Source organism: Mus caroli, unplaced genomic scaffold (genome assembly GCF_978045245.1).
Source record: "Mus caroli unplaced genomic scaffold, Mus_caroli_1 scaffold_14, whole genome shotgun sequence".
Classification (NCBI taxonomy): Eukaryota; Metazoa; Chordata; class Mammalia; order Rodentia; family Muridae; genus Mus; species Mus caroli.
This window is the reverse complement of record NW_028227269.1, coordinates 5,679,685-5,751,461: the sequence shown is the minus strand read 5'-3', so window position 1 is coordinate 5,751,461 and position 71,777 is coordinate 5,679,685. Positions and strand designations below refer to the sequence as shown.

Here is a 71,777-nt window from a genome sequence, read left to right as displayed (position 1 = left end):
GTTTTCATCACTTTCACAAAAAACAAAACCAACCAAACAACAACAACTCAAACGACCTAGCCAGTAGTCTGGGCATTCCAGAACTCTAATTGGGAGACATTTCTCTATGCTACTATATGAGGGGTTGAACAAAGATAACAAAGAGAATTTGCCGGATAACTGTAGCCCCAAAGGCTATGAAGACTTTCTAAACTGATACCCTTTCTGGTGAGAGATTGCATATTCATTCAGGACACCATGACTTGCATGGCAAGTGCTTTTTTAGGAGTCCAAAGGCTATGCACAGGAGTCTTTAGAGAAAATGAGGCACTGAGGCCTCCTGCCTTTCTCCTCCATTTTGATCTTCTGAAATGCTTTGGTTGATGCCTGGGGTTGATCAAGATGTGATGATGTTACCTGCATGACACAGAGTGACACTTCTCCAAGTGAAGGATGGGAATGACTGATCTCAGATGCCCTGACTTTCACGTCCTCCAGCTGACGGCACACTCTGTTTTCTTGTGACCCTGTGGACATCTGTGCCGGGACTACTCCGTTTCTTTGCGTATCTGATCTGAGCTAATTGTGGAGTAGGCTTGCTTTCTGGACACTGTAGCATTTTACCAAGAAAAAAAATTAGCTAGCATGGCTCTTTCTAACTTATCAAAAGCTGCCTGAGCTGGGCTACACTGCCGATCTAGCCAGTCACGGTCGGTGTAAACATTTTAATTATAATTCGAACATTTGGCTTTCATTAAGAGATAGAGAAAAACTTTAGCTTTTTTTTTTTTCATGGAACCCCCCCTCCAAAAAGGCACCTCTGTTTCTTAACATACATGTACTTTGAGTTTGATTAACAATAAAAGAGAAAGACATGGGGGCTGGTGAGATGGCTCAGTGGGTAAGAGCACCTGACTGCTCTTCCCAAGGTCCAGAGTTCAAATCCCAGCAACCACATGGTGGCTCACAACCATCTGTAACGAGATCTGGCGCCCTCTTCTGGAGTGTCTGAGGACAGCTACAGTGTACTTACATATAATAAATAAATAAATCTTTAAAAAAAAAAGAGAAAGACATAAACAATTGCGAATAAGTGGGAGAAAGAGAAAGAGGGTGGCAAGAACGGGATAATGAATAGAAATTCCCCTCAGGCCTGAAATCACAGGACCAGGCCTAGTTAGGGCCCCCAAACAGGAAGGACGGAAAACTGAAACACGTGGTGGTCTCTAAGTTTAGAAGTGTCCCTTTGGTGAATTTTTAAACTTTTTAAAAAATGCAATACTTAGCCAGATGGTGGTGGCACAGGCCTTTAATCCCAGCAGGTAGATCTCTGTGAGTTTGAGGCCAGCGTGGTACACAGAGTGAGTTCCAGGAAACCCGAGGCTACCCAGAGCAATCCTGTCCCCCAAAACCAGAATGATGATGATGGTGGTGATGATGATGGTGGTGGTGGTGATGATGGTGATGGTGATGATGATGGTGGTGATGATGATGGTGGTGATGATGATGATAGTGATGATGATGGTGGTGGTGATGATGATGATGGTGATGATGATGGTGGTGATGATGATAATAGTGATGATGATGGTGGTGGTGATGATGATAATGAGCAATATTTGATGACACTTAAACATTTTTTTGTGTGGGTATGTATTTTCCTGCCCACTTTTGGAAGAGTCTATGTAAACTTATGAGATGGGCTGTGATGAATGGTTTATTGGGTGTTAAAGTGCAATATGTGCTATCTGAAAAACTGACAGAAAGAGTGATCCTGGGAATCTGGAATGAATCCCTTCATCTGGGAGGGACACTTGTCTATGATGACTTTTTGAAAGTTTATATATATATATATGTGTGTGTGTGTGTGTGTGTGTGTGTGTGTGTGTGTGTGTGCATGTTTGTGTGTGTGTGTTTATATGGGAGAATGTACAAGTGAAGGTGTATATGCACATATGTGTGGCCTCCAGAGGTTAACCTTCCACGTCTTCCTCAGTTTCCCTCCACCCTGTTATTTTTTGATGTAGGGTTTCTTACTGGCCTGGGCTCAGTGATTTTCCTAGACTGCTGTGTGGTAAGCAAGTCCCAGGCAGCATCCTAGTCCAGGAGCCTTGATCGTCCCTTCTGCCTTCACAGGACACAGTAAGAAGGTATCACGTCTGAGAGAGCAGGCCCTAGGCAGACACAGACTCTGCCACTAATTAGATGCTCTTTCTAAATCACCTAGTCTACAATGAATTTTGGATTCAGTCTGGGGATCTATACTAATCTAGAACTTTGATGCATGGCCATTGGACAAGATAATTTATGAGTTCTCGTTAATTGTAAACGTTCAATTATTCTATAGAACTAATGCATCAGTAATAAATGCATCTATGGCATGAGCTGTGTAAACTTACTGGGTTTTAACAGATGTAGTGGACCTGTCATACAGAGCTAGAGTGTCGAGGTTCTACCCATCCAAGCCTGACTTCTAACCCAAGAAGGGCTGAGCTGTGTTCTCCAAGAAAGAACACAGAATTAAGTCTAAATTTCTCAAGGGCTGGCCATGCCTCTGGTCCCCCATAACACCACGTTTAGCACCGTTGACTAAGACCAGATGCCAATATTTTTTTAAGTCCTTGTGAGAAGAGATGGGGGAGGGGAAGTCCCATTATATAAATTACAAACAGTGTTCCTGTCTTAAGAGGTATCTTAAGCCTCCAGTTTCTCTTTTAAGCATGGAGCCACTTTATTCTGGAAGAACCACTCCTAACTAGAGCAAAGGCCACCTTTAAGATGGAGTTTAATACAGTTTGGCTCAGGGAATAAGAGTGAGGCCCTTGTAAAACTTTTCTTTATGGTGGGAAGAGCTTTGTTGCTACAGGAAACCTTTCCATAGGCTGAAATGTTGTTTTCTAGGTGTAAATTTAAAGCAGGGATTGAAAACAGGGAGGGGGAACATCAGTTGGTCTAATCCCTGTCTTTGTACAGCCTGCAAACTAAGCAAGCTTATTACATTTTTAATGGGTAAATAAATAAATCAATAGATAAATAAATAGATAAATAAAAGGGGGTCATTTTATGTCAATGAAAATGACATAAAATTCTAATTAAGTGTCCCCCATTAAAATTTCAGCAGAATCCAGTCCTGTCCATTCACTCGGGTATTGCCTAAGGTGGCTTTGCCACTGCAGAGAAGAAGCCTTTTACAGAGGACACACAGAGCCTACAGAGCAGAACATTTGTAGACTCTTACCCTTTACAGATACTGTCCCTTGGTGTGTGTGTGCGTGTGTGTGTGCGTGTGTGTGTGTGTGTGTGTGTGTGAGAGAGAGAGAGAGAGAGAGAGAGAGCACAGAAGCTAAGGAAGGACACTGCTTCAGTACTCTGTACTATATCCCTCTAAGATGGGCTCTCTCACTAAACCAAGGCCTAGATGGGAAGCCAGCAAACTGCAGGGATCCCTCTCTCCTCACCTCTCACAGTATTGGGGTCACAGTCGTACACACACACACAGACACACAGATTCCCCCACAGACACACACACACACTTGGATTTTTTTTTTTTTTCTAAAAGCATGGATCCTGGAACTTTGAACTTAGGTCTGCAAGCTTTTGAAGCCATCACTCATACCCACTGATCTTTCTCTCTTCAGGGTCTCAGTACATAGCTTATGCTAGCCTCAAACTTGTAGTCTTCCTTCCTCAGCCTCCCAAGTGCTTGAAACTCTGTGCTCTCTCTCAGACTCCAAGCTCCTGGTTGGTTTGTCCTCTCAGGGCAGCTTTGTCGCCAGACCTCAGGCCCTTCAGTCACTGCATATTCACTCTCTTTGTTCCTGCTGCCTTGTTTGCCTTTAGCCTCCCAGAAATCCAACCATTTGACCACTGCTTGACATCCAACTACTAAATGCCTTTGCAGAAAATACACAACAAAAACTCTTTATCGAGGTCTAAAAGGATGGCTCAGCAGGTAAAGGCATTTTACCTGAGTTCAACTCCTGAAACTCACATAGATGTGAAAGGAAAAGAAGCAACTCCACAAAGTTGTCCTCTGACCTCTACACACAAGACGTGGCATGCACACGTGCAGGTACACACACACACACTGATAATAAAGAAAAAAAAAACTTGAAATTAGGGCTTGTCCACATCTTATTCTAAGAGAAAAGAGGCTGGCAAGGGATTTGTCTGCTTTGTCAACACAGACTTATGAGCCCATGAGTATTTTCTGCCTGCTTTCAGCAGCCAAGACTCTCCCTGTCTTCCCATACAGGCGGCTAATTCCTATTCTGACAGTGTAGACTGAGATCCTTTCCTTCCTCTATGGCCTGCTTGGGAACGGATCTGTTCCTCTTCTGCTGTTGCAGCTCTTTATCTCAGTTACCTCTCGTTCACAAGTGTGATGACTTACTCTCACCTCACCTTAATCAAACCATTCCTAGCCAGGTGTGCCGGTGCACGTCTGTAAGCCCAGTGTGCAGGAGGCAGAGGCCACACTGCTCCGGATAGCAAGGTCCCAGCTAGCCAGGGCTGTCTGGTGAGGAATACTCCTCACTGGCTGAGCAATTCTGGTTTTGTGGGAATCAAGATGTTTAGAGATTTTTTTTTTTTTTGGACATAGTCAAAAAACAAACAGAAATAACCTAAAGTCAATTGGGGTTTGACTCATACAAACAAAATGCTCTAGATCCAGTACAAATAGGGAATTAATCTGTACACAATGGCCTGGAGATGTGCAAAGATAAAATGTTTTACAAAAGTTTCCTGTTGAATACATATATGCATATATTTATTAAAAACTTAAGAGGGGAATATGATAAAATATATTGTATGAAAATTTAAAAATAAATTTATGAGTGTATAATTAAATATACATACAGCATTAAATGTTAAAGGATTTCTAGTAGGCAGCTCTCTTGTGCCCCCAAACTTAAGTATGTATCAGGTGTATTTTTTAAAAAAATTGTTGTTAAACTTAATTTCTCCAGTCTTCTTTCTGCCAACTTGTACAGACTAGTTCTGACTCCAATCAGAGTAAAGGTAAGAGACACTGTTTTCCTTGATACCTTCAGTGTTCTCTTCTTCACTCTTTCTGTAAGGGAATGACTGGTTTCCATGGAGGCTTACACAGCTGTCAAGAAAGAGGCATTGAGATTCATTCATTTATTCTTATATTCAATCAACAATTTTTTAGTCCAGTTACTGTTCTAATCCTAGACATATGGTAGTGAAGAAAACACTAAAATCACAAAAGCAGAGCCAAGAAAACCATGGCTCTCTGAATGCAGAGAATCAAGACGCAATGATAGTATCAGGTAAGTGTTTCGGAAACATGGGGAGGGACAAGGAGGGTGAGCACAAGGAAAGCCTAGGGTATTTGTCAAAGATGGCCAGGAAGACTTACTCTGATGCTTAAGCAGAGAGTCGAAGGAGAGAGGGAGAGAGAGGACAAGTGGAAGAAGAGGGGTTCCAGTGAGTGGAAGAAGTGGAAGTGTTTAAAAGTATAGATTTGGGAATAGCATGCATACTTGTGTGTGTCCTATATGTTTGTGTAACTATGTGAGAATATATAAGTGAAAATGCATTTGGGTGTGCCTATGTAAGTGTGTTTTGTTGAGTGTGTGTACAGGTGTCTTGTGAATATCCTGAATGCATAGCACATCTGAGTGTGTGTGAGGGGTTGTATGTGTGAGAGTGTATGTGTGTGTCTGTTGGAAGTGTGTGAATGATAGTGTGTGTGTGCCTGTTAGTGTGTGTGAGTGTGAGAATGGTAGCATGTGACTGGGTGTTTTGGACTGAGTGCAAGTGTGTGTCAGCATGTGAGTGACAGTGACCATGTTGAAGTGTTAGTGTGTGCTGCTGTGTGTGTGTATTCATGAGAGCATATTGATATGTGTTAGTGAGTTTGGGTGTGTGTATGCATGTGATAGTGTGTGTATATGAGTGAGTGTGCTTGTGTGTGTGGAAGACAGGCTTCTGCAGACCTTCATCTTTCATGTAGCTCAGTCCAGGACAGCTAAAAGCCCTGGTGTCAGGATCAGTTATGAGTTTAGTCACGTCTACATCCTTCTGCTTCTGACTCGAGTCAGAAGTCCCATCTCCAGGACCGTTCCCAGTCTCCTACAGTGGAAAAACACATTCTCCCACCAGTACCCTTCCCACCAAGCCACAGACTTGCTGGGAACTTCAACACTTATGCCTCTGATTTTTTTTTCTCCCAAAGATTTACCTCTTCTTTAATCCCAATGCTTTTTGAATCTCCAAATTCAAGAATGGATTTTTTTCTTTACAGTGAGAAATTTTTTTCTTGATGCTTTCTCTAAAAACATATCTGTCACTTAATAAAATACATGGGAAAAGAGAAGACATGACTGTCAAAGAATCTCTAGGGATGAAAACCACATCAACGAATATTTTTACCTTAACTTCCCAATACAAGATTGAAAAGACTCACTACCTGGGAACTGTAGGCATCACTTGTGTTCGCCATTACTGCCAACTATTTCCCCGGCTTTCCTAATATGTAGACCCTTTCAACAGATGCCAAGTAACCATAAAAAGCCATAAAGATAAGCAATAAAATTATATAGTAATAAGACATTGTTAGTTGGTACAGTTTCTTTTCCTGTTTCTCTTATTCTTGTGCACCTGCCCAGCTGGACATTTTAAAGAGACACTGGTAGGTTCTCTTTCCTTTTTTCCCTACCCCACTCCTCCTCTTCTTCTGGAAGTAACTACAACCTTTATTTTCTTCTGAGTAGCTTCTTCTAATGTTTCCTTTTCTAGGATAATTTCAGAAAAAAATCTGTAATTAGCTCCAAAGCTTTGCTATACTGCCTGTTGGAAATATATAATTCAGCTGCCGTGTTAATGTCTTCCATGGAGACTAAGCCTTGGTGCTTTGAGAAATTTTCTTCAATTATGTTTATAGTTGAAGTACTATCATTGGCTTCATATCATGGCTTTACACTCATGACTACATCTGTAACCAACTGCATAAAATATTCTCCATCAGATGGAGGCAAAGATTTAAAATATGCTTATAACCATTGATGGCCATTTTATGATCATCCATCTGCTCATAAATGTTTGACCCCTTCCACAGGTAACTGATGTTAGTAGGCTCGTATTTAAGAGAGTTTGTATAGGAGAATATAGCCTGCTTAATATCATCTTGTTCCAGAGGCATTTATGCCAACCTAATCCATTCTTCTGTGTCACTGGAATTTAAGTGCGCAGCAATCAACTAATACTACAATAATGTCTCTATGCCACTTTGGTCCTCATACTCCATGGCAAGTATAGAGAATGGCTCAGAGGCCAAAGGAGCTTGTTTTATGATTTGCATGCACATCAATATTGCCTCTTTTTGTTCTCCTGCAGCAAAGCGACTATTGGCTTCACCTTGAGACTTTTCAGGACACTGAGGGGTTCATCTTAGAGAAGCCTCTTCTCTTTCATCATTTTTGTTTGTTTTAGGGTTGAGAACTATTTCTGTCACCTGTAGTGGTTTGCTCAGGTGTTTCTTCCTTGTCCTCATTGTCCCCATCCTTGTCCTCCTCTCTCCTTCCTCTTCTCCTTCCTCTTCTACCTCTTCTTCTTCTTCTACAACTTCCTCTTCCTCCTCCTCCCCTCCTCCTCTTCCTCCTCCTCCTCCTCCTTCTGTCTTTCCAAGCATGGAAACAAAGATTTTATGAACTGACTTATTTCTCTGATGTTTCTCCTTTATTGGCATCTTTGTCCTGGAAGTTAGCGGAGTCACTTCCTGTTGGTATGGGACTTTTTCTTTGAGTAATGATTTTCCTTTTTCCCCAAGAATTTTCTTTTCTTGGGTATTTCTCTCCTCTCAGTGCCTTTTGAACTCTTCAAAGAAGATTTTTCTTTCCAGGTAGTCTGAAAAGTTCTAACGGAACTCCAACATGTCTGCTGAGCTGAAGCAGGGGGGAAGCAGCAACATCTTCTCCCACTTCTTCCAACTCCCCAGCAGGAATACTCCCTGTATGGTCACCTCTAAAGGATGACGTAAAATCCATCTACCTGGTTTGGAGCATGGGAGGCTTCTGACTTTCTTGGCACATTCTTCTCTTCCCTCCAAGGACACCACCCACCTCATTACATAGATACACACTTTTTAAAATTTTTTTTGAGAATTTCATACTATATTTACATCATTTCTCCCTCGCTCTACTCATTCCATCTCAAATCCATTGCATTTATGTAGATATAAGTAATATGTCTCCCTATGGCCTATTCAGACATCCATAGTGTTACTTACCTCTCCTTCTTCCCTCTCTCTTTGCCCTTCCATCCCCATTCCCACTTAAATAACACCACTCATTTTCCCATGTTCCCCTTCATAGCACCTGTGTCTTACTATCCCCATTCTAGAGATGCTTCCCCTCTTCCCTCCTGTAATTCCTTGTTGCATTTTTGGTTTATGTGGTTCTTCTGCATTATATACTATTTCTAAGAAGCCAGAGCCAGAGTCCACAAATAAGAGAGATGTGGTATTTATCTGAATCTGGGTGACTTTGTATAACATTTTCCAGTTCCCTTGTTCACCTGAAAATTTCATGATTTTATTTTCCTTTACAGTTGAATAGAATTTCATTGTGTATGTGTGTATAGCATGCTTTCATAATCTAGTAATCAGCTGAAAGACATTTTGGTTGTTTCCATTTTCTAGCTATTGTGACTAGAGCAGCAATAATCATGGCTGAGCAAGTGTGGATGGGATAGGAAGTTAAGTCCTTTGGGCATCTGCCAAGGAGTGTTATAGCCGGGTCATACTGTAGATCTATTCTTAGTGGCTGCATCTACAGGAAACCAGAATTCTTTAAAGTGAGCATGTGCACAGAGATAGCAAGTATTTGGGCTGGCTCAATGGATAGAGGTGCTTGGCTGGGACCTGATGACCTGGAATTGGCATGATAGCAGGACAGCTTACGTCTACAGATTGGTCCAAGGAGAAATGCTTTCCCTGGAAGCATTCATATACTATCTATCTATATATCTATATCTATATCTATATCTATATCTATATCTATAATGTAAGTACACTGTAGCTGTCTTCAGACACCCCAGAAGAGGGCATCAGATCTCATTACAGATGCTGGGATTTGAACTCAGGACCTTTGGAAGAGCAGTCGGTGCTTTTAACCTCTGAGCCATCTCTCCAGCCCCGTGGGTTTATATTTTAAGCCCAGAATTCTCTTCTATTAGTTCCATATCTGTCAGTAAGTACTAGGAATTTGTACTAAAACCACTCTGGAAATTTGGCTGAGTTACCATGTGCCCTTTCATTGACACAGGCCCAAGTAGAGAGAGCTTTCAATAGAGGCTTGAAATGGATGGAAGGAAAGAACGGGTGGTGTATGGAGCAGAGTACTCCCCCCACCCCCAAGAGGGAAATTGACCAGCAGAGCATCCATCATGTTTCTGATTGGCTCTGTTACCTTCACGCCACATGTCACATATCACATCTGGCACTTTAGCTGGTTTGGTCCACATGGACAGGTGTGGAGCCAGCCTCATGGTCTGGATAGTCTTGTGTTTCCTGGCTGTGCTTGGCAGTCTGTTTCAGCTTGGGATGAGGACATAGGTTTACATTAACATCTTTTCTTATCACTTTCACATTGGTGCAGCCTCCACTGCTGCGGTTCTGAGCTTTGCTGACCACACACTATCTTCCTGTCCTCCTGGCGGCCTCCTGTTGCCCCAGCTGTGGTCAGGCTCCAAGAGTCCATGCTGGATTCTGTGACCATTCACACACTGACTGGACTCTTACTCTGTGTTGGGCTGTCTCAAAGAAGCAAAAGCCTTTCTCACCCACTCTGAACCTCACACCCCAGACCAGACCGTCCTCTAGCAGGGACACTCCCCTACCTTTACCTGGGCTTAGACATCCTCGGGCCAGTTACTGTTCTGTTCAGATGTCTGTCTTCAGTTTCATCAAGGTTTCATCACTACTATTTTGGAGATCATCACAGTACCCTACCCTTAGATGCATGTCTTCGCCCAGCCACCTTCTGTAGTATCTCTGGGTGATCTGAAGTTGCTGTATAGATCAGGTTGGCCTTAAACTCATGGAGATCCACCTGCCTCTTCCTCCCAGGTGCTGGGCTTATAGGCATGCATCATCACACCTAAGTCCAGTTGTGTGGATGTGTGTGCCACAAAATAACTTTTTGACTGTACTGAATCAAAGAGAAAGGAAAGAGGGCTATGCGCATGAATGTGTGAAGCATGCATGAAGCCCCGGGCTTGATCCTTAGCACTACATAACCCCTACATGGTTGTACATGCCCCTGCACATGCCTGTAATCTCAGCAATCCAGAAGCCGAGGCAGGGGGATTGGAAGTTGAAGGTCATTCTCAGCTATATAGCAAGTTAGAGACCAGCTTGAGATGTGCATGTCCCTATCTCAAACAGAAAGGAATGAATCATGGTTCAGGGGTTAAAAATGCTCTTCCAGAGGACCTAAGGAACTTGGGCAGCTCACAACTCCCTGTAAATCTTGTTAGTCCCAGGGAAGCAGACATCCTTTTCTGGCTTCTGAGGGACACACACACAAATAAAAATGTTTTTAAGATAGAAACATAGGGAAATAAAGCTATAAAGTGTTTCTGCCTAGGCGTCTTCCTAAGGTTCTTTTTTTCTCTGGAGTTAAAAAAAATTAACAGGCAGGCTGAATCTTCAGTGCATCAAGTAGCAGCAGAGAAAATTTCAGACATAGCAGACAGAAGCTGATGAAGAAAGGCTTTCATTAAGGGTGAGAACACACACACACACACACACACACACACACACACACACACACACGCAGGCAGGCAAACAGAGACAGAGACAGCCCCTCTGCAGAGCAGACTTCCCAAGCCAAAACATGATTTATCTTTGAATACTGGAGGGTTTAAGGGTCTTTGAGAGTTCTTCCTTCCCCAGTGTAGGGTTGGTCAGTTGGAAGAAAGACAGGGAAGCTGATGGGCTCCCAGCTTTGGGGTTAACATTCCTGATCTGGCCTTGAACTTGTTGGGCTAGTCCACTGGCCGGGAAGCATGTGTGGGCACCTACACTGCGGCTTGCCTGTGAAGGTCAGAGGGCAACTTTATGGAGTCTGTTCTCTCTACCATGTGGTCTCTGGGAATCCAACTCAGGTGATCTGACTGTCTCTGCATCCATGTGCTGGGAGGGACTAAAGCTCATGGACCACCATGCCCAGCCCTTAAGAGTATTTTGTTTTGTTTTTAAGACATTTATTTACTTATTTCCTTATTCATATTTGTATATCTTTGCGCATGTGTGTGTGCAGGTATGTATGCATGTGTGTACGTAGAGGCCAAAAAAGGTCAACTTCTCTTTTGCCTTTGAAGCAGGGTCTCTCCCTGAACCTGGGGTTCATGGCTTCTTGGCTAAACTGGAAGCTTGAAAGCTTCAGTGATTTCCTGTCTCAACTTTCCTTGATGCCTTGATTGTCACATAGGAACCAGGATCTGAATGCCAGTCCTCAATGACTGAGCGGCAGGTGCTCTACTCTATTCTCTCTCTCTCTCTCTCTCTCTCTCTCTCTCTCTCTCTCTCTCTCTCTCTCTCTCTCTCTCTCTCTCTCTCTCTGCATCCCCATCCCAAGTTCTATAACTACAGGCATTTGCCATGATGCCCAGTGACTCTTTATATTTTTTTTTAAAAAGAATTATTTATTTATTTTATGTATATAAGTACACTGTAACTGTCTTCAGACACATCAGAAGAGGGCATCTGATCATTTTACAGCTTGCGTTGTGAGCTACCATGTGGTTGGTGGGAATTGAACTCAGGATCTCTGGAAGAACACTCAGTGTTCCTAACCACTGAGCCATCTCTCCAGCACCCATCTTACCTCATTCTTGACTCTCACATTTATTATTATGGTTTGTATTTTTCATTTATTATTTTTAAACATTATTAATTATTTTTAAAATTACTTATTATTATATGGATGTGTGTATGTAAATGTATGAGTATGTGTGTCTGTGTGTGAGCATGTGAGTATGTGAGTGTGAGTATGTATCTGTGTGTGTGTAATTATGTTCATGTATGTGTCTGTGTTTGTGAGTGTGTGTATCTGTGTATGTGAGAGTGTGTCTGTGTGTATGAGTGTGTGTGAGCATGTATATGTGTGAGTGTGTCTATGTGTGAGGGTGCATGTGAGTGTGTGTATTTGTGTGTCTCTGTGTGTGAATGTGTGTCTGTCTAAGTGAGTGTGTGAGTGTGTGTCTATGTGTGTGAGTGTATCTGTGTGTGTGTGTGAGAGAGAGAGTGTATATATGAGGATATGTGTGTGTGTGTGTGTGTGTGAGTGTGTGTACCACAGATGTGTGTGTGTGTGTGAATGTGTGTACCACAGATGTGTGAGATGAGAAGATGACTTTGTGGAGTCAGTTCTCTTTTCTTTTTCACCCGGGTTCTAGGGATCGAACACAGACTGTCAGGCTTGGGAAGCAAGCACTTCACCTGTTGAGCCATGCCTCTGGCTCTGCCATGTATTATTAAGTATGAAGCATGATGTAAAACATCACATGGATGAGTCACAACATTCTTTAGCCTGGAAAAAACATGAATGATCAGATCAAAGTCACTTGAGTTACTGACCCAGCACAGCCAGTCTGTGCGGACTCCCTGACACCGAAGATTACTAAGGACTCCTGGAGCAAGCTCTTCCTGCTTACTACCATCCTCCAGGACCAATAACATAGATGACAGGTACACAACCAGTGCCTTGTACTGCTCTTAGTGCCCCCATGTCACTATAATAACTGGTTTCTCTAACGTCTCTCATATTCTTTGTTCCTGTTGTTCAATAACAAGGCTTTGTACATGCTAGGCTAGCACTCTGTCTGAGATACATTCCCACCCTGCCCCCTTCATTTAATCAATAAATCCCAGCTGTCTTGGGCTATCTATATAAGGATACTTATTTTGAGTATGTAGAGTTCATGTTTTCTTCCCAGGATCCCAACCTCATTTTGGCTCCAGTATAGTCTCTCTTCACATACTCAGAGTGGGCCTCAACTTGGATTTTAGGGTGATATATTTTGTGACTATCATAAAGTGGATCTTCTTTTACATACTTCATCCTCTGTTATCTCTGTTGGAAGAATTCAGATGAAATCAGCAGATCCCAGGGCAAAACATAGAGTTTATCATAAAGCAGAGGAGGGTGTACACCCGGGGTGGAACGAGTGCACACAACTGCCTGAGAGACCACTCCGTGGACCAACGTTCTCTATGGGCATTTGTGTGTTTTCTAAGGGGCATCTAGAATGAGTGGCCTTTCCTGGAGAGCTTTGCTCTGTCCACATGATTGACTGCTGACTCTGACTGAGCTTTCAGGAGGGAGCAATGGTATGACTTTGATCTTTATCAATCAGAAAAATCTGCTAGGTGGTAATCTCATAAGATTTGTGACTCCTGGAGTCAGGGTTAGAAAGTTATCCATTAATAACCTTCTGAGAAGTCCAGGGCGTCATGTCTTCCTCCAGTGCCAGAGACGTGACTCAGTCCCAGTCTTTTAAATCCAGTTATTAAACCATGTTCCTCCTGTCCTTTGTTTTTTAGATTGCTGACTAGGAGGGAGGGGCCCAGCCCTGAGGGTTTCCAAAGGTAATGTCAAACCAGTTGCCTGATAAGGGACTCCAAAGGGTCTTTCTTCGCTTCCCTGGCGGCTCTCTTTATGAGCCCATTTAGACGTCAGGACTGAATCCCCTCAGGATCTCAGGCCTCCCAGGTATGTGTCTGAGATTGTTTTAAAGAGCTGTTATGATCTTCTCTGTGAGGATTAGGCCTAGTCTAAGCATCTGTGTGTAGGATAAGTACTGCTTCTTACTGAGTCTCAGACAGGCTCAGGGTTGGTTCCCAGTAAAGTCCTGGGATTGAGTCAGTATAAGCACTTTATAAGTTACAATTGCTTGTGGTGTGTGTGTGTGTGTGTGTGTGTGTGAGAGAGAGAGAGAGAGAGAGAGAGAGAGAGAGAGAGAGAGAGAGAGAGAGAGACTGGGCGTGGTGCATACCTTTAATCCTAGCACTTGGGAGGCAGAGGCAGAGGCAGGTGGATCTCTGTCAGTCTATGATCAATCTGATCTACATAGTAAATTCCAGATCACCAGGGCTATATAATAAAGGCCTGTCTGAAAGAAAGAAAGAAAGAAAGAAAGAAAGAGAGAGAGAGAGAGAGAGAGAGAGAGAGAGAGAGAAAGAAAGAAAGAAAGAAAGAAAGAAAGAAAGAAAGAAAGAGAGAGAGAAAGAAAAGAAGGGAGGAAGAAAGGAAGAAAAGAAGGAAGAAAGGAAGGAAGGAAGATTGATCTAGGTGGCTTGGGTGGCTTATGTTTACAATCTCAATACTTGGGAAACAGAGGCAGAAGGATCACTGAAAAGCTGCAACCAGGATGACATACAAAGTCACAGACCAGTCACAGCGACCTAGAGAGACCCTGTCTGAAAACAACAAAACTCCCAAATACCCAAACCAAACCAACCTCCCCCCTCCCCCCGCCGCAAAAAAAAAAAAAAAAAAAAAAGTCAAACCCTCAGGGCTGGAGAGACGGCTCAGAGTTTTGAACTACTTATTGCTGTTACCCATGGCCCAGGTTCAAATCCCAGCACCCACATGGTGGCTCACAACCATCTGTAACTCCAGTTCCAGGGGATGTGACATTCTCTTCTGGCTTCCATGGGCATCATACATCATACATACATACATTCAGGCAAAGACACTCATATATACAAATAAAGTAAATACACCTTTTTTTTTTATTGCATGTATCCACATTTAATGTAGCTGCATTCACCATCCTGTTGGCGTTATTAGACTCTTTGGCTTAGAAGTAGAAGACTGAATTTCTAGTTAATGTTGAGAAGTGACTTAGCTATAAAGCTAGGTCCATAGACAAGGTGGCATTTGCTGGATCTTTTGGAGGACTGATCCAACAAAAATTTCTCTTTACCATCAATTTCTTCATATAGAAAAGTCAAGACAATAGCATTCATATCACCTCCTCTGTGTCTGTGTACTCCTGGGGCCATCAATTTCTTTTCTTTTCTTTTTTAATTTTTAATATTTTTATTACATATTTTTCTCAGTTACATTTCCAATGCTATCCCAAAAGTCCCCCATAGCGCCCCCCACTTCCCTACCCACCCATTCCCATTCTTTTGGCCCTGGCATTCCCCTATATTGGGGCATATAAAGTTTGCAAGTCCAATGGGTCTCTCTTTCCAGTGATGGCCGACTAGGCCATCTTTCGATACATATGCAGCTAGAGTCAAGAGCTCCGGGGTTCTGGTTAGTACATCATGTTGTTCCAACAATAGGGTTGCAGATCCCTTTAGCTCCTTGGGTACTTTCTCTAGCTTCTCCATTGGGAGCCCTGTGATACATCCAATAGCTGACTGTGAACATCCACTCCTGTGTTTGCTAGGCCCCGGCATCGTCTCACAAGAGACAGCTATATTTGGGTCCTTTCAGCAAAATCTTGCTAGTGTATGCAATGGTGTCAGCGTTTAGAAGCTGCTTATGGGATGGATCCCTGGATACGGCAGTCTCTAAATGGTCCATCCTTTCATCACAGCTACGAACTTTGTCTCTGTAACTCCTTCCCTGGGTGTTTTGTTCCCAATTCTAAGAAGGGGCACAGTGTCCACACTTTGGTCTTCATTCTTCTTGAGTTTCATGCGTTTAGCAAATTGTATCTTATATCTTGGGTATCCTAAGTTTTGGGCTAATATCCACTTATCAGTGAATACATATTGTGTGAGTTCTTTTGTGATTGTGTTACTTCACTCAAGATGATGCCCTCCAGGTCCATCCATTTGGCTAGGAATTTCATAAATTCATTCTTTTTAATAGCTGAGTAGTACTCCATTGTGTAAATGTACCATAATTTCTGTATCCATTCCTCTGTTGAGGGACATCTGGGTTCTTTCCAGCTTCTGGCTATTATAAATAGGGCTGCTATGAACATAGTGGTGCATGTGTCCTTTTTACCGGTTGGGACATCTTCTGGATATATGCCCAGGAGAGGTATTGCTGGATCCTCCAGTAGTACTATGTCCAATTTTCTGAGGAACCACCAGACTGATTTCCAGAGTGGTTGTACAAGCTTGCAATCCCACCAACAATGGAGGAGTGTTCCTCTTTCTCCACATCCTCGCCAGCATCTGCTGTCACCTGAATTTTTGATCTTAGCCATTCTGACTGGTGTGAGGTGGAATCTCAGGGTTGTTTTGATTTGCATTTCCCTGATGATTAAGGAAGTTGAACATTTTTTCGGTGCTTCTCTGCCATTCGGTATTCCTCAGGTGAGAATTCTTTGTTCAGTTCTGAGCCCCATTTTTTAATGGGGTTATTTGACTTTCTGGAGTCCACCTTCTTGAGTTCTTTATATATATTGGATATTAGTCCCTTATCTGATTTAGGATAGGTGAAGATCCTTTCCCAATCTGTTGGTGGTTTTTTTGTCTTATTGATGGTGTCTTTAGCCTTGCAGAAGCTTTGCAGTTTCATGAGGTCCCACTTGTCAATTCTCGATCTTACAGCACAAGCCATTACTGTTCTATTCAAGAATTTTTCCCCTGTGCCCATATCTTCAAGGCTTTTCCCCACTTTCTCCTCTATAAGTTTCAGTGTCTCTGGTTTTATGTGAAGTTCCTTGATCCACTTAGACTTGACCTTAGTACAAGGAGATAGGAATGGATCGATTCGCATTCTTCTACATGTTAACAACCAGTTGTGCCAGCACCATTTGTTGAAAATGCTGTCTTTCTTCCACTGGATGTTTTTAGCTCCCTTGTCGAAGATCAAGTGACCGTAGGTGTGTGGGTTCATTTCTGGGTCTTCAATTCTATTCCATTGGTCTATTTGTCTGTCACTATACCAGTACCATGCAGTTTTTATCACAATTGCTCTGTAGTAGAGCTTTAGGTCCGGCATGGTGATTCCACCAGAGGTTCTTTTATCCTTGAGAAGAGTTTTTGCTATCCTAGGTTTTTTGTTATTCCAGATGAATTTGCAGATTGCACTTTCTAATTCGTTGAAGAATTGATTTGGAATTTTGATGGGGATTGCATTGAATCTGTAGATTGCTTTTGTCAAGATAGCCATTTTTACAATGTTGATCCTGCCAATCCATGAGCATGGGAGATCTTTCCATCTTCTGAGATCTTCTATAATTTCTTTCTTCAGAGACTTGAAGTTTTTATTATACAGATCTTTCACTTCCTTAGTTAGAGTCACGCCAAGATATTTTATATTATTTGTGACTATTGAGAAGGGTGTTGTTTCCCTAATTTCTTTCTCAGCCTGTTTATTCTTTGTGTAGAGAAAGGCCATTGATTTGTTTGAGTTAATTTTATATCCAGCTACTTCACCAAAGCTGTTTATCAGGCTTAGGAGTTCTCTGGTGGAATTTTTAGGGTCACTTATATATACTATCATATAATCTGCAAAAAGTGATATTTTGACTTCATCTTTTCCAATTTGTATCCCTTTGATCTCCTTTTGTTGTCGAATTGCTCTGGCTAGGACTTCAAGTACAATGTTGAATAGGTATGGAGAAAGTGGACAGCCTTGTCTAGTCCCTGATTTTAGAGGGATTGCTTCAAGCTTCTGACCATTTACTTTGATGTTGGCTACTGGTTTGCTGTAGATTGCTTTTATCATGTTTAGGTATGGGCCTTGAATTCCTGATCTTTCCAAGACTTTTATCATGAATGGGTATTGGATCTTGTCAAATGCTTTTTCCGCATCTAACGAGATGACCATGTGGTTTTTGTCTTTGAGTTTGTTTATATACTGGATTACGTTGATGGATTTCCGTATATTGAACCATCCCTGCATCCCTGGGATGAAACCTACTTGGTCAGGATGGATGATTGTTTTGATGTGTTCTTGGATTCGGTTAGCAAGAATTTTATTGAGGATTTTTGCATCAATATTCATAAGGGATATTGGTCTGAAGTTTTCTATCTTTGTTGGGTCTTTTTGTGGTTTCGGTATCAGAGTAATTGTGGCTTCATAGAATGAGTTGGGTAGAGTACCTTCTGTTTCTATTTTGTGGAATAGTTTGTGAAGAACTGGGATTAGATCTTCTTTGAAGGTCTGATAGAACTCTGCACTAAACCCATCTGGTCCTGGGCTTTTTTTTAGTTGGGAGACTATTAATGACTGCTTCTATTTCTTTGGGGGATATAGGGCTGTTTAGATCATTAACCTGATCTTGATTCAACTTTGGTACCTGGTATCTGTCTAGGAACTTCTCCATTTCATCCAGGTTCTCCAGTTTTGTTGAGTATAGCCTTTGGTAGAAGGATCTGATGGTGTTTTGGATGTCTTCAGGATCTGTTGTTATGTCTCCTTTTTCATTTCTGATTTTGTTAATTAGGATGCTTTCCCTGTGCCCTCTAGTGAGTCTGGCTAAGGGTTTATCTATCTTGTTGATTTTCTCAAAGAACCAGCTCCTTGATTGGTTGATTCTTTGAATAGTTTTTCTTGTTTCCACTTGGTTGATTTCACCCGAGTTTGATTATTTCCTGCCGTCTACTCCTCTTGGGTGAATTTGCTTCCTTTTGTTCTAGTGCTTTTAGGTGTGTTGTCAAGCTGCTAATGTGTGCTCTCTCTAGTTTCCTTTTGGAGGCACTCAGAGCTATGAGTTTTCCTCTTAGAAATGCTTTCATTGCGTCCCATAAGTTTGGGTATGTTGTGGCTTCATTTTCATTGAACTCTAAAAAGTCCTTAATTTCTTTCTTTATTCCTTCCTTGACCAAGGTATCATTGAGAAGAGTGTTGTTCAGTTTCCGCGTGAAGGTTGGCTTTGTATTATTTATTTTGTTATTGAAGATCAGCCTTAGTCCATGGTGATCTGATAGGATGCATGGGACAATATTTTTGTATCTGTTGAGGCCTGCTTTGTGACCAATTATGTGGTCAATTTTGGAGAAGGCACCATGAGGCGCTTTTCTCAAATACACCTTTTTAAAAGAAAGAAAAAAAAGAAGAACTTTCTCTCCATGTCCTTCCAAACCAAGCAACCGAAACCATGAGAACACACAGCTGTATCTAGACTAAAAGGCTGATCAAGAGTCTCAGTGAGGGGCTGGAGAGATGGCTCAGCGGTTAAGAGCATTGGCTGCATGCTCTTCCAGAGGTCCTGAGTTCAATTCCCAGCAACCACATGGTGGCTCACAACCATCTGTAATGAGATCTGACGCCCTCTTCTGGTGTGTCTGAAGACAGGTACAGTGTACTCATATACATTAAATAAATCTTAAAAAAAAAGAGTCTCAGTGAAAGTACTGGGACTTCGGTCTGTGACATGCAGAGTTATATAGGTTCTCCCAGGAGAATATTTTTTTAGGGACCTTTCAGCTCATCTGGAAGATGCACATCAAGACCTGGAAACTGGATTTCCAAGACATGTAAAAGAATCTCTAAGGCGAGGAGACCTGGAGGAGCAAGCCTCACACGCTGCACTCTGAGCCATACACATGACTGAGCTTGGGGCCTCTCGAAGGAGCGTGACCGACAGGAATCACCTTCAGAGCCTTGCTTTTAGGGATCATCATCCTCCCTGAAAACTCCAGCTGGCTCTACAGGCAACACCTATGTGCTCAAGGGGGAGAGGTCGCATGAGGCTAAGAGTGGCTACCACAGGGCTCCTTACCTTTTATTTTTTCAGATACTTTCAAAGTATATCACATACAGTCGATTTCTTACTCAGAAATACTAGACATTTTGCTCATGCACCCATAGCTGTGGTCTTAGTCAATTAAAACATGTCCCTAAATGTTTCCCCCAAGTCTGCTTTGCCATAGAACAGAATCTGATGACACATTTCCTAAACCCTTAGGTACTTGGTCCCATGTAGACAGCCCCATCTGCTCAAAACTTTTTAGCCCATACTTGGCCCTCATTGTCTGCTTTCTTTTGGAATCTAACATCCAGTGGTAATACTTAGACCATTTGAGTTGTTTTGGGGTTTTCCTTTGGTTTTGATTTTGGGATTTTTTGTTGTTGTTGCTGTTGTTGTTGTTTTCAAGACAGGGTTTTGGGCTGGAGAGATGGCTCAGTGGTTAAGAGCACTGACTGCTCTTCCAAAGGTCCTGAGTTCAATTCCCAGCAACCACATGGTGACTCACAACCATCTGTAGTGGGATCTGACGCCCTCTTCTGGAGTGTCTGAAGACAGTTACAGTGTACTTACATATAATAAATAAATAAATCTTTTTTTCCTTAAAAAAAAAGTAGACAAGCTTTCAGCCATTAACTTATGGTTCTGACATGAACATACAGGCAAAGACACACACACACACACACACACACACACACACACACACACAGTTTCTCTTTGCAGCCCCTGGCTGTCCTGGAACTCACTGTGTAGACCAAGCTGGCCTTGAACTCACATAGATCTGCCTGCCTCCCAAGTGTTGGAAATAAAGGTGTGCACCACCATCTCCCAGCTTTTACTTTCTTTTTAAAATACTTTTTACATTTCTTTAGTGTTGGGAAGCATGTGTTAACATGTGCTGAGATCTGAACGCTGGTCTTCATGACTGAGCAGCAGATGCTCTTAACCCCTAAGCTGTCACTCCAGCCCCCCTCTCCTTTCTCTCTCTCTCTCACCTTCTCTCCTGAGTCTAGCTCTCTCACAGCCCAGGCTGACCTGGAACTCAGTATGTAGCTGAAGTTGACCATGAATTTCAGCTCTGTCTGCACAGCTTCTAAATGCAATACAAAGAAAGATCAACTCTTTAAAACAAAATAAAAAGTTTAAGATTGAGCCGGGCGTGGTGGCGCACGCCTTTAATCCCAGCACTTGGGAGGCAGAGGCAGGCGGATTTCTGAGTTCGAGGCCAGCCTGGTCTACAAAGTGAGTTCCAGGACAGCCAGGGCTATACAGAGAAACCCTGTCTCGAAAAACCAAAAAAAAAAAAAAAAAAGTTTAAGATCGTCTCTGAACTGAAGATCTTCTGAGGCTACAATTAGCTGCCAGGGGGCTCCTTTAGGGACAAACTCATAGGTACTCACAGGAGTAGAAACTCCCGCCTCTTTACATGACTAATCATGCCCTGTCAAAGTCTCCACCACCAACCAAGAAAATTCTGTGAAACTTAGACGGAACCAGCCCAAATCCTGAGCCACTCTGACTCATTCTGCTCAGGTGACCTGTCATGGAAACATTGCACATTGCAACAGGAACATTCCACGCAGAGGCTTGTCTTTATTGTTGTTTTGAATATGTGGTCCATGAACTGGAACTGAGCATGCTCAGGGTATGCCCCCTCTACCCGAGAAGAAATGTCTTCAGTATACAAATATATATATTTCCCCAGTTAACGCCCCTTTTGTTTGTTTGTTTTTGTTCCAGAGGACGATGCTTGGAGAATGGCCTCAGTGGTCTCTGTCTTCACTGCAAGTCATTAGCTTCTTTCCACTCTTTATTTTCCTCCAGAGCACGATAGCTTTGCATCTGATAGGAGGAGGTGAGTGGAGGGAATTGGTTGCATCATTATACCTTTCCCTGCCTTGCGGACGTTGCTTCATAGTTCAATGCTAGGATCAGTACTTTAATCCCTGTGGCAAAGATTTGATTCCTGGACCTGGATGGCATACTGTGGTTTTCCCTCTTAACCTTCCTTTCCAACAACAACAACAACAACAACAACAACATAGTCCTATGAATAAAAAAAAATGTTTGTGTATCTATTGTGGGGTAGGGGAAGATCGAGTATGATTGTATATGCCTATAATCCAACACTCGGAAGCTAAGGCAGAGTTCACAGTCAGCTGGGACTATATTGCAAGGCACCACCTCAAAGCCAAAACCAACATAGAAACAAATACACAAAGCCACAGAAAGCAATCCTTTTAGTCTCCCACAGGCAACAGGAATCTTAGACTTTTGCAAGAGGCCTTTCTCCGTGTTAAACTTTAGCAGTAAGAATGTCTGTTAGTGGAGTACAAACCCAGGCTGTGAACGGCCCTGGCTGGAATCTCTTTCTGTTCCTCTTCCAGCTTGCAGATGCCCACACGTTGCACATGAAATCCCACCGCACCCTCTCACCCCCCCCCACCCCTGTAGCTAGAAGCAGGATGAAAGCTTAGCATCTTTGCTTCCATTTTGCACGTATCCTCTGCTTTGAGTTGGTCTTTCCTGCCAGCATCTAGGATTCCAGTAACAATAGTGCAGACATATAAGGAACGTGAGACAAGGGCCCAACTACCCTGAAGGCAATAGCAATTTTCTTATTAACAATACCTCTAGCCAGGGGGTGGTAGAGCATGCTTTTAATCCCAGTACTTGGGAGGCAGAGGCAGGCGGATTTCTGAGTTCTAGGCTAGCCTGGTCTACAGAGTGAGTTCCAGGACAGCCAGGGCTACACAGAGAAACCCTGTCTCGAAAACAAAAACAAAAAACAAAACGATACCTCTGCCTTATGAGCCCTGAGATAATGATCAGCCAGAAGACAGCAGGGCAGTTATTCCCTGGGTCTCATTCTTCCCCCTTCTGACCTTCCTCTGTACAATCTAGAATCTATGCAGTACCCTAGAAGACATTACCAAGGACGCTTGGTTCCCTTGTCCTCCCTTAGAACGATATGAATGCATTGCTTTTGTCTCTCGACATTGCTAGCTCTGATTTCTTTTTTTCTTTTCTTTTCTTTTCTTTTCTTTTCTTTTCTTTTCTTTTCTTTTCTTTTCTTTTCTTTTCTTTTCTTTTCTTTCCTTTTCTTTTTCCGAGAGTATATGTATTTGCATACTGTATGGCTTGTGATCTGGGGGTTAAAATTAACATTTAATCTCAGCAGTAGGGAAGCAGAGTCAGGCATAACTCTAGGAGGTGGAGACTAACTAGCCTGGTTTATATAGTGAGTTCCACGCTAGCCAGGGCTAAATAGTGAGACCCTGACTCAAAATAAAGAAAGTGGAATTAGGAAATTGTGTTTCCCTTGGCCTGACTAGCAAAGAGAGTGGGATTACTTAGCAAGTCGCTGCTAGCGAAACTACCTACTTAGTGAACTGATTATTACTCAAATGGCGCCACTGTAGAAAGACACAAATATCTTATTGACATTTCTGACACCATGAGTGCATGACAATATTCTAAGTTTTATGCCTTATCTTGTTGAAGAGTCATTCATACATTTAAAGTGCAAATGTGGGCTGGAGAGATGGCTCAGCAGTTAAGAGCATTGACTGCTGTCCCAGAGGTACTGAGTTCAATTCCCAGCAACCATGTGGCGACTCACAACCATCTGTAATGAGATCCCATGTCCTCTTCTGGTGTGTCTGAAGACAGCTACATTGTACTCACATACATAAAACAAACACATTTTTTAAAGTTGCTGAGCTATCAAATCACTTAAGTAATGACACAGTTTAATCATGAGTGGGTGCTCACAAGAGTTCCCTGTGGCTACCCAGGGTTTGGTCCCAGCCTCCTAGCTATAGTCTCCTCCTCTCCTCCTACATGGGACATAGACGTCTAGAAACGAACCTCCCTAGCAACACAGGACTCTCGTTCTTAGCCCCCCACCATCTCAAACCATCTGCTGATCATCAGTGATTCCGGAGAAAGATTTTTCGAAATGATTGTACCCGATTAACCATCCCTTTTTATGTTAACTGAAGGGCGGAAATGAGAAAGTATTATGAAATGTCATAAGAATGAAGTCACAGAATTCTTTAGCCATGGGGAAACATGCGACATGGGCTCCAGTCTCTGCAGACTTCCTGCGCCATACAGATACCCACAAACACCCGGGAAAGCCTTTTCCTGCTCCTCTCACTTCTCACCTGGAGCTAAGTGTGATGGAAGACATCCAGTCAGCATCCTGTGCTGGCTGCTGCAACCTCCCTCTTGTTCTTATTAGTGTAAAGGAAAAACAACAACAGCAACTCCAGCCCCTCCCATTCTGTTTCAGGAGCTCGGACTCTCAGCCACTGGGTATTTCTTCCCCCGTGGCTATCTACATTTTGGTTCCAATCAACCCTTGTTCTGCTTGATGGGCCTCAATTTGACTTTTAGGTTGATTAGTATATAGGTTGACACCTGAGATTTTCGTGGACTTAAATCATGCAGTTCAAACAATTTTTCTCAGTTACTTTCAGATTTTATTATTTGTATTGAATTCTAGCAATTTTTTTCCTGGCAACTACTGACTTTTTTCTTTTTAATTTGTTAATATTACATACACACACACACACACATGCACTCACATGCACTCACACCAAGGGTATTTTGAGATAAGGTCTTGCTGTGTAGATAAGATTGGCCTTGATCTGATCCTCTTATCTTGGGTTCCTGGAGATTACAGGCACTTGTTGCTATAAACAACTTCTTTGCTTCTCTCTCTCTCTCTCTCTCTCTCTCTCTCTCTCTCTCTCTCTGTCTCTCTCTGTCTCTCTCTCTCTCTCTCTGTCTCTGTCTCTCTCTCTCTCTCTCTCTCTCTCTGTCTCTCTGTCTGTCTCTCTCATGTGATGTGGATATTCTGTTGGGAATCTAATCTAGAACTTCATCACACTCTGTTATATTTCATATTGTGGTAAATAATGTGAATAAGCTTTCTGAAAGTTAGATGCCATTGCATTGGCGAGGCAAACCTTTGTCTTGATAAAATTAGATAAATACACTGTTGGATTTCATTTTTAATGCTATGTTAAGAAATTATATGGGGCTAGACAGTGGTGGCACACATCTTTAATCCCAGCACTTGGGAGGCAGAGGCAGATGGATCTCTGAGCTTGAGGTCGGCCTGGTCTACAGAGTGAGTTCCAGGACAGCCAGGGCTACACACAGAGAAACCCTGTCTCAACAAAACAAAAAAACAAAATGAATCAACAACAACAACGGCCCCCAAAAAGAAGGAACAAAAACAATTATGCTTTTATATTTATAAATGAGGGTTTTGGGTTTTAGTTGTGTGTGTGTATTTGTTGTTGTTGTTGTTGTTTTGTGGCAGGGTCCCATGGAGCTCAGTCATTGGATAAAGACTTCAGACAGGGAAAATAACTTTGGGGAAGTGCCTCTCTGCACCAGAGGAAAGCCCCAGGGGAAACCAACAGCTGTGAACTCTCTGCTAGCAAGAACTTTGCACTTGGAGGACTAGATCTCTCATTCCCTGCTGCTGCCCCTGATGACCCAGTGTCTCCCATATCAAGGAAACCTGGTGGGCTGCAAGGGCAGGAGAGGAACTGAGGAAGACCATGAGCTCTAGTTTGAATATACTGAGGTGGCAGTGTTTGAGGAGCTGACAGGCATCAGCAGGCAGCTGAACAGATAGATCTGAAGCCCCAAGGTGGATGTTCTCCACCTTCCTAAAGCTGAGACCCTTTAATACAGCTCTTCGTGAAAGGTGACCCCGAGCATAAATTTATTTTTGTTGCTTCTTCATAACAGTAATTTTGCTACTATTATGAGTAATAATGTAAATATCCAATATGGAGGATATCTGACATGGGACCCCTGTGAAAGGGTTATTTGACCCAACCCCCAAAGGGGTAGAGACTCTCAGGTTGAGAATTGCTGCTCTAGAGAGAGGTCAGGAACAGAAATATAGATCTAGCAAACAAAACAGAAACAAAACAAACAAAACCCCACAATGGTGCAATGGCAGCCAGAAGAATTGATGGATTGTGAATCAAGAGAAGATGACATCTGAGGTGACCAGCAGGCAGCTCCTCTAGAGGAACAGATAGGTGGGAACAAGCAAGAACCTGAAAGTTCACGAATTTCCAGCCTGGCCAGAGTTTGGTCAGGGTGGGTGAGGGTGTTGGTCACCACCCAAGATGAGAAGACTGGCTGCGGGGGAGAAGCAGGATAGGCCCAGGAATGGGAATGTTCACGAGGGGATGTCTCCAGCCTTCTTTGCAACCCATCTCTTGTGCTCCCCTCCATCTGTCTGATCCCTCTGCGTTCACTAGGGGGCGACATCTCACAGCCTCCGTTCCAGCAGTCACGCAGAGACAGTTTGTTAGCTGCCCTCTTGTGGGGATGAAGGAGATGCTGAACTTCTGGGGCCTCTTCCCTCCCAGGACTCTGCTGTTGTTATAGCGACCTATGTGGCAGATTTTGTGTTTAGGAAAGAGGGGAGAGGGCTGGCGAGATGGCTCAGCAGGTAAGAGCACCCGACTACTCTTCTGAAGGTCCGGAGTTCAAATCCCAGCAACCACATGGTGGCTCACAACCATCTGTAATGAGATCTGATGCCCTCTTCTGCAGTGTCTGAAGACAGCTACAGTGTAATTACATATAATAAATAATAAATTAAAAAAAAAAAGGAAAGAGGGGAGAAACTGCTTTTCTACCCTGCCTTCTAAATTGAGAAACACTGCAGGCAGTTATTTCTGCCTGACAGGAAGATGGGACCTTCTCAGTGCCTGTGATTGGACAATTCTAAATTGAGAAACACTGCAGGCAGTTATTTCTGCCTAACAGGAAGATGGGACCTTCTCAGTGCCTGTGATTGGACAATCACTTTCTTGGGCTCTTTCAGGGCTGAGGGCAGCAAAGCTCAAGAGATAGGAGTTAGTGATCTGTAGCCAGAATATCTTACAATGCTCTAGTCTATTTATTTTTAGGAAAGGTTTCTCTAGCCTTGAGCAGCCTGGAACTCACTATGAAAATCAGGCTGGCCTTGAATCACAGAGATCAATTTGCCTCCATTTGCCATCCCCCACCCCACCCCCTTTAATAGACTCTCAAATATTCCAGGCCTGGCTACGAACTCACTGTGACCTTGAACTTCTGATCCTCCTGTCTCTACCTCTCAAGTGTTGGAACAATGGGTGCTGGCCATTGGCAGTTTATGCCAGGCTAGAGATGTAAACTTGTGCCTGCTAGCTAGGTACTCTACCAACCTAGCTACAGCCCGACTTGGTGTCCAGTAGATTTCTGAAAGGAGTTCACTGTGATGCAGAGTCTCAAAAGCCCAACTCCTTCTCATGAGCTGCTCCATGCCACCTCACCAGGGGACGTGTGGGCCAGGTAACTTCTGAAAGGCCCTTTGTGACCAGAGGCCACAGCAGAGGAATCTGAGTAGTCAGGACCATTTCTGAAGGCACAGTCAGGGCCAGAGGGGCTGAATTTCCGAAGTGAGTAAGTCAGAAGTGGCAGAATCTGGTTGGGAGGTCGTGTGTGAAGAAAATCCTAGAACAATGCTTTGGGGAGCTCAGCGTATAAACAGATAGCATGACCGTGTGTGGTTACATGGAAAGGTTTTACTGCAGCCATGAGAAAGAAGAAGCAGAGGCATCTGGGAGAGTCCAGACAGAGAAAGGAGTAGACCAGCAGACCGGACCTAGTCATGAGAGAAGCAGGAGTCAGGTAGACAGAGACAGAACAATGGAGTAGAGAGAGGGGAAGGAGGGAGACAGAGCGAGGGAGGGAGACTGGGGGAGCAAAATAGAGAAAAGGCATGGCAGGATTATAAGGAGAATGAATACCTTGTGGGGAAGGAGCCCATGAGCTGCATGGTTTAGAGGAGGGAAGGAGGGGAGGAGGGGAGGAGAGGAGGAAGGGAGGAGAGCTAGGGTGCCAGCCAGTGTGGACTCTGAAATGTGTATCAGGTACTTGTAATACTGAAGGGGCCTGGAGGCCAGCATTTTGCGAACAAGCATCAGGGATAGCCGTTTGCTTTTCAGCCTTTTGGAATCCGAGGAAATGGAGTTTCCTTTGGACCTGACAACTTGTTGAAGGCCTCAGCAGCAGCCTCTCCCTACCCCCACCATAGCCACACAGCCGTGGTCCACTCAGGGAAGGATTGCCCTGTTTGGGCTTAGAGAGCAAGCCCCTGGACAGGGGGTCTGAGGAGGGAGGGGTCCAGGGGCTTTGATACAAGTCACTGGCTTCAACAGCATCCTGGACATTCTTTCCCCAGGGCCCCAGGTTTGGATGGCCTTAATTTTGCCATAGAGGATGTGCTTGGTGGCTGTCTGGACTGTCAGTGTGCTGCGAGGAGAAGGGTAGTGTGGTACCTTTCCTGTGGGGCAGTCAGCGAAGCTCCCGGCTGCATGGCTATGGCTGAAGTCTGGGTTTGGATATTAGGAACAGTGAGGGCAAGCATGCTTCATAGAAGGAAAGCTACTAAGGCCCACCTGTAAAGTCCAGGCTGAAAACCTGCCAGTCACTGAATGGCAACTAAGGGTGGGGGTGGGGGGTAGGTGACATCCAGAGTCCAGGTGGCAAGGGTCACTATTGAGTTGAGAGATCCCAGATATAAAACAGTGTCCTTTGTCCTTCTCATTAAGACTTTTCATCCCTGTACTGCTACATAGTCACCCAGGGCCCAGTTGCCTGGATACAGTTTTGGGGAGAATCTTGGAGGAACATTTCAGCACCCTCACTTAGCTGTGTAGGGAGGCTGCTGAGTCACCACCACTCAGAGTGGCTGGTGTTATAATCAAGTCTCTGACTCGCTCCCCTCTGCTGTGCTTTGAGCTTCAGGTCACCACAGTTAAGAAGATAGTATTGGGTCAGTTCATCTTTAGGACTCTGCCAGCATTGTGGGTGCTCAGCATGGGATACATCCGTGATTCCTCTGTTTGGGTTAATGTTTAGCTATTGTACTGTAGATTTTAAAAATGCATTTTAGGGCTGGAGAGATGGCTCAGCGGTTAAGAGCACTGACCGCTCTTCTGAAGGTCCTGAGTTCAAATCCCAGCAACCACATGGTGGCTCACAACCATCTGTAATGAGAGCTGACGCCCTCTTCTGGTGCATCTGAAGACAGTTACAGTGTACTTACATATAATAAATAAATAAATGGTTTTTTAAAAAAATGCATTTTAAAACAGTGTCTCGTGTATCCCCTGCATTGCAATTTTGGGCACTGAGTGACTATCACTTCCTGGTGTAAGTCAAGGCAGCTACCAGTGTTCTCTAGAAAAGGCACTGCCTGGTTTGGCTCTGTACTTGTTGAGCTGGGGAGCAGTTGACTGACATTTGGAGCAGGAAAGCCTACTCCAAGAGCAGCATAAAGCATCCCCAGGGGATGGAGAGATGGCTCAGCGGTTAAGAGCACCAACTGCTCTTCCAAAGGTCCTGAGTTCAAATCCTAGCAACCACAGGGTGGCTCACAACCATCCGTAATAAGACCTGGTGCCCTGTTCTGGGGTGTCTGAAGACAGCTACAATGTACTTCCATGTAATAAATAAATAGATCTTAAAAAACATAAATAAAGCATCGCTGGGTCTTTGGGCTGTAGGGAGAGCCAGGGAAGTATGCGCTTCCTGCTGCTCAACTTCGGGAAAGAGAGGAGGACTGGCTCTGAAACGGACAGAATGCAGCAGCATGGCGTTCGGACAGGTGGCTTGGCTTAGCTTTGCTCTGGGAGGTAAAGTCTCAAGTATACCAGGTTGGCCTTGAGCCACTAGGAAGCTGAGGATGACCTTGAACTTTTAATCCTCCTCTGTTCCTTCCACCTTCTTATGCTGCTTCGCCTGGGTGGTTTTATGTGATGCTGGGGAATCAAATCCAAGTCTCTGCAAAGACAGGCAAACACCCAAGTAATGGACGTGCATCCCTAGCTCACGCAGACCCTTTCAAAATCCTGTTGCTAATCCTTAAAACATTTCAAAAATTACGTTATTTTTATAAATACTTCTTATTTTATGTGCACTGGTGTTTTGCCCTCATGTATGACTGTGTGAAGGTGTCAGATACCCCTGGAAATGGAGTTACAGGCAATTGTGAGCTGCCATGTGGGGGCTGGGAATTGAACCCAGGCTGCAGAGCCATCTCTCCAACCCCTCAAAAATTACTTTCAATTCTTTATTCATGTATGGGGGGGGGCTTGCTTGTACCACAGTGTTAATACTAATGTGGAAATCACTTTATTCATGTATGTGTGAGGGATTGCTTGTACCACAGTGTTAATGTGGAAATCAGAGGACACCATGGGAGAGCCAGTTCCTTCCCTGCCATGTGGGTCCTGGAGACTGGACTCAGGGCTTCAGTCTTGATTGCAGGTTGAGCTATTTTGATGGTCTAGCATGTTTGTTTGGATTTATTTATTTCATGTGTATGAATGTTTGCTTATATTCATGTATGTGTACCACATGGGTACTTGGTGCCCTCAAAGATTAGAAGAGGATGTTGGACTGGAACTGGGGTTGCAGAGAGTTGTAAGCCATCGTGTGAGTGTTAAGAATTGAATCTGGGTCCTTTAATAATGAGGGCTTTTAACTTCTAAGTCATCTGGCAAGCCCACACTCCATCTTCTTTTTAAGTAAAAAAATTGAAGTAAAATATATATAACATAGCTGTTTTAATGTAAGTTCAGAGGGGTTTTTTTTGTTTTTTGTTTTTCTGTTTGTTTGTTTGTTTTCAGTTTCTGTAACATTTCCAGGAACTGAACCCAGATTCACACATTCTGAGCAAAAACTTTACTCCTAATTTACTATTGAGCTAGATCGACTCCAATGTACTTTAAAATATTATATTCATAATGTGTACAGCCATAGCAATAGTCAATGCTAGAAGATTCTTATTACTCTCTCCCAAAGAAAATTCATTGATTCAAATCCATATTGTTTTCCCGGGCTTATCCATCCCAGACACCTTTTATAAACGAAGCCATAATACTATGAAGCCTTTGAGTCTTACTTTCTGCTTGTTTGATGTTTGGTTTGTTTGTTTTTTAAACAGAATCTCATGCAGCCGGGGCTGGCTTTAAACTAACTGTGTAGCCAAGGATGCCCTTGAACTCCCAACCTCACATGTGCTGGGATTACAGGTGTGTGCCACCCTGTCTGGTTTTATATGGTACTTGGGACAGAGCCTGGAGATTCGTGCTTGCTAGATGGTGACTGTCAGCTGGGCTGTATCCTTAGCCCCTGTGTCTGACTCCTTTCCTTTAGGATAAATGAAGCTGTAAAGTTTGTCCATGTAGTTTCATGAATCCTCACTTCATACTTTTTATGCATTAGTTACATTCCACTATACAGATATGCTACATTCAATTCATCCACTTATTACTTTATATAAATATGAGCTATTTCCACAGGATAGTGCTGTTATGCCAGGCTTAATGGTACAGACCTGTCATCAGGTAGTCAAAGCGGGGGAGTGTGAGTCTGAGGCTAGCCTGGGTTACACATAGTGAGAGTTTATCTCAGACAAAACAATCTGACAATGAGAAAAAGAATAGCACACTGCATGAGAATTCATGTGATGCCTTCCTGTGAACGTCATTTTGTTTGCTCCTGAGTTGAGCTGTGCTAAGGTCTTAGGGCCTTACCAAAGGACTGTGGCCCTGTTATACTATCGCCCAGTGGAATGATACAAACATTGGAACTTTGGAAATGGTCTCTAGGATCTCCCTGCTATGCTTCTGAAGCTTGCCTCTCTAGCCTCTGTGTTGATAGCATTGTCAAGAGAACGTGAGATTGGCCTCTCTGTGTGGCCCTGGCTTCAGTGGCTGTTGAGTTTCTGGCACTGTCACTGGCTCACACATGGCTACCTGTCAGCCCTCATTGCTGGCCAACACTCTCAAAGACCTTCTGGAGCTACACCACTGCTATCCTCTCCACCTGTCAGAGCTGAAGGACTTCACAGTGGATGTGGGTTGAAGCTGCAAGCTTTGGAAGACCCCTCAACTGGAGAAGATTCTCCAGGGAACTTGTAGCTGCATTTTCTGTCCAACTAACTGTTCCCTGCTTGGTGAGGCATCTGTTTAACTTTTATATTAGCATGATATTATAAGGAAAGTTTGTGTGATTACACCGAGCATATTTAAAGACAAATCTTGGGTGAATTTCCTGATTGCCAGGCACCCACAGGCTGTGCTTCAGCATTTGGCATTGTTGGCAAGATTCCATAGGATGTGTGACTGGCTGGCTAAATGATCATCAACTGGGCAGAGAAGGAGTTGAAGGAAATCCCTATAAAAACCTTGGAGTCTAATAGTAACTTGGTATATCCAGAAAAAGAAAGTTCAGATTTTTGTTGGAATAGCCACCCAAATTACTAGATTTTCAAAAATGCTTCAGAGATTATTTAAAAAGACTCCTGGACAAGATGATTATCCAAAAGACTGATAGGAGAATATCGATAGACTATTCAAAAAGAAATGACCCAGTGAAACTTATATAGTATATTCAGGTTATGATAAAAAACAATCTCCCAAAAGTTCAATGGTCATTGAAGCCACTGCTCCATATAGAGGCCAGCTTCAAGTTCTCTTTCCTATGGGTACCAACGCAGGGTGGTAGCTTTCTACTATCAGTGCTCACAGCTTGGAGCTCATGGTGGCTAGTCTTGATGATGTCAACTTGAATACATTTGGAGTTAACCAAAACTCATGCAACTGGACCAACTCTAAATCTGGATCTTTTGAGGTGGGAAGAACCACCTTAAATCTGGGCCACACCTTCTGCTGGCAGCCTATATAAGGGGTGTGGAAGAAGGATGTTCTTGTTCATTGCCTGCTTGCTCTTGCTCCCGATGGCAAATCCATCACTTCCCTGGCATTAGAGTTTACTTCTTCAAGATTTTGGTATATACCAAAGACCAACTGAGCCATCAGCATTGTGGACTGAACAACTACTGATTCTTAGACTTTCCACTGATAGACAGCCATTATTAGATTAACTGGACCACAACCTATAAGCCACTCTAAAAAATACTATGTCTATGTCTTGGAGGTTATCCTTGCAACAGATGTGAAACATAAGAGGGACACTCAAGAGCCATGACAGTTAAGGTCCTTGTGATGGTGTGTATATACTTGGCCCAGGGAGTGGCACTATTAGGAGGTGTGGCCTTATTGTAGTAGGTGTGACACTGTGGGTGTGGGCTTTAAGACACTTATCCTAGCTGCCTGGAAGTCAGTTTTCTCCTAGAAGCCTTCAGATGAAGATGTAAAACTCTCAGCTTCTCCTGCACCATGTCTGCCTGGATGCTACCATGCTCCTGCCTTGATGATAATGGACTGAATCTCTGAACCTCTAAGCCAGCCTCAATTAAATGTTGACCTTATAAGAGTTGCCTTGGCCATGGTATCTGCTCACAGCAGTAAAACCCTAACTGAGACCGTCCTGGTACTGACACATTCCTGAGATCCAAGTTGTTCATGTGGCTAGCTTGAGCTAGAGAAGCCTGATAGAAAACTTTAAGTACCATTATGCCTACTTATGGAATCAACATCTTTACCCGAAATCCCAGTAAGTTCTTCTTACCTTTCTGTAACAGCATTACCAAAGGTTCTAGTACTGTGTTTTTAAAGGAAAAGGGTGACCAATAAAAAGCTAGACACAATATCCTGAAATAAATGTTATTCATAGATCAGAGAAATTTAATCTTGTTAAATATAATTTAATATTAATTACATAGATACACACACACATATATACATATAAAAATACATATATCCTTTGAATCTTTTATCTTCCTGGTTTTAACACCAATCCCTCTTTTCCCCAGTGGAACTAATGAAAGTTGTCCAGGGCTGGTGAGATGGCTCAGTGGGTTAGAGCACCCGACTGCTCTTCCGAAGGTCCAGAGTTCAAATCCCAGCAACCACATGGTAGCTCACAACCATCCGTAACGAGATCTGGCACCTCTTCTGGAGTGTCTGAAGACAGCTACAGTGTACTTACATATAATAAATAAATAAATCTTAAAAAAAAAAAAAAGAAGGTGTTAAAAGAATGTTTAAAAAAAAAAAAAAAAGAAAGTTGTCCAGAGAGTAAGGGATGTGACCACTTCGATGAAATGCTTACTGTGCTTCATACACTGTCCAAACTACTTCAGGTTGTTTGTTAATTCTAGCTAGCCTTCCCTAATTGATGGGCGGGTAAGATGAAGTTCAATCTCTCACACAACTTTGAGGCTGTAGATCTGGGATTTGAAATTAGTGCTCTCATCCTAAAAACACGTGCTCTGTCAATTTATGCTTCAGTTAGTATGCATGGAGGCAGGTTTATTTACCACCTGGGGGAGTCTGAAACATCCTTAGGAAGTCTACCAGGAAACAAGGATTCCAATACAGTCTTAAAGCCAGTTGCATAAAGCCTAGTTCAAAGAAGAACCAGAAGGGTTGGTGAAGATATAGGATGGTGCTTGTTCCTTGGCAAGAAGGAAGGAAGTGGCTAAGAGTACAAGCTCTACCGGTGACATGAAGGGAGAAGGGAGATGCCAGAGGCAGAAGGGAACAGTGGGGGTTGGAGGAGGGGGAGAAGATGTGTGAGGAAGGAAGAGGCTTGGCTGTCCTCATGCCGACATAGAACACTCATCCAGGTGTCATTTAACAATGTTGCTGTGGGACTGGGCAACAGAAATTTCTTCCTTCTCTCTCTCCCTCCTTCTCTTACTCTTTTCCTCTTGCTCTCTTCCCACTTCCTATCTTCCCTCTCTCTGATCTGCTATGCTGGGGATGGAACTTGCACATGCTGAACAAACACCCTGTCACTGAGCCACACTCAACATGTCCGTAGAGATTCTGACCGCTCCTCTCCCGGACCTTTCTTGAGTTACACTGACCGGTGGCTCCAGTAGATAACCTGTGCTGAGGCTTGAGGTGAACCACTTGCTTGATCAGCTCCTTCTAAACCACACCCTGGATCTTTGCCCTTTAGTTTGGACTCCCTCCAGCACTGTAATCATTAATGCCTTCGGGAAACCCACGAACATTAGGTACCAGATCCTGTACCTGTCAACAACCAGAGGCAGTGTCTGCTGAAGTCTCGAGATGGAGCGAAGTGAGGAGAAAGATGGCAGCAACAAGCCCGCGGGGCAAGAGCAAGGCAGTGGGACAGCGGGGCTGATGCTGAAGAGGGAGATTGGTCTGTGGAGTGCAGTGTCCATGACCGCTGGCTGTATGATTGGTTCTGGCATCTTCATGTCACCACAAGGGGTCTTGGTTTACATAGGCAGTCCTGGAGCCAGTCTTATTGTCTGGGCAACCTGTGGACTCCTGGCCATGCTGGGTGCCCTGTGCTATGCTGAACTGGGCAGCCTGGTTCCTGAGTCTGGGGGAGAGTATGCCTACATTTTGCGAACCTTTGGCTCTCTGCCTGCCTTCCTGGTCATCTACATATACGTTCTGGTAGGCAGACCAGCCAGCATCACTGCGGTTTCACTGAGTTTCGCTGAGTATGTACTGGCTCCCTTTTACCCAGGCTGCTCCTCGCTCCCTCAGGTCATAGTCAAGATTGTGGCTTCTTCTTGCATCCTGCTGCTGCTTTTGATCAATTTCTGGAGCTCACGGATGTCCACTGTGCTGATGAACGTGTGCACGACTGCCAAAGTGTTCTCGATGCTAGTCATTGTAGTGGGTGGGGCTGTGGTGCTGATGCAGGGCCATGCTTCCACAGAATCCCTGATGTTTGCCTTCCACAACACAACACAGCAGGCAGGGCGCATTGGCATGGCTTTCTACCAGGGGCTGTGGTCCTTTGATGGCTGGAGTAATATCAACACAGTAATAGAGGAGCTCAAGAATCCAAAGGTGAGTTTAGTGTGCTTTTCTGTGAGTGAACCTCTGACCATTTGCAGCTTCGGGAATTGATGTTCCAACTACTCAAATAACTGAGTCGTGAACAATCTAATGGGAATCAAGGTTCTCTTGCTGTGCTCCTAGGACTTGTATGGCAGCCCATCTGCCTTGAGTAGTATAGGGGATTTTAACTATGGCTTCTTAATAAGCATCATACCCGTGGTCTCATCTTTCTGCCTCTTAGGTTAACTATCAACACCCCACTTTTTCTTTTTTGCAGGGGAATATTGAAGTCTTCAAGAGGGGAATTATTTTGAACTCATACTGTCAGCACTCTTATTGATTCTGTTGGCCACCTCCTGGATGGTTCCCTCCAGAACATTGCAGTAGATACTTCATAGTTTCTGAAGCCTGGGAGCCACTTTGGCATGGGGAACAAACCAGTCACACCTCCTCACCTTACCTGTGAGCTAGCCTGGATAACCATTGCGCTAGCCGGTCTTCAGGGCTACCTGGGACTCAGCTGTGGCGTTTGGATCTTCAGTGACTAACATGCTGATCTTTGCCATAAATATATTTTCTGAGATGTTGTTTGTTTTCTTCTTCCCTTGCAGGAATTTCAAATTCTCACAGAATGGGAACTGCAAGTCTTCTGCTGTCCCTGCTGTCCCCGATGGGCTGGCTTAGGGGCACTTTGGTTTTCAGAGATTTGGCAAAGGCTCACTGGAGGGGAGGGCACTTGAGAAGAGAAGGGCAGCTTGGAGAGAGAAGCACAAGAACAGGGTGTAGGGGACAGATGGAGACAGAGGAAAGAGAAACAAAGACAAGTGAGAGATAGAAACAAACAAGGCAGAGACAGAAACAGACAGGGGAGAGACAGGCAGGAGAGAGGGAGAGAGAGGGAGAGGGAGAGGGAGAGGGAGAGGGAGAGGGAGAGGGAGAGGGAGAGGGAGAGGGAGAGGGAGAGGGAGAGGGAGAGGGAGAGGGAGAGGGAGAGGGAGAGGGAGAGGGAGGGAGAGGGAGAGGGAGAGGGAGAGGGAGAGGGAGAGGGAGAGGGAGAGGGAGAGGGAGAGGGAGAGGGAGAGGGAGAGGGAGAGGGAGAGGGAGAGGGAGGAGAGGGAGAGGATGCCTACGAGTCCTAGGGACTAATTCTTATTTTTATTATTATTTTTTCTTTGAGACAAGAGTCTCATTGTAGGCCTGGTGGGCCTTGAGCGTGTTCTGTGACTAAGAATGCCCTTAAACTTCTAGTCCTCCTGTCTTTACCTTCTGGATGGTGACATTACAGGAGTAAATCACCATGCCTGGTGATTTTTAATTTCTTGCATATAATTTTGTTCTCCTAATTCTCTGTGTGTGGAAAGGGACTGTTGTAACAAGTGCTCCGAGTTACTCCTCAGGCTCTGAGGTTTCATTGGTACACTCTTGGCAGACGGCTTGGGATGGTCTAAAGTCCATGGTAGCACATGCTTAGGGTTGTCTCACAGCAGTAGAGCCCACTTCCTCAAGCCAGACCATGGGCTTTTCCACTAGGTCGAGGAAGGAGTAGGGTCCCTCAAACTGAAGAAAGGAAAAGCTTTTCTAGAAAGGATCCAAGAGTTGGGATTTCAGGCCCTCTACTCATTAGTTCCTGTTGCAACTACTCAGTTCTGTTGTGGTAGCAGGAAAACTGCTGTAGATAAATACAGGAACACAGCTGTGTTTCAATAAAAATTCATTGACAGTATTGGGTCACACGGTCCATGGTTTGATGATTTCTGCCAGAGCTGGGACTTTCTTGATAGGGGTTTCAAAGCCAAAATGCAAAGTATTTAAAATTTTGCCTTAACTTGCTCTGAAGGGTAGAGAAAGGGTATATTTATTTCTTATTCTCCTCTCCTGCACCAAAGAAACTACAGAAACTTTACCAAGTCAGGGTCACCCTTATTATGCAGACTCCTTAGGGTTTGAATGAAGAATTCAGGACCCTCAGAATAAAATCAGAAAACCTCACTCTTTGTGTGCTATAGTGGCCAGAAACATGTCTTTGAGCCAACCCAGGGCTCTACTGTTGTCATGGCTCATTACCTGGGAAAGAGGTTAGATTTAAAAGTGTTTCTTGCCCTGACTACCTGTGAGGTTGGGTCATGCATACTGGGTGCTCACTGTGCCAGGGCCATCCCAATAAAGCCCGTGAGAACGAGAACACCTTGGCTACAGGCAGACTTGTGTGAGCCTAGGCAGAGTCACATTCCACACCCTGGGTGGCAAAGCAGTAGCTGCTATACCTGTTCTGTGCTCAAGGCAACTTTCCTTTGAACTCCTTTGGAGTCCCAGATTTTCAGGCTGGAGGGGGCCTGGGAGAACTCACATACAAGAGTCGGTTGCTATCCTGTTTGCTTTCTGTTCCCTAGTTTGCAATATAGTCCTCTTGGGAGGGTGGACCGACAAAGCAGAGCAGTCAAACAAGGCCTCCTGGGAGAGGAGACTGGAGTCCCGGCACGGCTCTGAAGAGGGCAGAAAGGACCGAGCCTGCCAATGTACCAGGGTACACAGGGAAGGAGACAGCATCAACACTGAGGCTGACCGCCAAGAGCTGAGCTAGGTCGGGATGGCCGCCCTGTTCTCAGTGTCCCTCTCCACTTTTAAGAATTTCTATGAGCAGAGCTCAGTCCTGGCAGAAAGCTCTGGAAACTGTCCTTTCTTTAAGGCCGCTAGGCTAATCAGAAGTGGATGTTCCCAGGAGGGGCAAATACTGCGTATGGCAAAGCATACTAGTGAGGTCTTTAGCTTTCTTTCTCTTCTGTTTTCTTCTGTAAAAAAAACAAATAAATAAAAATTCTTATTCACATCTTCCTGAGCCATTTCCAAGCCTCAGAGAGAGCCCCAGTGACGGCCCTCTTCATCCTGGAAGCTTTGGTGATGTCTCCACCGTTCCCTCTGTATGTCTACTGCTGTCTGCCTGGCACCTCTTGTCGGTTCCCACACGTCTGTCTTTCTGTGCCCATGCCACTGGGATCATGACCTCATGGTGGAGGAACACAGAGCTTCCAACCCCCAGGGTCTGGCCAGTACCCTGTGCATAGCATAGTTCTGAGTTTGTTCTGAAGGCCTAGAAAGACCTCACTGGCTAACCTTTGCCCTCTTCTCCCTGACCCTGCAGCAGAACCTGCTGTGGGCAGTGATGATTGCCGTTCCCCTGGTCACCGTCCTGTATGTCCTGGTCAATATCAGTTACCTGCTGGTTATGTCACCCTCGGAGATCCTCTCCTCTGATGCCATAGCTGTGAGCTGGGGGTGAGTGAGTCACGCGGTACACTGCCTGGGCCCTAGATAGACATTAGGGATAGGGAAGGATGGCGCTCCTAGGTGGATTTGAACTTGCCTTTAAATGCGTTGTTTTCTGTTTCCTTCTGGTCACTTTCAAAGTTACTGCTAGGGTTCTTGCCATTGATCCCTCTGTTGTTCTAGGGACCGAGTTCTGGGGTCCTGGGCCTGGCTGGTGCCCTTGGCTGTTGCTCTTTCAACATTTGGCACTGTCAATGGGGGGTTCTTCAGCGGCAGCCGCGTGTGCTATGCAGCTGCGAGAGAAGGTCACATGGTAAGAAGTGGGGTCACATAAGATAGTTAGTGCTGCAAAAGGGGCGGAGACACCTTTCACCTATACCTTCTCCTACCTGAGCTTTTAGCCCAAGCCTGGGCTTTCCCAATCAGATGCCACCCTCCTTTCTTCTATGAATGGGGACATTCCATGCAGTACCTCTCTAACGTATTCATAATCACTTCCAGGTTGTAGGGCAGTCATGGTCCTCTTCTGTGGGTTGAAAGATATGAGTGATAAAGTCTATTTGTGTACAGCAAGAGTACAGAGGCCACGGGGAGGGGGCCAAAGTACACATAGTGGCCTTTCCCTCAGAGGCTCTTTGCCCCTGTGTTAGCAGTTACTGTAATAATAATATTGAATAACAGACAACCCCACATCCCAGTGGCTTGAGGTAATAGTTGAATTGTTGATTCTTGTATTACTTGTAGCCCTGTTTGTTTTGGTCATTCTTATTTTGGAATGACGCTTCATATTTTAAGTATCCAGACCAAAACAAAGGTAGCTGCTGGAGAGTGCTTCTTAATTAATTCAGGAGTCAGGGGTTCAAGTTGTCAGATAAAACATATGAACACATGGAAATCCCTTGCTTGTCACTTGTGCTCATGCTTTATTGGATGAATCAAGTGACAGAGTCTAGTCTACATCAATGGTTGTGAACGACATTCCCATCACAAGTCGCAAAGAGAGGGAGACAGTATTTGGAGGATAATTAATCCTGGGTAGCATAGTAACCCAAGGAAGCCCATCCCCTTGGAAGCCATGGTACTAATGACCATTAGATTGGGCACACTGGTGTCCAGAGCGTGACAGGGGACAGGCTGCTTCCTATGGCTTTTCAGTAGCCTCTCTCACACCAACTGTACTTTCCAGCCGCAGCTTATGTCCATGATTCATGTGAATCGACTTACACCAGTTCCAGCCCAGATCTTCACCACGGCTGTGGCTTTACTGCTGGTCATCCCAGGAAACTTCAGCACCTTTGTGAACCTCTTAAGGTGAGTGAGATTTCACAGGCTGATATCTGTGTCCTAGACATATGTATATGAATATGTGTATGTATATGTATATTTATGTATCTATATACCCTTATATGTACAAAGTTGCACATATGAATGTGTGTGTTGTCTTCTGGAATGCCTATATGCAAGTGCGTACGCATGCATGTACGTACACACACACACAGACACAGACACACACAGACACACACACACACAAATTTTCTCATCATAGCAATCAAATACTCGACAAGAAACAACTTAGAAGAGGAAGGATTTGTTTTGGCACATGTAGAATACAGACCAATGTGATGGAGAGGCATGGTAATGAGAATGTTTGGAGGTTGTGATGAGAGGTCTGTATAGCTGCTTGCTTATATCTCAGTGGACTAGGAGCCAGAGAGAGGACAGGAAGCTGGATGTTATAAATCTAAAGGCCGTCCCCTCCCCCAGGGACCCATATTTTCATTGAGCCTCCATCCCCCTACTTCTCAATAATCTCCTAAAACAGCAACTCCAGATGTTTCAAACACATGAGCTGTGCTGTGGGGGCATCATTTTACACCCAAATAATGTCTGTCTGTCTGTTTGTCTGCCTGCCTGCCTGCCTGCCTGCCTATCTATCTATCTATCTATCTATCTATCTATCTATCTATCTATCTATCTATCTATCTATCTATCTTATCTACCATTTATCTACACACACACACACACACACACACACACACACGCTAAGGCTGGGCTGCTGCTGCTGCTATCATTTTTTTCTTAGCCCTCCATTCTGCTCCTAAGATGATGTTAAAGGGCATGTAGGCATTGTACTGCTGGAGAGCCCTTGGGTACGGTACGATTTTTTCCCCCTTGTAGACTGAGCCAGTGCTCTGGACTCTGTACCATATAATTCTTCAGAAATCAGTGTAGATTCACGACAAGCTGTTTAGGTACAGAGAATGATGTAACCATAGGAAGGGGATGCTCTGGTTCCTTTTAATATTTTCCTCCAGACAGAAATCACAGGCTTGTTATACCCATTTGTAATTTTCTAAGCTCATCTGAAGCAGGGCTGATGAGCATCAGATGAGCATAGTACCTAGGTACAGAGCGTATTTTAGTAATTTCTCAGGCATCGCTCGTTCTATTGCTCTGTTGTCTAATCTAGAACAGGACGTTCGTTCGTTCAGTGTTTGGTGTGGCTGTTGGGAACAGAAAGTCACAAATAATGGTTTATTTTCATATTTTCCCACGAGAAAGACAGAAATCATTATATGGTAATAACAAAGTCTAATCTGCTGTGGGTCTGAGGGTGTGGGTGTCTTCAGGTAGAGACTGGAGAATGTGACCAAAATGTCTCAGTACAGAGCAAGAATCCTGGGGTGATCCATTCAGTTAGGACCTAATACTTTACAGTCCTGATCACCTCAAGGGACGGCTTGTTCTGGACCTTGTCTGCCAAGTTAGATAAAATTTGTCTATATATCCATGTGTATGCAGGGGTGTGTGTGTGTGTACTCATGCATATGTGTATGTGGAGGACAGGGGACCAAACCTGGATGTCATTTCTTATATGCCATTTACATTTTTAAAAACTCAATGTCCTAGTTAGGGTTTCTATTGCTGAAATGAAACACCATAACCAAAAGCAAGTTGGAGAAGAAAGGGTATTATTTGGGTTATACTTCCACATCGTAGAACATTAATGAAGAAAGTCAGGAAAGGAAATCACACAGGGCAGGAGCCTGGAGAGAGGAACTGATACAGAAGCCATGGAGGGGTGCTGATTACTGACTGCTCATCATGACTTGTTCAGCCTGCTTCCTTTCTTATAGAACCATGCAGAGGAATTTTAATCCAGCGACATGGCTGTTCTGGCACACATCCAAAGTTCCTCTAGGTCTACATGATCCAGCCAGAATGCATACACACCCTGGATTAAAGTATGATCTGGCTAGAACATAGATATGTCCTTAGTACACACCTTTAATCCCGAACAATGAAGGAAAGGTTAGTTTGTAGTAGGAAGCAGCCACGTTTGAAAATGACGTCTAATTGAGGGGCAGACAAAGTGACGAATCAAAGAAAGATTTGACAGAATGAGTTGGAGATAGGATATGTCCAACTCACAGGAGAACAGTACAGGAAAGAGAAGCTACTGAAGAGCAGTGAGAGGGAGAGAAGGGTGTGGTGTGTGGTGTGGTGTGGTGTGGTGTGGTGTGGTGTGGTGTGGTGTGGTATAGCAGTTTTAGAAAGACTGATTGCAGAGAACAAGCTAGAGACAAAGGAAGACAGAACAAGTCAGAGAACAAGAAGGAGTCAGATTAGGATGTATTTCCAAAGTTAGTATGAGGCCAAGTAGAGTGATTCAGGCAGAAGCAGAAAGAAGTCAGATTGAATCAGTTAGTATGGAAGATTAGATTGTACACAGACTAGAAGCTTCCAGGCCTAGGCCTAGGGATAGTTAGAACAGAGAAGGAAATGCTCTGGGCTCAGCCCAGCTTGGATACAGCTCTCATCTCATCTCATCATCTGAAGAAGTAAAAGCAGCATTTATAGAAGCAGGATCACCTGCTCAGGAATGGTACCACCCATAATGGGCTGGGCCCTTTCCACCAATCACAATTAAGAAAATGCCCCACAGCCTGATCTTACTAAGACATTGTCTCATTTAAGGTTCCCTCATCCCAGCTAGTTCTAGATTGTGTCAAGTTGACATAAAACTAGTTAGCACATATAGCATCTCACTATGTAGCTCTGACTGCTCTAGAACATGCTACATAGACCATGTTGGCCTAGAACTTAGGGCAATATTTCCAATTTGGAACTTATGGGCAAGTGTGAAATTAGCTTAATAGGTTAGGCTGGCTAGCCAGTGAGCCCCAGGTATCCACTTATCTCTCCCTCACAGTGCTGGGATTCCAAAGCCATAGCAACACACCTGGCTCTCCCACAGGGTTCTGGAGAGTGGACTCAGGTCTTTGTGCTTGGGCAGCAAGCTCCTTACTGGCTGAGTCATTTCACCAGACCATTTCAGAATGGTGGCAAGCACTCAAACTGTAGACCTTGGAAAGGACAGAGGCAAGAGCTTATTGGGTGTTTAGCAGCTTACATGTAATGTCACCAACCATAAAGGAAGGGTGGGTTGGGAGAAGAGCTCTATTTCCAGTGAGATGTCCTTCCAATGAGCACAGGCCTCCTTGAGAGTTTACCGTAGTCTCCTTTTCAAAATATTTTATTTTAAAAATTAATATACTGTTTGACAGTTTCACATTTGATTTTAGTTTAAAAGGCAAGAAGCAGTTATTCTTTGACAATCTCATATATAATATATGATATACAATATATGATGTATGATACATAATATATAATATAATACATAATATACAATACATAATATTATATGATGTTATGTATTATGTAATATATAGTATATGGTATATGGACTATGAACTATAGTATATAGTGTATAGTATGTAGCATGTAGTATGTAGTGTAGTGTGTAGTATGTAGTATATAATATATATAATGTATAGTGTGTAATATATAGTATGTAGTATGAAGTATGTAGTATGTAGTATGAAGTATGTAGTATGTAGTGTGTAGTGTGTAGTCTGTAGTGTGTAGTGTGTAGTGTGTAGTCTGTAGTCTGTAGTCTATAGTCTATAGTCTATAGTCTATAGTCTATAGTCTATAGTCTATAGTCTATAGTCTATAGTATATATTCTGACCACACTCATCCCTCTACTCTCTCTTATCCTTCCTCTCTCATAAGCCACACTCTTTCCTTCTACCAAGTTCCTATCCTAATTTCATGTCTTTTTGTTTTGTGACTCACTGGGTCATCTTTAAGCTTTTTAAAATTTTAATTAAGATTTATTGACTTTATTTTATGTGTGTTATGTCTGCATGTATGTTTGTGTGCCAGATTTGTGCCTGGTTCCCACAGAGGTCAGCAGGAGTAATCAGATCTCATGAAATTGGTGTTAAGGATGTTTGTGAGCCACCATATGGGTGTTGGGAACCAAACCCGAGTCCTCTGTGAGAGCAGCAAGCGCTCTAACCACCAGGCTATCTTTACAGCAATCCTTGGCTCTCCTAGAGAAGACCAAATGCTCCTTGTTGTCTTTGAGTATTTTGTCCTGATGCAGGCAAGTCCCGTCAAAGAGGCCTCATCTACCTTTACCACTTCTCGCTGCAGCTTCCTGTCCTGGCTCACCTATGGAACTACCTTTGCCTGTCTTCTGTATTTGCGAATAAAGACAAAGAATCTTCCCCACACTTACAAGGTAACTTTCAGGACAGTCACCTTCTTCAAGGCCTAGGCCAGTGGTTTCAACCTTCCCAATGCTGCAACCCTTTAATACAGTTCTGCATGTTGTGGTGACCCCCAATCATAAAATGGTTTCTATTGCTACTTCATAACTGCAATTTTGCTAGTTATTGAATCATAATGTAAATACCTGATATGCAGGATATCTAATATGTGACCCCCCAAAGGGGTCGAGACCCGCAGGTTGAGAACTGCCAGCCTAGACAAGGCATATATCAATGGTTGCTATTGTCATTATGTTTTGTAGGACATTGCACAATTTGAGTGGGTGGTGAGGGATACTGACCATTTATTTCTCTTCTGGAGGGCCATGAAGGGGAAAGAGGGAAAACAAACGCTGAGGCCACATAGCACAGAGAAAGTCTGGGTTCCAGACTCTGCTTCTTAAAGAGCCCCCTATAGCCCAGGGGTGGCTCCCCTGGCCTAGCCTGGCATTCTAGGAGATACTGGAGGAGAGGCACTTGTGGCAGGTGGAAATAAATGAGAGGTAGATAGGAAGGACAGGACACAGTGACACCCTCATCATTCCAGGTTCAGGGATCAAATAACTTCTTTGTGCCCTTTTGCAGGTTCCCACCTTCATCCCTGCCATCATGCTCCTGGTGTCTCTCTACCTGGTGTTGGCACCCATCATTGACCATCCGCAGATGGAATTCCTATACATCTTCCTGTTTGTGCTCAGTGGCTTTCCGGTGTACTTCCTGCTTTTCCACTTCCAGTGTCAGTTCAAGTGTATACAAACGGCCACTATGCATCTCCAGCTGCTCCTGGAAGTTGCTCCAACCACTAAAGATCATTGACTGGGTGGTCCAATAGGTTCTGACTGCCCTCTTTACTGCAGACCCCACTCTTCCTACGGTTCTCTGCAGATCAACTATATATAATTCTAATAAGCACCTAGTGCTATAGTACAGCTGCTTTGAAGTTTGGGAATATCTACCAGGACACTATCCCATTTCTATAAAGCTTGTTCCTTTGACACAGGTACCACCTGGTTTCACAAAGGAATGTGCTAGTTGCTGGCAGACATTTAGTTGCTATTTGTAGCCTAAGTGGACAGCATGGAATGCATTTCTTCTTTGGGTTTCTGTCATTGGAATCCTGTAGTCTTACTTGGCCTCTGAGGTTGCTTGAGCTGAAGATTTGCATAACTTGGGATTAATATGGGGACACTTGTATCAAGTGGGCAGAGAAGTAGAGAAAGCCAGCATGGCATGAAGAATGAGGATGGCATATGATGAGATATACTTAAATGATAGGGTGCTGAAGAGTGGGGAGGCAGAATCTGAAAGACTAGTTTTGATTTTTGTCCTATAGTCTTCTACTTGATGGTATTCCTTGCGTTTTACATCCTTCTTTTCCTTGTCCTTCTCTTCCTCCTCCTCCTCCTCTTCCTCCTCTTTATCTTCCTCCTACTCCTCTTTCTCCTCTTCCTTCTATTTGTCAAAGCTAGATCCAAGGCATCATGTATACTTAGGCATCATGTATACTTAGGCAAACATAATGCTGTCAATTTTCTAGAACAACTGACTCTAGTGAGTCTGAGTGGGTACCTATCTATTTCTGGCAATTAGATGAAATTTGTCTATGGTAATTCTTCTCATTCGGGAAAACTTCAGTTATGGCTTGAAGCTGCCTATTTGCTTGAACAGTGCAATAAACAGTAGATGTATTGCTAGGAAGGAGGGATTGATTATTGGCTTTGAGAAAAAGGAAAGACAGATATATTTCCAGGAGAAAGGACAAAGAGCTGGAATTGCTCCCATAAAAGCTAATATGATTATAAAAATAAAGAGAGAGAGAGAGCAGGGGGCAGAAATCTCGCTATCCTGGGACGAATGCGGGAGATGAAGATTGACAGGCACCTAGAATGTTGGTGAGAGTGTAGTTTCTGAGGGCATCTAGGGGGTGGGTGACTCAAAAGAAAAGGGCAGAGGACATTTTTTAGTTTCTCCTGAAAACTGGATTTAGGCAACTCATGTATGGCTTTAGTGCACCTTGCATACAAGCCATTTATTACTTTTCTGTTGGTGTGATAAAACACTATGACCAAGGCAACGTATAGAAACTTTATTTAGGCTTATGGTTCCACGGGATAGGAAAAGTCCATCACCACGATGGCAGGGAAGTGTGGCAGCAGGCAGACATGATGACTGCCACAGCTGAGAATTTGCATTTTGAACTTCAAGCATGTGACAGAGAGCACAGCTGGAATGGTGTGAGACTTTTGAAACTTCAAAGCCTGTCCCTAGTGACACACTTCCTCCAGCAAGTCCACAACTCCCAAACCTACAGGAAGAGCTCCACCAAGGGCACCTAATGTTCAACAATCTGAGCCTATCAAGGACATTCTCATTACAACCACTGCTTACCCCATAAACTTGTTTCACAGTAGAGATCAGTCAGAAAAGTTCAACAGTTTGATTCAGTTCTGACACAGGGTTTGGTCCAAGCTGCTGCTGCTGCTGCTGCTTCTTCTTCTTCTTCTTCTTCTTCTTCTTCTTCTTCTTCTTCTTCTTCTTCTTCTTCTTCTTCTTCTTCTTCTTCTTCTTCTTCTTCTTCTTCTTCTTCTTCTTCTTCTGCTTCTTCTTCTGCTTCTTCTTCTTCTTCTTCTTCTTCTAACTCTACATATATGAGAAAGAATGCAATATTTGCTCCTTGGCATAATTCTCTCCCTCCCTGACTTAAGACCTTTTCTTCTCCCATCATAACCCCTACTTCCATATCATATACTGACATATATAAGTATACCAGAATATATGTCATATGCATATAGTAGCATGGAATGGATGGGAAGATGGTCTTGAGCCATGAGGCTAAAGATGATGGAGGTATGTGGGCCTCTGCCTGACTTGAAGTGTGGCAGAATATATTGAGATGGAGTGGAAGGACCAATGGGGCTAAGCCGGGCACAGGTATGTCAGACAGTGAACACAAGTATTTGGGAGAAGGGAAGACTTGGTGCCATGCACATAGAATAGTCACATATCTATTTCTTTAATTTTTTTAAAATTTGATTTATTCATTTTATAATTTTATGTGTGAGTATTTGGTCTCCATGTATGCATATGTACTGTTTGAGTGCCTGATGCTCAAGGGAGTTAGAAGAGTTGTAAATGTCGCTTTCATTTCCTCAGATGAAGGGAAGAGATGAGAGCCATACCCAAGCTTTATGAGCTCGTGGCTTGAGCTGAGCCCAGAGTATTCTGACTGTCCCCAAACCTAGGGCTAGAAGCTTCTTGTCTGTACCACCTAATCTTCTGCAAGCAGGCCTTGAAGTCTTCAGCTTCCAGCCTCTGTCTGCTAACCTAGGTCTAGAATGTTTCCATTTCCAAGACTTACTGCTGAATAAACATCCATTCTAGCTCTTTCTGAACTCTAGCTGGCTGGTTCTACTGAGCTGTTCTGGCCAAAACATCTCCCCAAGCTGACTGATTCAAACTGGCTCCTCTGTCTCTGTCTCTGTCTCTGTCTCTGTCTCTGTCTCTGTCTCTGTCTCTGTCTCTCTCTCTCTCTTGGCTTCAGACTGAATTGTTCTGCTTGGTCGCAAACTAACTCTGGCAATCTGTTCTTGTCTTCTAGTCTTTTTATTTTCTGGCTTGTTCTGTCTTCACCTACAACCTGCCTCTATAAACTTGTCCCAGTAAAACACACACACCTTCTCCTTCCCCTTCCCCTTCCCCTTCCCCTTCCCCTTCCCCTTCCCCTTCCCCTTCCCCTTCTCCTTCTCCTTCTTCTTCCTTTTTTTTTTTTTTTTTTTTTTTTTTTTGGTTTTTTCGAGACAGGGTTTCTCTGTGTAGCCCTGGCTGTCCTGGCACTCACTTTGTAGACCAGGCTGGCCTCGAACTCAGAAATCCGCCTGCCTCTGCCTCCCGAGTGCTGGGATTAAAGGCGTGCGCCACCACGCCCGGCTCTTCTTCTTCCTTTTTTTTTTTTGAGACAGGGTTTCTCTGTGTAGCCCTGGCTGTCCTGGAACTCACTCTGTAGACCAGGCTGGCCTAGAACTCAGAAATCCACCTGCCTCTGCCTCCCAAGTGCTGGGATTAAAGGCATGCACCACCACTGCCCGGCTGGTCCAAGCTCCTTATGTTTAAGGGTTTAGTTTCTCTAACTACTACCACTTCAGACACCAGTGGTTTAAGTACAGGATCCCCACACTACCTATACATCTAGCAGTATGTCACTGAAATTGGACATTCCTACAACTACCCCACTTCAAGTACAATAATTTACTACAATGAATCACAGGACTCAGAAAACCACTTTATGATTACCTGTTGAATATAAAAGATTCAACTCAGAAACACTTAAAGGGAAGATATGCACAGTGTAAGGCTGGCAGCTGGGAGTGCAGTTTCTGTCCAGTGCTGCTTCACTGTTGTTGTGTAGCAGCTTCCTCTGATTTGAAATGTTCCATCCTGGAGGGAAGTTTGTTAAGACTCAAGAAGTTAACGAAACTTACAATGCTCAGGAAGAAAACAACTAGAAACTCCCAGGAAGCTCCTGAAATTCATGAAATTCACAAGTCCTCTCCCTAAGGTGGTCAGGACTGAACACAAGCTCCTCTGCTTGATGAGCCCACTTGCTGGGTAAATATGTGTTTTTTTGTATCTCCTCAGGAAAAGTCACCCAACATCCTCTCCAGCACCTACAAATTTTACCCAGAAGCTTTCTAAATCCTGCCATTCAGGACTTTTTATAGAGGTGTCATTACATGATTTTAATCTCCAGCCTCTGTCCCTTCCCCAGGGAGAGTGGGTCAAATGATCTAAACTTCTAACCATGCCCCATTCCTTAAGCTACCAAAGTAACACATAAAAAATATTCAGCATTCTAGTCATTTCAAAGACTTTAGAGATGCTGTACTAGCAATTTGGAACAAAACCTTATTTCGGGCCTACCACAGTCCTGAATTATGAACTGTTCATTAGCCCAGTTCCGAGCATCCCATCTTCCCAAGAGAGAGATTCTGTTGCAGAGAAAATAACCGTTTCAAAAGAGGGTGAGCTGAGTAGGAGCTGATGGACCTCTTTTGAGGCTGATCCTACTCAGCTCATCCTCTAAGTAGACAGAAGGTTGCTTAGTGAAACCAACCATGTGATTGGAGGATTGGAGTGTTTAGCATAACCTCTGGAGAGGGGGGAAGGGCTAGAGATTAACTTCAGTCATCAAAGGCCAATACTTTAATCAAGCATGCATGTATAAAAGAGATTCTATACAAAATCTAAGTGAGGGGTTGGAGAGCATCCAGGCATGCTAGGACTTCATGACCCTCCCACCTTACCCTATGTACCTCTGCATTGCCCTTTCATGTTTCATTTGAGACAGGATTTCATCTAATCCAGGCTGGCCTCGAACTTAGTACACAGCCAAAGATGGACTTGAACTCCTGATTTTCTGCACACATTCCTGAGTGCTGGAATTACAGAAGTATACCACCATACCAATTCATGCAGTGCTGGGGATCAAACCCAAGGCCTTGGACATGTGAGGCAAGCACACTACCAAACTGAGCCACATGCTAGTCCCATTTACATCCTTTATAATGAACTGGTAAATGCAAATAGCTGTTTTCCTGAGTTCTGAAAGCCATTATAACAAATTATCAAGCTGTAAGTTAGGGATTGTGGAACTCTTGATTTGTAGCTCATTTGGTGAAGTATCAGGCAACCCTGTAGGTTGCAAATGATATCTAAAGTAGGTGCAGTTCTCATTTGTGATTGAGTCTCACGGGTACCAGGGCTGTTGAGCAGCAGGTGGCCATCACCTGCAGAGTTGGTCATGAAACCACACTGACAAACTCACCTTCTCTGTTCTCCTTCCCCACAATGTTGGAATCAAGCAAAAGAAACTTCTTCTAAGTATTAACCATTTGGTTTTTGGGCTTCATTTAATCATTGGGAGAAACTAAATTCAAGGTCCCAGACCCTAGGAGAGCTGGGGACTTCCCAATAGCTTAACAGCTTCTGTTGTAAGGAAATGTTGTCCAAGTCCAGACACCTCAGGGACAACTTGTAAGGCAGCAGTTGTCCAGACATCTAAAGGACAACTTCATCTTGTTGGCAGGGTCAAACTAAGTTCATATTCCCAGGTCCAGGAAACAACTCCTATCTTGATTGATAGAAATTCCCTTGCTCAACCCCTTATGTCAAAATATGATTGGACAATGCTACAGCCCACCCTGTTTCCCCTTGCTTCATAGATTCATTTTTAAAATATGCTGCACAGCATTTCCTTGGGGTCGTAGTTTAGCTCCTGAGTCTGTTTTGCAGCCCTAATCAATCAGTAGTGGCTTGGTTACAACAAGTTTTTGTCTCTCTTGGTGTTTGAGTTATGTTGGATTTAAACGAACCCCACAACAGGATATCTCTGATCCATCACCCTCTCCTCTTTGGGGTAGGGGTGGGGCACCAGTGTGCAAGAGGGAGTGAGCCAGACATGCAGTGTTACAAGTAGGTTGTGATCCTGAGGTGTAATGCTGAGCTTCTCACAATAAATAGTACAGGCAGCATCCCCTTTGAAATAGATATAGATATCCTATAGGCTTTCCTAAAACCTCCTAACGGGAATTGAAGTGGATAGAGTACTTGTCTAACAGGTTTGAAGCCCTTGGTTTGATCTCCAGCTCCTCCTAAGCAAGACTTAGAAGTTGGAGCTCAGAAGTTTGAAGCCATCCTTGGGCATATTGTGTACTCAAGGACAGCCTGGCTATATGAGACTCTGTCTCATAAAATCCAAACCAAACTGAAATGAAGAACAAGGTTAAAAATTCATCTCCCGCTGGGCGTGGTGGCACACACCTTTAATCCCAGCACTTGGGAGGTAGAGGCAGGCGGATTTCTGAGTTCAAGGCCAGTCTGGTCTACAGAGGGAGTTCTAGGACAGCCAGGGCTACACAGAAACCCTGTCTCGCAAAAAACAAAACAAAACAAAACAAAACAAAACAAAACAAAACAAAACAAAATTCATCTCCCCTGACAATGAGCAAAGAGACATCTTGTTGGTGTTGTTCTTATACCAGTCAGGAGCAGAACAGATGGCAGACTTTTGTTTATCCTAGCTTGATACCTGGCTTGGTGGCCAAAGCTGTTTTATGCCCCAACACCATAAAACCCAAATCACTTCAAATCCAAGTAGCACGGCAAGAGAGGAGGAGGGCTGAGACCTGCCTGCATTCTGCCATGCTATGCGGTGCAGGTGGGGAAAGACATTCACAGACCTGCCCTTCACCCTATAGCAAGGGTGAGCCTTAGACAAACAGAGCCCAGTCTACCACCACACAGTGAAGTACGGGAGGATGGAGACAGACCTGTGAACTGCCATGCCAACCACAGAACTGCGCTCTAGCACTTGGCATAGGTGGGCCATAGACACCTGCTTGCAGGAGGATGTCACCCAGGAGCCCACCAGACATATGGCCAGCCTGCAGCGAGAGCCACCATAATGTGTGAGTATGTGTGGACAGATGGGAGAGAAAAAGAAGTGGGGCAGCTGATCATTATGAAGAGAGATGGAACTGGAGGGTGGAGAGGAAGGGCCTGCTGTGAGTGACTAGGCCCACCACCTGGGGTCATGGTGACATCTCAGCTTGAGCTGCCACTGAGGGCCATGTCTGGGTCCATGGCTATGCAGTGGCAGAGGTCAGTGTTGATGTTCATGGCTTATTTTTTTTAAAGACTTTATTTACTTTATATTTACACACATGAATACACTGTCACATAGTTACATAGTAAGTCCTGTCTCCAAAAAGCAAGCAAACAAACAAACAAATTAAAAGCTTTTCATTGAACTTAACATTGAATAAACAATCCAGGCTCTTAAGGAATAGGTATCAAGTGGAGAGGGTGTGTCTCAGACCAGCACTGTGCCCTGCCCACCACCCTTGTTTGGGGAATACCTGCCCATCCTCTAGGCCTTAGTACAGGCTATGTTTCTTCCAGCCAGCTTTCTGTGGACCAAGCAGATCTGCTCGGACATGTGCATTGGATCTGTAATGGTTCATCTCAGCTGTCAACATGATTGGATCTGGAATCAACTAATAGACACACTTCTGGGCGTGTCTGTGAGAGTATTTCCTGGAATGGTTAACTGAGTGTAGTCAGCCCTCCTCTAGAGTGGGCAGCACCTCCTGGCAGTGGTCCAGGTTGAAGAGGTTGGAAGGAAAAGCAGTGCTCTTCTTTGCCTGCTCACCTTTGCTCCCTGCTGGTGAGTGCATCTACTCTATAGCTGCTACTGTCTTTGCTAACACCAGAACCCAGCCAGCTTCCTCAGTCTTCAAATGTAGGCTATCCAGGCATCCTCCAGGCTTTTAGTGCCAGGTTGGGACTGCTAAGACATGCAGCTTCATGGAGTGAAGAGCTGCTGGGTTTTCAGACTCTCCAGAATGCAGACAGCCCTGGGCTGGACCTCCTAGCCTGTGCTGTGCAAGCCAATCTAGTGACTCTCCCTTTAATATGTGTTCACTCTGTTGGTTCCGTTCTTCTAGAGATCATTGATGGATACAGCTTCTACACACTGCAGTCCAAATAGCAGTGCAACGATATCTTTGGTCAACTGTGTCCTTGTTTGGCAGTGAGCTTCTCAGGAAGACTTGCCTGTCAACTTCTACAATGCTCAAGGCTTCCACAGAACTCAGCCAGTTGTTACTAAACCCCTGAAGGCACAATTTCTCAGAGGAAATTGGGGTGAGGGTAAGTGGAGACCAAGGTTTTGTTTGTTTTGTTTTGTGTTCCAGGCATTTTTTATACTGTGATTCCCAGGCACTATTTCTCAGGTCATACTGACAGATATGCCCAGGCACTATTCCCAGGTAATAAAAATAAGTAAGATTTATGAAGTACCTGGCCCACACCAGGCATGCTTCTTCATGCCTTTCATGTATCGAACCACTTAATTGTCACAGACTGAGGGCCTGAGGGGTTAAAGCAACCTACCCAATGTCGCACAATAGAGAGTGCTAGAAGCAGAAATTGAATCAGACCGTCTGGATCCAAAAACCTGCGTCCCCAGCTACCAGGACATTTATCCCAAGGGCAACCAGAACTGGAGAAACGTGTCAGATGTCTTCTGATGCTAATTACACAGACAGCAATGCTGTTGGCAAAAACTAACATGCCACAGTGGCACCGTCTCAGCACACTATTCCCCTAGGAAAAAGACCTGCTCATCTGGGGACAGACCTGCTTCCCAGCTCTCTAGGTATGTACCTATAGAAGTGGCTTCTCAACAGACTGCTCCCAGTCCCTACACAGACATATGGCCCAAGTAGACCCTCCTGGGACTGTGCAGGTCAGTTCTAGGAGACAAGGGAAGGTCTCCTGGGTGGTGAAGGTGGCTCCAGGCTCAGAGCAAGATGCCAGAATGAGAGATGAACAAGCATGTCTCTCCCTTTGCAGGGAGCAAGGGAGGCTTTACCTACCCCATCCTATGGACTGTCTGAGTCCTCACCTCTTAACCGGAAGAGCCTTAACTAAGATCAACTTACAGTCCAAAAAATTCTTCCATAGGCCACTGCTTTGTGTACCAGCTGGGGTAGCAGGCAGGGCATATAATAATGGGGAGGCTCCATCATGAAGAAGTGAAACAGCTTTCTAAGCAGCAAGTACTGTGTCTTAGTCAGGGTTTCTATTCCTGCACAAACATGACCAAGAAGCAAGTTGGGGAGGAAAGGGTTTATTCAGCTTACACTTCTATGTTGCTGTTCATCACCAAAGGAAGTCAGGACTGGAACTCAAGCAGAGCAGGAAGCAGGAGCTGATGCACAGGTCATGGAGGGATGTTACTTACTGGCTTGCTTTCACTGGCTTGCTCAGCTTGCTTTCTTATAGAACCCAGGACTGCCAGCCCAGGGATGGCACCACCTACAATGGGTCCTCCCCTCTTTTTTTTTTTTTTTTTTTCCCCCAAGACAGGGTTTCTCTGTGTAGTCCTGGCTGTCCTGGAACTCACTCTGTAGACCAGGCTGGCCTCAAACTCAGAAATCTGTCTGCCTCTGCCTCTGCTTCCTGAGTGTCGGGATTAAAGGTGTGTGCCACCAACACCTGGCGGGTCCTCCTGTCTTGATCACTAATTGAGAAAATGCCTTACAGCTGGATCTCATGGAGGCATTTCCTCAGGGGAAGCTCCTTTCTCTGTGGTAACTCCAGCTTGTGTCAAATTAACACAAAACCAGCCAGTACATAGTGATAGGTGACATCAGATCTCAAAGAAACAAATGGCTACCTGAGGTGCCTATGGACACATCAAAGGCTGACACAGGTCACCTGGCTCTCTCAGTCTTACAGGTACCTGTGACAGTCCTGGCTCCTCTCAGCACTTCTCACCCTTGCCCCTACCCTAAAACCCCTCCAGCCAGAGCTTGGGCTTCCCTTCTCCCAGCTTCTCTTTCTGATGGAACTCAGCCAAGCTCTCTTGTGCTCTTGGTTGCCCCCCCCCCACTGTGTGTGTGTGTGTGTGTGTGTGTGTGTGTGTGTGTGTGTTCTCTGCTCTTGGCTCCTAGTTACCTCTGGCTGTTCTCTTCTCTACAATGAAAAACCTTCTCCCCAACCATCCTGAAGAGCAACCTGTCCTCGTTCTCATCCAAGTAGTTTCTCCCTTAGGTGAAGGCTCTGGCTTTCCTTCTATGTGTCTCCTTGTGAGGGTCTACAGGAGGGGGTGTTATGTTTTATAAAAAGATAAGAAAGAAGGATGGAATGGTGAGGTCTGGTGTTGGGGAAGTGGGTGCCTCTGCGGGCCCATGCTGAAGCATCCCTTCCTCCTGAGGGACGGGCCACACATAATCAGAGATTATTCGAACAAGAGGGCAAGAGAGTGAGGAGAGGGCAAGCAGCCCCTTTTATAGTGAGTCAGGAATACCTGGCTGTTGCCAGTAACTGTGGGGCGCAGCCTAGACTAAATGCCAACGGGGGCGGGGTGGTGGTGATGGTCTCAGTTCCCCCCACTTCCCTTGAGGCTCTGATCTGCCCTTGACTTGGAGGGTGCTTGAAGGGAGGTGGGAGAAGAGGCAGAGGCCTGATAAGACTGTCCCGTGTACCCCAGTCTTCCCATTGCCAGAGTGCTTAGGACCATGGAGAACCGAGAGGTCACTGGAGACAGGTAGGTGACATTAACTGCAAGAGTGGAAGATGGAGAGAAGACCAGGATTGAAGGAACTAGAACAGGCTGAAGGCCCCACCCACCTGCGCCTCTCCCACCCTGCTAGAAAGCTCCTGTTCCTGCCAATCAGATTTGAGGCTCTCTCTATGATCTGGGCCCCAGGTTGGGGAAGGAAGTGGTTGTAGGATGCTCCTCTTGGCTGGGGATGGAAAACCTGAGACAGGACAAGGTAGGGAGCTGCTGACCCACCTTGAGGTTGCTAAACACCAAGACTTCTTCTGAGTCCTCCTAGAAGATCCTCAAACTCTGTCTAGAAGAACAGGAAGTTGCGGCTGGAGGGGATTTCCTGTTTACTGGTGGTGTCAGCGCTGCTCTGAGAGGCTAATGTGAGCTGTGTTCATCTCCCACCCTCCCCTGAGGCTGACTCGTGACTCTGCCCTTTCCAGGATTAGCAGGAAGCGGTCCAGCTCCCTGCTTATCTCAGCTGCTCTCCTTTGCTGGCCTGGGCTGCAGGAGCGTTTCTGAAGTCACTCAGAAAGCACTGGCCTGCTCAGTTGGCGAAGACCGCCTGGTCCTGTGACTCTGGCGTCACCCTAGTTCACAGAGAAGGAAGCTAGGAGTGCTAAGGTTAGCAAAAGCTAAGTAAAATAAAAATGACAATGCTCAATTAAAGTCACTCTTTAGGTGATAACAGGCATTTTTTTTTAAGTATGAAAGGTCTTATTTTAGCTTACAGTTTGGTTGTATGGCTTAGGGGTATTGTCCATCGTGGGTGAAGTCAAGGTGTCAGGAACTTAGCTGCTGGTCACATTGCAGCCACAGTCTGGAAGCAGAAAGAGATGAATGGCGTATTTAGTTCACTTTCTCCTTTTAAAAAACAATGCAGGGCTGGTGAGATGGCTCAGTGGGTAAGAGCACCCGACTGCTCTTCTGAAGGTCCAGAGTTCAAATCCCAGCAACCACATGGTGGCTCACAACCATCCGTAATGAGATCTGACGCCCTCTTCTGGTGTGTCTGAAGACAGCTACAGTGTACTTACTTATAATAATAAATAAATCTTAAAAAAAAAAAAAACAATGCAAACAAGCCCCGCCCCTCTGACCCCCTCTGAGTCCAGTTAGTACTATAGGAATGTTCAGGGTGTGGGACCACTCGCTGGAGTACTGTTAACTTACCAGTGGCCATACTTGCAAAGGAAAATGGCTTCCTTCCCCAGCAGCCTTCAACTACCAATAGCTCTTCAGCTAAGGGGAGGGCCTTGTGAGCTGCTGATCAGGTTTTTATTGCTAGAGTATCCTGCGTTTTATCTTGTGAGTCCTAAAGGGACAGAAGGCCAGAGGATATGGAGAGGTCCACAGTGTGGTCCTATGATAGTGCAAGATTGTAGCCACGAAGATGTGGACTCAGCTTGCCAGCCTGGAAACATGGCTACTGTGCTCTTACCTAGGCAATGAGGGTGTGGTGACAGAGGAGGTAAGGGTTTCAACTCAACAGGGAAGGAAGCAGACTCCCCAAAGCAGAGACTGACAAGCCTGGTCACACTCAGAAGAAGCATCATCCATGGAGGCTCATTTTGTGTCAATTTGATTAGAGCATGGGATGCCTAGGTCAAGGTGTATCCATGAGACTGTTTAGAATCTGCAGACAGTGTGTGCGCGCGCGCGCTTTGTGTGTGTGTGTGTGTGTGTATGTGTGTAAGAAAGAGAGACAGAAACAGAGACAGTGATACACACAATCAGAGACAGTAAGACACAGAACAGTGACAGAGAGATAGGCACACATACAGAGACATAGACACAGAGAGACAGGGAAAGAGACATAGGGACAAGAGACACACAGAGAGAAACAGAAAAAGAGACACACATAAAGAGAGACAGACACACACATAAAGAGAGACAGATACACACAGAGAAGACAGAGACACAGACACACAGAGAGAGACAGACAGACAGGCAGAGAGATTGGTAATCAGGTTAGAATTTAGTGTTATCATCTACTTGTTCTACCACTGTCTGTCTGAGGCAAGCTGCCCCAGACTCACATATTGAACACGTCATCTCTACCTGGTGACATTGTTTTAGGGTATTATGGAGCCTTTTTAGAGATGGGGCCTACCTAGCTGGCTGACACAGGGCTGTTGGGGTTCTCTCCCAGGCCCATTCCAGCCTTATCTTTTCTGCTTCCTGATCAGCCACATCGTAAACTGCTTCATGCTCCTTGAACTGCCACAGTGAACTTCACTGTTCCTGCCACGGTGAAGATTGTCATGCTCCGCCCCCTTCAACCTCCCCTCCCCCATCGTGTGGGTTCTGCTTGCGGCCCCCCCCCATCCCTGTTCTGCTTGCCCACTACTAGCCCTGCCTTGCTCACCCCACTGTGAAACTGTGACCTAGTGGGACTTTTTCTTCCCCTAAATGGCACCTATAAGGTATTCCATCCAGCAATGAGAGAAGAAACAAATGTGAAACATGTCTGGCCTTAAGGAGAAGTCATAAGGATGGAATGAGACAGTGCCGAAGCTTCTGATGCCTCAGCCCATGGGGTGGGGACTAAAAGTGCATGCTCTCCACTCCTTCTGGTGGCGGCTGACATCAGGAGTCACGCGTTAGCAGAAGGGCCAGAATGGCTGACAGGGCTGTGCTCAGCCCATACACTAGATATGCAAAGGCTCCACGGCAGGATGTGGCTGCAGCCTGAGGTGTTTCTGCTCCTGAATCATATGACCCAGGAGATCCTACTGTGATGGGAAAGGGTATGTGTGGAGAGTTTGGCCAGCCAACTGAGGGTGATTCTTAAATAAACCCCAGGCCATGCATGCCCTCTGTTGTAGAGACTGGAAATCCTTGGAAAATGATGCCCGACATATATCTGAGCCCTAAGAGAAACAGACCATTTGAGCTGGGAGACAAAGCTGAAACTACTCACTGCAAACTAAGCCCCGCTAGAACCATTAACGGCTGAAGCCACACAGGCCCAGCAGCCTCTGATAGGATAGAAGAGGTCTATCTAGGACTGAGTTGGAGCAGCACAGAGGGACCAAGATAGCCCAGAAAGCCCACTGTCCCTTTCTCTCAGGTCAGGCCCATGGCTGTATGGAGGATCTGAAGCACAAGTGAAGGAGGCCAAGCTACAGCTACTTTCCAGGTATGGTCACTTGGCACGAGAGGGTGGCCAAGAGGATAACGGCTGAAGGACCGCCTCTAAACGGTAGTGTAAAGGGTGTGGCTTTTCATCCACTACTCCCTCCTTCAGGAAGCACCTGTGGCATATCTCTGACCTTTCCCTTCCCCTGCCCCAACCCCCTGCCTAATCGAATAGACCCTGACATTTGTATTCAGGTCTGTTCAATGACTCTTTTTCTTTTTTCTTTTTTTGTGTTTTTGTTTTTTCCGAGACAGGGTTTCTCTGTGTATTCCTGGCTGTTCTGGAACTCACTCTGTAGACCAGGCTGGCCTCAAACTCAGAAATCTGCCTGCCTCTGCCTCCCAAGTGCTGGGATTAAAGGGGTGTGCCACCACTAACCGGTAACTCTTTCTTCTTATATGAAAACTAAACTCTCCAGTTCCCCTTTATCTATTACCATCTTTTTTTTTCCCTCCTAGCCAAATCTTAAGTGCATCAACAGGAACTTTCTCCATTCCTCCCTTCCCTGGTCCTTCTCATCCATCAGGCCTCTGTGCCTGCCTTTTCCTCTGTGGCTCTGCCTCCTAGAGATGCTTGCCCCATCTCTCAGCATCCCTCATGGCTGTCAGCTAGCTGCAAACCACTTTGCTGGCTGCAAGTCTCTCTTGTAGCCTTCTCCCTGTGTCACAGGATTCCTTGGGCATAGTCTTCATGAGACAGAGCATAGTTTCTTAGGAGCACGAATCCCAGCATTTCACATGCTGTATTAGTTAGTCTCTCAGGACAACTGGGCCTAAACGCACAAACTGAATAGCTTAAACAACAGAAATTAATCTTTCTCAAAGCCCTGGAGGCTGGCGGTTCAAAAGCGAGACGCTGTTGGGACTGGTTTCTGTCTTACAGTCAGCGGCCTTGTGTCTGTACCCACACACGACCTTTCCTCTAGACCCTCATGCACCCTTCCTCTCTCTCTATCCTTCCTAGTTGTCTGTCTCTTTTAAGATTTATTTTTATTTCTTGTGCATTGGCATTTTGCCTGCATATATGTCTCTATGAGGGTCCCAGATCCCTAGAACTGGAGTTACAGACAGTTGTGAGCTGCCATGTGGGTACTGGAATTTGAACCTGGGTCTTCTAGAAGATCAGTTAATGCTCTTAACCATTGTACCGTCTCTCCAGTCCCCCTGTTATTTCTTATTAACAACAGCCATTTGAGTCCAGGTCCCCATCCTAAGACCTCACTTGTGTTCCCTTATAAGGATCCTGTCTTGTGTCCACTTGACACAAGGTAGAGTTCTCTGAAAGGAGGGTACCTCAGTTGAGAAGATGCCTCTATAAGATCAAGCCTGTAGACCATTTTCTTAGTTAGTGATTGATAAGGGGAGGGTTCAGTGGTTGTGAGTGGTGCCATCCCTGGGCTGGTGGTCCTGGGGTCTATAAGAAAGCAGACTGAGCAAACCATGAGGAGCAAGCCAGTGAACAGCATCCCTCCATGGCCTCTGTATCTGCTCGTGCCCCCAGGAACTCTCCTGCCCTGCCTGAGTCCCTGTCCTCAGTGCTTTCTAATGATGAACGGTTACATGGAACTGTGAGTGAAATAAACCCTTCCTCCCCAAGTTTCATGGTGTTTCATTACAGCAGTGGTAACCCTAACTAAGATAGGTTCCCTCTCATCTAGTCACTTTGGGGATTATGATGTAAGAATTTTGCAGAGACATAGTTTAGCTATAGTGCACGCCTGCACATTTGTGTTGCTCTCAGAGAAGAACACTCCTTTGCAGGACTCTGTGGGGATTTTTTTTTTTAAATTTGCCAATTCTCTAAGCTCATCTAGTAGTCATTTCCCCCTTTTTGTCCCTTATGTCTCAGCCCCAAAACATGCAGGCTTCTTAGTTTTCTCAGTACACAATGTTTCTTCTGCTTTAAATCTTCTTCTCCCCCATTCTTCACAATGTGTCCTTATTACTTAACATTTAGCTCACGTCCCTCCTTCGTAAGTCTTCCACACTCGTCTCAAGCCAGAGGCCTGGCTGGGTGTTCTACTCAGGCCTCCCTTCTCCAGTGGTACTTAACACCTTGCAATGGAATTTTTTCTGTTTAATGCTTCCTTTTTTCTACTAGTTGGTACTATGGAATAAAAGTACCAACAGAGTAGATGTCACATCTCTGTTTCTTCGCTCACTGCTACATCCCTGACACCTAACACAAAGCATTAAATACACACAGTGCTTAAATATAATCATTGAAATAATTTATATAGGTTGAAGGTAGATTTTTTTTTTAAATAATGTTTTCAGATTAAGAGAAGTAGTAGTAGTCATGGTCAATAATGAAAAAGTCCAACCCTTGGTAAAAGTGAGTCTGATAATAATTTTATCATCCCCACCAATTTTGGTAATTGTGGTGGTTAGAATAGGTATGGCCCCCATAGACTCATGTGCTGGAATGCTTGGCCCATAAGGAGTGGCACTGTTAAGAGGTGTGGCCATGGGGGCAAGAGAGTTGGCTTAGTGGTTAAGAGTACTGAGTCTTCTAACAGTGGTCCTGAGTTCAATTCCCAGCAACCACATGGTGTCTCACAACCATCTGTAAAGGGATCTGATGCCCTCTTCTGGTGTGTCTGAAGACAGTGTATTCACATACATAAAATAAATAAATCTTTAAAAAATAAAAAAGAGGTGTGGCCTTGTTAGAGGAAGTGTGTCACTGTGTAGGTGGGCTCTGAGGATTCATATATGCTCAAACTATGCCCAGTATTGTACATAATCTCCTTCTGCTGCCTTTGGATCAAGATGTAGAACTCTTGGCTCCTCCAGCACCATTACAAGATATCTTCTTGCATGGTACCATCTTCCTGCCATAGTGATAATAGACTAAACCTCTTAAAATTGTAAGCTAGCCCTAAAATAAATGTTTTCCTTTATAAGAGTTGCCTTGGTCATGGTAACTTCACAGCAATGAAACCCTAACTAAGACAGTTATGGCACAGAAAGTCCTAGCTAGAATCTATACGGTGGCCAGTAAAATTCCGTCTCTGCCCACACCATTCAAAAGTGAAAATTTGGTTTTTTGTTTGTTTTTGGTTTTGTTTTTGTTTTTTGAGACAGGGTTTCTCTGTATAGCCCTGGCTGTTCTGTAACTCACTTTGTAGACCAGGCTGGCCTCGAACTCAGAAATCCACCTGCCTCTACCTCCTGAGTGTGTGGATTAAAGGCGTGTGCCACCACGCCGGGATGAAAACTTGTTTTTAAGATGCCTGAATGCACTGTTAAAATCAGTATTGAGGTTTCTTTAAAACTGAAAACAGAAAGGCCCTTGGTCCTGTAAAGGTTCTATGCCCCAGTATAGGGGAATGCCAAGGCCACAAGCTTAGTGGCTAGAGCAGTGCAAAAATTGAGGGCGGGAGCTCTGGCGGGGAATGAACGAGAACAAAGTACAGTGGCGCATGTATAGCGGTGTGCCTGGGCAAAATCTGTTATTTTGCATGTTAACCTAAATTTGAAAGGGCTGAAAGGTTTCAATCCATTCTCCTTTGCAACTGATTCTTTGCTGCTCCTTCTAAACAATAAGGAGGTGTGCCCCAATTTTTTTGTTCCAGATGGTTCTTGTGCAGGTTCTTAGCCAACAGAATCCGAAGTGATGTTAAAGGAAACCTTTGTCTCACCCTCTTGCATTCTTACGGCATCTCTTTGTCCCCCTGGACTCTTGCCTTAAGACCACCGAGTAAAGAAGTTGGGTTAGCACCCCAGAGAGTAAAAGGCTACATTAAGTGTGATCAAGATGACTCAAAACAATCGCCCCCAACTTACAGACATGAGAATGAGACTTCTCTAGGCCTCTGTCCCTGTCAGCATTCCAGCTAAAACCGGTCTTTCAGGGGAGCCAAAAGATACCATCAAGGAGGTCAGCAGAATTTAGGAGAATAAAGAAAGCTCTGCTGGACGGATTGTTTCCCAGAAGATTTGATGGGTAGTTAGTCCTGATTTCCATTGGACCAATTGACTTCCCCTCTTCAAGTAGTGGCTCTGCTACCTCACTGTCTCCCTGTCACACTGAGTGTCAGTCATCAAACTTCCAGTCATTGTTCCCAGTCCCAGACCTAAAGAAGAAGGTGAACAGAACAGAGCGTTTTCCACAAGGTCTCTGTGTAACTCTGATTGAGTCATCTTCAAGGGTCACTTTCTTGTGGAAGCTGGCTGCATCTGCTCCCTTGGGACATGAAAGCCCCCAAGTCAGAAGCCAGAAGCATCTCATACTCCCTATACCTGCAATGCAACCCTGGATTTTTGTTAGAGAAAAAGCTCCTTCCAGTGATGGAGGAATGCATCTGAGAATGTTAGAAGCCCCTCTACACGTCCATACACTGACCTATCCACAGCAGCACATTTTGTAGAAAAAACAAAACAAAACAAAAAACCCCAAAAACCCCCCAAATGCTTCACCAGGAAGACAGATAAGTATTTACCAAATGGGACCTTATGTATTCATGTGGCTAAACTTCAAAATGATTATCACTGAGTAGAATCAGGATGTTGAAGCCACATAAAGTACACTACTCCTATGAAAATTAAAACCAGATGTGATGACACATACCTTTAATCCCAGGACTCAGGAGGCAGAGGCAAGGGGATCTCTGTGAGTTCTGGGCCAGCTTGGTCTACAGAGTGAGTTCCAGGACAGCTAGGGGGATTACATAGAGAAATCCTGTCTCAAGACAGACAGACAGACAAACAAACAAAAACCCAAAACAAGGAAGAAAGAAAGAAAGAAAGAAAGAAAGAAAGAAAGAAAGAGAAGGAAAGGAGATCAAAACACCATCAAGTATTTAGGATGCACTTGTATTTTTAGCTGTATACAAAATAACAGCTCTGAGAGACAGAGCTTCTGGGGTGCAGGACTGAGGAAGGGGTACACCAGAGCTTTGACTGTATATCTGTGATATGAGAAAAGTACAGAAAATTCGGCAACTAACTTCAAAACTCGATAGATGGCAGATATTACTTTCTGTATTTTATATTTTAGGATCATAAGATAAAAATACATTAAGTTCCCCTTCTCTTCTGACCACATATCTTTTCTTTAGTTCAATGTCTCCCTTGTAATGTCACAGAGTGTCTTTATGCAGCCCTGGCTGATATGGAACTTGCTATGTATGTAGGTCAGGCTGGACTTAAATTTGTGGTGACCTTGACTTTGCCTTCCAAATACTAGGATTATATCTGTGGGCTACCACCACCAATAGACTAAAATAAATTATTAAACTAGGGAGCAAGACAGTGCTTCTCCAACTTTAATATTCAGATTGCCTGGAGATCTTGTTAAAATCTGTATTCCAATTTTTGTATATCCAGGGATAGGTTAGGGCTTGAGCCTCTGCATTCCCAAAGCTTTTAGGACATGCAAAATTAGCTTTCCTTTGGACCACACTTTTGCCTGGGGTCCCACTGAGTCCCTTCTGGCTATACCATTCTAGGTGTGTCCTTGTGTCCCACTAACATCCTGACGTGTTTAAGCCTGTATAGATAGATGCTGTTAGGAGAGAAGGAAGTGGGAGAAGGGCTTGGGTCTGTGGGAACATCAGGGCTCCAGACAGTGACTCCAACTCCTACATAGATATAAATCCAGCTCTCTTATGCTTTTGGGCTCTCACATGTAACTCAGGAAGAGGGCCTGGAATCGAAACACACACACACACACACACACACACACACACAGAGGCTATTGGGAACATTTAAGTGGCCAGCAAAGTCAAAAGCTGCAGGTTAGAAGGCTTCTAATTCAGTGTATTTTGTAGGTTTGACTCCAAATCTGCAGAGTAACCGGCTGAACACTGAGGCAGGTATTCTGTGTTACAGTCTTGGGTTAGTCTCTACTCTGAAAGCCTTCAACTAACGATTCGGGACCCACCTACAGCTTTGAGTGTAACCTACTCCAAGACTGCAGCTTTTGGTGTTAATCTGTCTTTTAAAAAAAATGCTCTTGCATTTAGATGAATGCTGTGTGGTGGAGCATCTGAGCATCGCAGTCTAGCCAAGTCCCTGGTAGGAGCCCTAGGGTGCAAGGAGCCTCTATTAGTATCACAGGCCTTGTAGCCACTCACTGCTGTGGGAACTGTGTCTGGGAGCCACTGGGAGAGGGTTATTTATGCATGAAGTGTCTCAAGGAATCACCCCAGACTTTACCTCATATGCCTTTCCTCTCTGCTGATTCTGCTTTGTGCTGTACCCTGTCATAAATCACATCTACGGAACATTTCCAGGCTTATCACTGGATGATTGATCAAGGGAAATCTTGGAGACGACTCTTTACTTACCTTCAACTGCTCTGATCTAGACTTGGCCGACCTCCAGTTCCAGTAAATGCCTTTCCCCGACCTATACTCCCAGTCTCCTATTCAGCCTCCTATACAGAATCCAGATCGGCTGTGCCATCTCACGCCTCTCACGTGTTCTTCATTTGGCCGGGCTAACTTCCACGATACCAAGTCTCAGCATGTTTTGTTATCCAGTGCTGCGGAACAAGCCACCTCCAAACCCTGTGGCTTAAGACAACAACAGCTCATCATGTCTCATATCTCCGTGGGTTGATGAGTCAGGCGGTTCTTCAGCTTCCCAGGGGTTGGTCGGGAGTTTAGGGTGGAAATTTCTAGTGGCTCCACCCACACAGATGGCAGCACCAGCTGTTAGTTCAGCTGAGGCTAATGGCCAAGGTCACAATTCTCTTCCATATGGGCCTTCTATGTGAGACTGGTTGATTTTCTTCAGAGCGTGGTGGGTGGGTTCCAGGGGAAAAATTTTATTCCTAAAGAGCAAGACCCCAGCAAGCTGCAGCTTGCATCAATCATGGCGAGATACCATTGAGGTAAGCTGGTGTTCCTGGCCAAGCTCACAATCATTATAGGAGGGAGCTACACAAAGAAACTAGTGCTTGAGGGTGGAGTTTAATGGAGATTGCCAAAGAGCAATATGTCATTTATTCAAGTCTTCTCAGACCTTTGTCTGGGCCCCCTTTGTACTTAACTTATAGCACTTACCCCATCAGCTGGAAGTAGTAGGTTTGGTTGTAAGAATTTTCCTGGACTGGCACTCCTTTGAGAGCACACACTATTTGTGTTCTCCCTCTGTCCCAATCCTAAGTACACCCTGCTAGAAGGATTCCTGGTAAAACTGGGGGAGTCACGATTACCACCTGTTTCCTACTTGCCAGACTCAAGCCCTATCGTAACCCTATCAGTTAGACTTCGGAAGCTGAATAGACAGTTGCACTGTCCTCAGTTGGAGTGTGGCAGCCAGGTGCTGTAAATAGATTCCTGGCAGACAAGAAGCGTCTAGTAACCCTTAGTGGCATCAATAAACACACGACGGAGTGATCGGCCTAGTTCATCATTGAGATTGCCACGTTGTAAATGCCTCAAATTCTTTTTCTTTGTGACAGGGTCTCCCTCTGGTGCCCTGGCTGGCTTGGAAGGTACCATGTCAGTCAAGCTGCCCTAAACCTCACTATGACCCACCTGCCTCTGCCCCCTTGGGGTGCTAGGGTTATTGGTGTGTTCCACTGTATCTTGTTTTTTCAGTTTTGTTTTTGGTTTTTTTTTAGACATACACTGTCATCAAGTTGAGAAAAAACACACATTCCCTAGATGAAGCAAGTTCATCAAAGTTGTGTTTAGGAGGCTTCTTTGGCCTCTCTTTGAGACAATTTCCTAGGAACACAGTTTCATTTGCTAAATCATGCTACACAGTTTTGTGTCAGGAAAGGACGAGGCCCAGCCCATGAACGTGTTCTCTGATTCCCAGACTCTGGGGTTCTGAGCACTTAGCTCCTAATGCAGGCTCCATCTATAAATAGTCACAGACACATCTTCAGTGGCAACACACTGGAGTGTGGCAATCCATTGTGAACTCAGTTCCTCCCTACTGCAAAATTCTGACTTCATCAGAGAACAGCAGGGGTGAATCATTCCTGTGCAGAGGCGCCAATGACATCATCCACTTTTTAAGAACCAGAGAGAGAGAGGTTGATGTTCTATTCCATGTTTCTCTTTGGGACAAGTTTCTCTACCCCTCTGTAGGCACCCTGTCAGCTATGGGAACGACTCCTTACTTAAGATCTCCGCCAGCTTCTGCCTTTGGAATGCAGTGTTTAAAACTCAAATAAAAAAAGATTTGACTTAGTGCTTATTCAATACCAAATGGTCAACCCTGAAAACATATAGATAAGTAACAAGTAGCCTGAGTAGGTTATATTTAGAAATATGTATACATATATGTAATAACAATAAAAAAAAGAGGTCATGAGTCTTACAGGGAGCAAGGAGAGGCATATGGGAAAATTAAGAGGGAGCAAAGAGAAGGGAGAGATGATGTAATTATAATATCAAATATTATACATATTTGTAAATATATAAAAATATATAAAGGCTGGGCAGTGGTGCCGCATGCCTTTAATCCCAGCACTTGGGAGACAGAGGCAGGTGGATCTCTGAGTTCGAGGCCAGCCTGATCTACAGTATGAGTTCCAGGGCAGCCAGGGCTACACAGAGAAACCCTGTCTTGAAAAACCAAAAAGAAAAAATTAAACAATTTTAGGAAGGGAGGGGAGGGGAGGAAGGAAAATAAAATAAAAGAATCATCTTTCTGTTTTATAAAAGATTCTTTGTTGTTACTTTTTTTTTTTAGGGGGGGGGCAGGTTATGAGACAGGGTTTCTCTGTGTAGCCCTGGCTGTCCTGGAACTCACTCGTAGACCAGGCTAGCCTCGAATTCAGAAATCCGCCCGCCTCTGCCTCCCGAGTGCTGGGATTAAAGGTGTGCGCCACCATTGCCCGACTTTGTTGCTACTTTTAAGTTTTTACTTATTATTGAAAGGATTGGTATGGGCTCAGGATCTCCAAGACCAAGTTCTTAGAACAAAGGAGATTTGTTTGCCTTGGAGAAACAAAGGACAGGGAATAAGAGACAAAAACAGGAATAAAGATAAAGACAAATAGATAAAGACGAAGATAGGGGTTGAGGAAGAAGGAAAATGGAACAAGGGAGGCATGGAGGGGTGTTTGTCCTAGAACACAATAAAGGACTGCCTTTGGATAGAGAGGAGACAGATGTGGCCCATCGGCAAATGGCACTTTATAAAGGACTGCCTTTGGATAGAGAGGAGACAGATGTGGCCCATAGGCAAATGGCACTTTATAAAGGTAAAATGGGAAACACAGAGTTAGCATGAGGTGCTTAACTTTAACTGGTCATGTTAATCAGGTGATGAACCAAAGGAGGCTTTTGATTGGTGGACTTAAATACCTTGATAGGTGGACCTTGGTAGTCAGCCTCAAGAGGAGGAAGTAGTCAAATAAGGGAATAGACCTTTTGGGCTAGCTTTAGGAATCTGATCTAATGGTTTCTATTAAGGCAGAGAGAATGGAGAAGGACAAGGCCTGACAGAGCCGCCATTGCCACGCTCAGGCTGTCTAGAGTCCCTTCGATTATTGGGGTTCCTTTAATTAATATTCACACATTGTTGTGAATATTGTCAGCAGACAGTTGAGTGGAGTCGGATCTCTTCTTCTTCCTCCCTGGACTTCCGTGCCTGGCTGAACTCAGGTCCCATGTTTGTGTCTAAGCATCTTCACCTGCGTAGGCATCGCAGGCACTGGCTGTAGTTAGTGTTTCAGTAGAAGGACTGACTGGATTGTTTCCAGCAGGCCAGCTCCCCCTTGCTCCATGTAAGCGCATTTCACAGCTCAAGATCAAACTTGCTCTGTTGGAGTTAGCCAGGTCCATCTGTGCTTTCATTGAATAGCAACCTGCTTTATTTGTAACTTCTGCGTTTCTAGCCAGGGTGTGGTAGCACTGGGGAGGCACAGACAGGTGGATGGATCTCTTGAGTTCGAGGCCAGCTTGGTCTACAGAGGGAGTTCCAGGACAGCCAGGGCTACACAGAGAAACCCTGTCTCGAAAAAACAAATAACAAACGGAAAATTTAAAAATTAAATAAATAATCAAACAAACAAACAAATCAACATTCTGAGTTTCTATAGACTTATTATACCACACTTTCAAGTACCCCATAGTCTGCTACCACTATCTAGCATCTCATTCACAGCTATGCTCTGGTAGATGCCTGTAGAGATGCCTGTGAGATGCCTTTTTTTTTTTTTTTTTTTACAGAAGTGGTGAAACCTACAAAGACCGACAAGGAATGACCTGTTTGGGCTTCAGACCTAGGAAGTGGAAGGGCTAAAAAGTGGCTCTTGGCTTTTGACTTGAGGCTCCTTCTTTTATAATGCATTGACGAACCACATTTCTGTAGCTTTGGCTGAATTACTAAATGTGTGCGCAATTGCAGCTAACACCCTGGAACCTACAGGCGCCTGCTGGGTGGATTTCGTAATGATGCACTTGGGTAACAGCAAGTCCCTGACCTCTCCTCCATGTCCTCAGTCCTCAGAGACAAAGCTTGGACTCTTCTCTCCTCAGGCAAACCTCATCCTTGGAAAGAGGAGGTTTCTTCTGCCTATGGCTGTTGCTCTCTTGCCCTTGGACAGCTTTGGTTAGAAACTTTATACAAAAATGTCAACAGCAAATGTCTCAGAAGTTCCATTTGCCACCCCACCCCACCCTGGGAAAACAGTCAGGAGCTCTTTCAGGTCTGGCTCTAATGTTTTATTTACTGACTGTTCTTTATTCACATATCTGTGATATCATCCTTGACAGTGTGTGTATTTACACACTGTAATGTAATGTAAAGTCTCAGACGATTGTTTTACCATCCTGTCCCAACCCCCACCCTGTCAGTCTATGCTTATTAAATCAAAATGGGTAAGGCAGAGGTTCAGAGAGGACTTCCTGGGAACAATCTACATCCAAAGGTCAGGCTTTGTTTTTTCCTAAAATTGAGCTTGAACAAAGATATTGGCGTTTGCTATTCTCTCCCTCCCTCCCTCCCTCCCTCCTTCCCCCACCCATTTCCCTCTATCCTCTTAAGGTTTGCTGAAATGCACAGTCCACCCAGCTCAATAGAAGAAATAAGCATATAGGTTTACTTTGCATGTGTTGGGCGCACTGGAGGACAACTACCCAGGACCCGAAGGAAAGATTTAGAGAGCTATAAACTTTCACAAGCAGAGAAGGTAGATAGTTTGGGGGAGAAGGGAAGGACAAGAAAGCCTCATCTGCTGACTTTGAAAAGGAAAATTAGCCAAAATAGCTAAACAACCTCAACTGTCCACACTAGGGGGAAGAAACAATGAAAGGGAGGGGGGCATGGTGGGACACACTTTTAATTCCAGCAACTTGGAATGCTGAGAGAGGAAGCTTTGGGATTCAAGGCCAGCCTGGGTAACATAAAAAAGACCCTGTCTCTAGTTGGGGTACATCCCAGTTGGTAGAATGCACACACCCTGGATTTGATCACCAGCCAGCACTACATAAAACTAGGTGTGGCAATTTTAGGTCCAGCCCCAGCTACAATCTGAAGAAAAAGAAAACAAATCTTGTTTTACTTTACATACACACACACACACACACACACACACACACACACACGCTGGGGGCTAGAGAGATGGCTCAGAAAGTTAAGAGCACTCGTTCAGAGGACCAGGGTTCTGTTCCCAGCACCACATTGGTGACTCACAACCCTCCATAACTCCAGTTCCAGGTGATTGAATGTCCTTTTCTGCCCTTCCTGGGGATGTGATGCATAGACACACCTGTAGGCAGAACACTCATATACATAAAATTAAATCTAAATCATAATATGCATATTCACATACACACCCACCACCACCACCACACCCACCAGACTGCAGAGTCCCTGTGGGTATCTGAATCTGACAAGGAGTTTGGGCCAAATTAAAGCAAATCCTACAGGTAAAAGCAGGAGGATTCCAGCTGTGCTGTGACTGCCTGAAACCCGGACACCCCTGAATCTTCAGGCTTTTCTGAGCCAAACTGCCTAGTAGGAATACAAAGGAAGCCACGTGCAGACTTTTACATTTCAAACTATCATATCAAAAATGTAAAAGTGGGGTGGGGAAGGCTGGAGAGATGGCTCCGTGGTTAAGAGCACTGACTGCTCTGCCAGAGGTCCTGAGTTCAATCCCCAGCAACCACATGGTGGCTCACAACCATCTGTAATGAAAGTCAATGCTCTCTTCTGATGTGTCTGAAAATCTTTTTTTTTTAAATGTAAAAAAGTAAAAGTAATTTATATACTGTGTCCAAATATATTTAACATTAAATATGAATTATTTAAGAGTAGCTCCACTCTGTCCTGGGTAGTTGCCCCTTTGACATGTGACTTATGCACCAGTGGTTAACGAGCTCTGATACCACTGTGCACTGCACAGTCACGGCACATCTCCATTTGGTTACTAAGTTTTTGTTGAAAATAAAATCTGTTTTTTAGATTTCATAAAATTTCCAGTAGAAGGCTGGCGAGATGGCTCAGTGGTTAAGAGCACCAACTGCTCTTCCGAAGGTCCCGAGTTCAAATCCCAGCAACCACATGGTGGCTCACAACCATCCGTAACGAAATCTGATGCCCTCTTCTGGAGTGTCTGAAGACAGCTACACTGTACTTACATATAATAAATAAATAAATCTTTAAAAAAAAAATTCCAGTAGAAAAATAGACTCACCTCCCCAGTGTTTTACAAACCAACCTAATCCACATGGCAGGGCTGCTTTCCTTTTCACTTTCTCTTTTCAACTAACTTTGACTTTCTTTTAAAAACAAATAGCAAACTGAAAAAATAAAACACAAAAATGTTTTAAAAAATTTTTTTTGGTTCACTTAATTTTTTAGGTTTTTTGCCTGCATGTATGTCTGTGTGAAAATATTGGATCCCCTGAAACTGGTATTGCTGGGGTGTTACGTGGGTGCTGGGGGTTGGACCCGGGTCTTTTGGATGAACAGCCAGTTTTCTTAACCACAGAGCCACCTCTCCTGCCCTTAAATAAAAAGGCATTACTTATCTACTCTCGTGTGCGTGTGTGAGTGTGTGTGTGTGTGCGTGAGTGAGTGTGTGCACCACTGGCTGTCATAAGACCACTTTAGGGAGCTATCTCTCCTCTTTCATCATGTGGGTCCCAGGAATTAAACATGGTTCTTATTTTTTTTTTTTAAGATTTATTTATTTATTATATGTAAGTACACTGTAGCTGTCTTCAGACACTCCAGAAGAGGGCGCCAGATCTCGTTACGGATGGTTGTGAGCCACCATGTGGTTGCTGGGA

At 44.4% G+C, this 71,777-nt stretch overlaps 1 protein-coding gene and 1 pseudogene across 2 annotated transcripts; one reads left to right on the top strand and one right to left on the bottom strand.

Annotated features, from left to right (window-relative positions):
• Positions 1–6,660: 6,660 nt before the first annotated feature.
• LOC110307294 (general transcription factor 3C polypeptide 3 pseudogene) lies at positions 6,661–9,492 on the bottom strand (annotated as a pseudogene).
• A 25,187-nt stretch (positions 9,493–34,679) lies between these two features.
• Positions 34,680–45,128, top strand: LOC110307206 (b(0,+)-type amino acid transporter 1-like). 2 transcript variants are annotated; one of them, XM_021179481.2, is made up of 6 exons: positions 34,680–35,438; positions 38,569–38,702; positions 38,877–39,006; positions 39,880–40,004; positions 44,197–44,284; positions 44,898–45,128. In XM_021179481.2, exons 1-6 carry the CDS (start codon positions 34,680–34,682, stop codon positions 45,126–45,128), a joined length of 1,467 nt encoding a protein of 488 aa, XP_021035140.1. The 2 variants fall into 2 exon arrangements, with proteins under 2 accessions (XP_021035140.1, XP_021035141.1); XM_021179482.2 differs by lacking the exons at positions 38,569–38,702; positions 38,877–39,006; positions 39,880–40,004; positions 44,197–44,284; positions 44,898–45,128 and adding an exon at positions 35,707–35,769.
• The last annotated feature ends 26,649 nt before the right edge of the window (positions 45,129–71,777 follow it).

Bases quoted from the DNA above. Each gene is read 5' to 3' on its own strand.
- LOC110307206 (XM_021179481.2), top strand. From the start codon at position 34,680: ATGGAGCGAAGTGAGGAGAAAGATGGCAGCAACAAGCCCGCGGGGCAA. The intron at 38,703-38,876 runs GTGAGTGAGTCA...CTGTTGTTCTAG, and splicing joins GCCATAGCTGTGAGCTGGGG to GGACCGAGTTCTGGGGTCCT. The intron at 44,285-44,897 runs GTAACTTTCAGG...GCCCTTTTGCAG, and splicing joins ATCTTCCCCACACTTACAAG to GTTCCCACCTTCATCCCTGC.